Here is a 72089-nt window from a genome sequence, read left to right on the forward strand (position 1 = left end):
CTCTGATTTCCAGAACATTGATCTGAAGGGTGGACTCCTGCCGAGTCCACGTACCCTGAGCCCTGTGGTGGAGAAAGACTGCTCCCCACCCTGACAGACTCGCGTCTGTTGTGACCACCGCCCAAGACGGTGGTAGGAAGGATCTTCCCTGTGATAATGAGGTGGGAAGAAGCCACCACTGCAGAGAGTCCTTGGCCGTCTGGGAAAGGGAGACTTTCCTGTCCAGGGATGTTGATTTCCCGTCCCATTGGCGGAGAATGTCCCATTGAAGTGGACGCAGATGAAACTGCGCAAACGGAACCGCCTCTATTGCCGCCACCATCTTCCCGAGGAAGTGCATGAGGCGTCTTAAGGAGTGCGACTGACTTTGAAGGAGAGCCTGCACCCCAGTCTGTAGAGACCGCTGCTTGTCCAGCGGAAGCTTCACTATCGCTGAGAGAGTATGAAACTCCATGCCAAGATACGTTAGTGATTGGGTCGGTGACAGATTTGACTTTGGGAAGTTGATGATCCACCCGAACGCCTGGAGAGTCTCCAGTGCAACATTCAGGCTGAGTTGGCATGCCTCTTGAGAGGGTGCCTTGACCAGTAGATCGTCCAAGTAAGGGATCACCGAGTGTCCGTGAGAGTGCAAGACTGCTACCACTGCCGCCATGATCTTGGTGAACACCCGAGGGGCTGTCGCCAGACCAAATGGCAGAGCTACGAACTGAAGATGGTCGTCTCCTATCACGAAGCGTAGAAAGCGTTGGTGCTCTGTAGCAATCGGCACGTGGAGATAAGCATCTTTGATGTCTATTGATGCTAGGAAATCTCCTTGAGACATTGAGGCAATGACTGAGCGGAGGGATTCCATCCGGAACCGCCTGGCGTTCACATGCTTGTTGAGCAGTTTTAGGTCCAGAACAGGACGGAAGGAGCCGTCCTTTTTTGGAACCACAAAGAGATTGGAGTAAAATCCTCGCCCCCGTTCCTGAGGGGGGACAGGGATCACGACTCCTTCTGCTCTTAGAGAGTCCACCGCCTGCCGCAGGGCATCTGCTCGGTTGGGGTGTGGGGAGGTTCTGAAGAACCGAAGTGGAGGCCGAGAACTGAACTCGATTCTGTACCCGCGAGACAAAATGTCTGTTACCCACCGGTCTTTGACCTGTGACAGCCAAATGTCGCAAAAGCGGGAGAGCCTGCCACCGACCGAGGATGCGGAGGGAGGAGGCCGAAAGTCATGAGGTAGCCGCTTTGGAAGCGGTTCCTCCATTTGCTTTCCTGGGGCGTGAGTGAGCCCGCCAGGAATCTGAGCTCCCTTGTTCTTTCTGAGTCCTTTTGGACGAGGAGAATTGGGCCTTGCCCGAGCCTCGAAAGGACCGAAACCTCGACTGCCACTTTTTCTGTTGAGGTTTACTTGCTCTGGGCTGTGGTAAGGAAGAGTCCTTACCCTTGGACTGTTTTATGATTTCAGCCAATGGCTCACCAAACAGTCTGTCTCTAGATAATGGCAAGCTGGTTAAGCATTTTTTGGAACCAGCATCTGCTTTCCAGTCCTTTAACCACAAGGCTCTGCGCAAAACCACAGAATTGGCGGACGCCATAGCGGTACGGCTCGTAGATTCTAGGACAGCATTGATAGCATAGGTCGCAAACGCAGACATTTGCGAAGTTAGGGACGCCACTTGCGGCACTGCTGGATGTATGATAGCATCCACCTGTGCTAAACCAGCTGAAATAGCTTGGAGTGCCCACACGGCCGCGAATGCTGGAGCAAACGACGCGCCGATAGCTTCATAGACAGATTTCAACCAAAGGTCCATCTGTCTGTCGTTGGCATCTTTAAGTGAAGCGCCATCCTCTACTGCGACTATGGATCTAGCCGCAAGCTTGGAAATTGGGGGATCCACCTTTGGACACTGGGTCCAGCGTTTGGCCACCTCAGAGGGAAAAGGATAACGGGTATCCTTAGAACGTTTAGAGAAACGCTTGTCTGGATGAGCGTCGTGTTTCTGGATCGATTCTCTGAAGTCAGAGTGGTCTAAAAAAGCACTTAATTTACGCTTGGGATACAGGAAATGGAACTTCTCCTGCTGGGCAGCTGCCTCCTCTGCAGAAGGGGCTGGGGGAGAAATATCCAACAGTCTATTAATTGCCGATATAAGGTCATTAACCATAGCGTCACCATCAGGGGCATCCAGATTGAGAGGGGCCTCAGGATTAGAATCCTGATCACCGTCCTCAGTCTCATCACAGAGAGACTCTTCTCGCTGAGACCCTGAGCAGTGTGATGACGTGGAGGGTCTTTCCCAGCGAGCTCGCTTAGGCTGCCTGGGACTGTCATCTGAGTCAGAGACTTCAGCCTGTGATGCTTGAGACCCCCTTGAAGTACGGATTAGTTCCAACTGAGGGGGACCGGAGAGCATAGACACAGCAGTGTCCATGGTCTGAGTAACTGGCCTGGACTGCAAGGTCTCCAGGATTTTTGACATAGTCACAGACATTTTATCAGCAAAAACTGCAAAGTCTGTCCCCGTCACCGGGGCAGGGTTCACAGGAGTCTCTGCCTGGGCCACTACCACCATAGGCTCTGGCTGACGGAGTGCCACTGGGACTGAACATTGCATACAATGTGAGTCTTTGGAGCCTGCCGGTAGATCAGCCCCACATGCAGTACAAACAGTGTACACAGCCTGTGCCTTGGCAGCCTTGCGTTTTGCGGATGACATGTTGCTGCCTCCTCAGAGCAGTACAGGGTGTTCAGCCAAGAAGCGACCTTACAGTGCACTATATAAATATATATATATATATATATGGTACCAAGAAAAAAGTACACTAATATAACACTGAGGCACAAGTGGGGCCAGCACTACTGTGCTGCTTACCACCCGCTTAGGAGCGGGTGTGTGGTCGCCGAAATCCCTTTAGTCTGGGTCTCCCAGAGCCTGCTGCCTTTCCCCAGCCAGACCGCATGTGTAATGGCTGCCGGCGTCCTTGTGGAGAGGGGGGGCGGGCCCTGGGCGTATACAGACGAAGAGCGGGAAGCCTGCTTCCCACTGTGCCTAGTGAGAGGGCTGGAGCATGTAAATAGAGCTCCAGCCCTCGGCGCTGCCAATTGAGCAGCGTCTCTCCCCTACCCTGATTGACAGGGTGGGGGCGGGAACGAAGCGGCGCTAGGCCGCAGAAGCCGGGGGCTAAAGTTAGAAGCGCCGCCGCCGTAAAAGCGCGGTCGGCGCAAAGTCCCCGGCGCACCACAAGTCGCAGCTGCGCCGCCGCTCCAGTAGCGGTCGGCGCAGTAGTTCCCAACATGTAACGTCACTCAGCAAAGCTGCAGTGACCTAACCCCAGCGCACAGCGCTACTGTCCCCGGCGCACTATAACGCTCAGCAAGCCTGAGAGTGTCCGTGCCTGCCGGGGACACAGAGTACCTGAAAGTTGCAGGGCCTTGTCCCTGAACGGCACTCCCGCTCCAAATCCAGCAGGTTCTCTGGGTCTGTGGATGGAGCCCGGCCTCAGGGCTTGGGGGCCGGCAAGATCCCACTTCCACAGAGCCCACCAGGGGATGTGGAAGGAAAACAGCATGTGGGCTCCAGCCTCCGTACCAGCAATAGGTACCTCAACCTTACAAGCACCACCGCGGGTGAGAAGGGAGCATGCTGGGGGCCCCATATGGGCCCTCTTTTCTTCCATCCGATATAGCCAGCAGCTACTGCTGACTACAAACAGTGGAGCTATGCGTGGATGTCTGACCTCCTTCGCACAAAGCAGAAAACTGGTGAGCCAGTGATCCCACTGGGGGTGTATAGCCAGAAGGGGAGGGGCCTTACACTTTTTAGTGTAATTGCTTTGTGTGGCCTCCGGAGGCAGTGCTATACACCCAATCGTCTGGGTCTCCCAATAGAGCGCTGAAGAAACGCCTAGTGCGCACATACCCTTACAGAGTCTGTCTCCTATCCGCAATGTGGAGACTGCCTATATCTCTGTTGCAAGATGACGGACCTAAGTGAGGGCTGTTGTTTATGGATAAGGTAGAAGCTTTTCATGTTACCATTTCGGAGTACAGTGGAACCTCGCTTAACGAGTAACCCAGTTAACGAGAATTTCGCTTAACAAGCAAAGCTTTCTGTAAATTTGTAACTCGGTTTACGAGAAAGCTTTACTGTACGAGCAAAATCCTCACCGCACACACTTCCGGTTCCGTACATCCACCGCGCTCTGACCCGCTCTTGCAGTCCACACAAACATACACATGCACGCACAAAACACACACAAACAAACACGCACGCACAAACACACACATACAGTATTAGGCCAGAATCACACTTGCTAGTGCCTCGCATGTTTCTCGCACGAGTCTCTCATGGTAGAACCCGGCTTGGCCGCACACTCCCCTGACAGGAGCGGGTCGGTTGCATGTATCTCTATGCAGCTCAGACGCTCCTGTATGCATAGTGTGCGGCCATGCCGGGTTCTACCATGAGAGACTCGCGCGAGAAACACGCGAGGCACTAGCAAGTGAGATTCTGGCCTTATGCTCACCTTACCTTCCGTTCCATCGCCGGCCTCATGGTTCTTGTAGTTCCTGGGTACATCGCGACGTCCTCGCAACGAACTACAAGACCCAGGAGGACAGCGATGGAACGGAAGGTAAGGTGAGCATAATATGTGTACCTTCAGTTCCATCGCCGGCCTCCTGGGTCCTGTAGTTCGCCGCTCCACTCCAGGCTGTGCATCGGCAACCATAGCGACGAAGCAGGAACTTCCTGTCACCGCTACTCAAAGGCAGCGCGCTGGCCAATCTGAGGCACGTGTCTCCTGCCTTTGACGTTGCGCTCTGGCAGCGGAAGTTCCTCCCTCGTCGTTATGGTAACCTGATACACAGACCGTACCGGAGAACAGCAAGTCCCAGGAGACCGGCGATGTAACGGAAGGTAAGGTGAGAATATGTGAACCTTCCGTTCCATCGCCAGCCTCCTGGGTCCTGTAGTTCGCCGCTCCAGGATGTGTATCGGCAACCATCCGCGACGAGGCAGGAACCTCTGCTGTCAGACGCTACTCAAAGGCAGAGCGCTGACCAATCAGAGGCTCCTCCCTTTGACATCAGCGCTCTGCGTGCGTAAGTTCCTCCCTCGTCGTCATGGTTACCCGATACACAGCCCGTGCTACTGAACAGCAAATGCCAGCAGACTGGCGATGAAACGGAAGGTAAGGTGAGCATATAATATGTGCGTGTCAGTTTGTGTGTGCTTGTTTGAGTGTGTGTCTGTGTCTGTGTGTGTGCTTGTTTGAGTGTGTGTGTGTCTGTGTGTGTGTGTGTGTGTGTGTGTGCTTGTTTGAGTGTGTGTGTTTGTGCATGTGTGGAATGGCTCAACAGGGGACCAGGATGGGACATTTAACAAGTTGTGAAACGAATTGTCTGCATTGCAATGATTTCCTATGGGAAATCTTGCTTTGCCTAACGAGTAACTTGGTTAACAAGCACATCCCAGAACGGATTGCTCTCGTTAACCAAGGTTCCACTGTACATAACATTTTGCTTTTAGAGGGAAGGTGCCATCCCCCTAAAATATATGTATACAGGTCTTCAACATTTAAAAATCAATCTAAAGTATTAATACTAAACAAAAAAAAAATCATCATTTTTAATGGATTAAAATAAGATTATTTTTTCCCCACTTTTAAAACACTAGTGCTGAAATTTGCCATGAAAATGTAGTGTACTCCCATCTCGTATTACAACTGCAGTAAATGTGGGCCGTATCTACTCCCACGGGTCTGACATCACTCCTCTCCTCCCCTTCTGGGCATTTACAAAAGGGTAACATTTACGATCATAGTGTGAAGCCATTTTGCTGCTGACTTCAAAGTGATATTGGCATAAGGACAGTGTCATTGAGGATGGCTGGCAGTGCAGATTCTGTTTGTAGGTGCTGCTCGCTTTATAATGCACTGGGGCTAGGTATACAGACTGTATCACATGCTGCGACGATTAAATAAGAATATAACACATTGGAATTGATATAGGGCACGGTGGAGTATCACATACACTGGGATTAATTCTTGTTTTATAAGACGAACCCCACATTTAGAGAAAGAAAACTGTTAAACAAAAAAGTTTTGGTAAAAGTGGGGTCCGTCTTATAATCCGGTTGAATCTTACCCTGGGACATTTTCCTTAATTCCGCTGCTGGAAGATCAATGAGCCGGAAACGGCCGTGCACAGATGAGCTCTCAACTCGTTATTGAGCTCAAAGTTCAATTTGCACATGCGCCGACTCCTGCTGCCATTCCTTTGAAGCCCGCACTGCCGATATATTCTTTACTCACTGGGGATGTCTCCTGCATCGTCGGGACACCCACACCATCGCTCTACTCCTTTCACCACCATCTGACCATGCTCCACTGCCCTCCCCATCCCCCGGTAAGCTACACCCGAATTATAAGGGTATTTCCGCAGGCTACATCTTTTTCTGAGTGCATCGTGATTGCATCTTAAGTGCATCTTTTTTCCTGTGGTCATGGAAAACGCAGCTTGTGGCCCAAAAAACGCATGACGTTTTGCCGAGTTTTTGTTAAAGGGAACTTGTCACCACTTTTTTGACTATAAGCTGCTGCCACCACCACCGGGCTCTTATATACAGCATTCTAAGATGCTGTATATAAGAGCCCAGGCCTCTGTGACAAGATAAAAAACACTTTATAATACTTACCTAACGGTCTCTCTGCGATGGATGAGGGCCTAATGGGCGTTTCCGTTGTCCGGTGCGGGCACCTTCCCTTTCGGCCATCTCCAGCTTCTATCTGAAGCCTATGTGCATGACGCAGCTAAGTTATACACACTCGCCGGTACTGCACAGGTGCACTACAATACTTTGATCTGCCCTGCTCAGGGCGGATCAAAGTGCGCCTGCTCAGGACCGGAATGCCGGCGAGTGTGGATGACGTCGGATCCGTCATGCACCGCGACTAGAGAAGAAGGAGAACAAAGATGGCCAAAAGAGGCGGCTCTGGCACCGGACAACGGAGACGCCCATTAGGCCCTCACTCACCGCAGAGCGACCATTAGGTAAGTATTATAAAGTGTTTTTTATCTTGTCACAGCGGCCTGGGCTCTTATATACAGCCTATTAGAATGCTGTATATAAGAGCCCGGTGGTGGTGGCCGCAGCTTATAGTCCAAAAAAGTGGTGACAGGTTCCCTTTAATGCATTTTTCAAAGGAGAAACAAAATATGATAGCATGGGATAATTGATAGATAGCTAGAATAGATAGAAAAAAATAGAATAGATCGATAGAAACAACATATAGAATAGATAGAAAAAACACTGAATGCATAATAAGAAAGAAAAGATAGAATAGATAAAAAGAAATAAGCAACAGATAGAGCGATAGCTAGCTTGGACAGCTGTATTTTTTAAATTATTTTTTGGTTAAATAAATTACATGGGATCCCCTCATATTTAATATCCAGCACAGAAACAGCAGCAGCTGCAACCCTCTGATGTCTGATGTACCTTGACTGGTTATGAAAAATAGAGGGGATCTTATTTTTTATTTTTAAATTATTTTATTTAAAATAAATAAATAAATAAAATGACATGGGGTACCCCCCATTTTTCTAAAACCAGCCAAGGTACAGCAGACAACTGGGGGCTGATATTATTAGTGTGGGAAGGGCCTTGGATATTTGGCCCTTTCCACCCCCTAACAATAGCATCAATTAGATGTGCCAATTCTGGCGCTGGATCCGGCTGTTCCTGTTGTCCTGGTGCGGTGGCAATCGGGGTAACAAGGAGGTAATGGCAGCCCACAACTGCAACTAATCCCTAGGTTACTAATGGCAGGCGTCTGTGAGACCCCATCACTAATCTCTAAGTGAAAGTAAATAAACACAAACACCCAAAAAACATCCTTTATTTGAAATACAGTCCCTGACAAAAGTACTGTCGCTTATCCATGTTAGGTAAATAAAACCTTATAACCTGACTTTAAATTCATCCATTGGTATCATAAATTACTTTTGAAAGCTGAACCCATCCCAAATTTGGTTTAGGTTATGAAAATAAAGTTTCTGCAAAGCTGAAATATTGATCATTTAATGAACACAGAAAGGTCAGATTTTGGCAAGACAAAAGTTTTGTCGCCTTGTCATATAATGCACCCAATCCTAGTTTATATCCTCACCTGTGCTCACTAAATGATCGGTTAATTAGTGGGTGTGTATAAAAAGAAACCCAGCACCCCAGACCTTCACTTGAACTGCAAATTGACCTCTGACAACATGCCAAAAATCCACCCTGCCGCCAAAGCCTTGATTATCAAGAGGCTGAAGACCAGATCCACTGCAAAGGTGGCTGGCACCTTTAATGTGTCTCAGCGTCAAGTACAAAGAATTAAAAAAAGATTTGAAGAGACTGGAGATGTTTTTGACAAGCCCAGGTCCGGCAGACCCCGCAAGACAACTGCTCAGGAGGAACGTTTGTAGGTTAGAAAATCTAAAGCCAGACCCTCTTCCACTGCAGCAGAGCTCCAAAAGGCTTGGTCACCTCAAGTCCCTGTGTCAATGAGAATAGTTTGTAGGATTCTGTCTCGAAAAGGCCTCCATGATCGAAACAGTGTCCAGAAGCCAGCACTAAACAAAAGACAATTAAAAATCCCACAGCCTGCTAAACAGATGGATGCTGGAAAAGTGGCAGAAGGTGGATTTCTCTGATGAATCTTCAGGTGAATTACACCACAGCTGCCGCAAATACTGCAGGAGACCTACTGGAGCCCGTATGGATCCAGAAAACAGTTAAATTTGGTGGTCGAAAGATCATGGTCTGGGGTTACATTCAGAATGGGGTGTGCGAAACATTTGCAAGGTGGAAGGCAATATCAATAGCCTAAAATATCAAGAAGTATTAGCTGCCTCTTACATTCCCAATCATAAAAAGAGTCAAATTCTGCAGCAGGATGGTGCTCAATCTCATACATCCATCTCTACAACAAAGTTCCTCCTGGCAAAGAAGATCAAGGTGCTCAAGGACTGGCCAGCCAAGTCACCAGACATGAACATCATTGAGTATGTTTGGGGTAGGATGAAAGAGGAAGCTTGGAAGACAAAACCAAAGAATCTAGATGAACTCTGGGAGGCATGTAAGACTGCATTCTTTGCTATTCCTGATGACTTCATCAATAAATTGTATGAATCATTGTTGAACCACATGGATGCAGTCCTTCAAGCTCATGGAAGTCACACAAAATATTAAATATGGCTCTAATAGCACCACAACTTCATTTACCAATATATCTTTGCATTAAAAGTTAATTATTTGTTTGAATTTCACATTACTTTCTGTGGGCGACAAAACTTTTGTCTTGCCAAAATCTGACCTTTCTTTGTTCATTAAATGATCAATATTTCAGCTTTGCAGCAACTTTATTTTCATAACCTAAACCAAATTTGGGAGGGTTTCAGCTATCAAAAGAGTAATTTATAAAAACCAATGGATGGATTAGGTTATAAGGTTTTATTTGCATTTCATCGATAAGCAACTGAACTTCTGTCAGGGACTGTAAAAGACAAAAAGCATCCTCTTTCACCACTTTATTAACCCCCAAAACAACCCTGCAGGTCCAACGTAATCCACATGAGGTCCTACGATGCTTCCAGCACTGCTACATCTGAATTCACACCAAGCAGCCATAGAACATGACCGCCCACTGTGAGGTTCAGGTAGCAACTGAAGTGAGCCACCTGATCAGCAGTGACGTCAATTAGGTGATTTGCAGTCACAGGTGGAGGACTCCAGCTATTGCCGTGGCTAACCTGAGTGACGTCATCGTTGATCGTGGCTCAGTCTCTGCCTGAGTCTCATAGAGGGCAGTCATCTTCTTTGGCTCTCTCTATGAGCTTCAGATGTAGCGGTGCTGGAAGTGTCATGGGACCTCGTGTGGATTACGTCTGCAGAGGTGTTTTTGGGGTTAACAGACTGGTGAAAGATGGTGATTTTTTGTCTTTTATTTCAAAAAAAGGATGGGTATTTGTGTTTATTTACTTTCACTTACAGATTAGTAATGGGGGAGACCTTCTCCCCCATTACTAATCTAGGGCTTAGTTACAGCTGTGGGCTGCCATTGACTCCTTGTTACCCTGATTGCCACTGCACCAGGGCAATCAGGAAGAGCTGGGTAAAGTGTCGGGACTGTCACATCTAATGCATGCGGCAATTACAGGCTACTGCAGGCTGATATTTTTAGGCTGGGGGACGCACAAAAATCAAGAGTCCCCCAGCCGGAGAATACAAGCCCCCAGTTGTCGGGCTTTATCTTGGCTGGGTATCAAAATTGTTGGAACTGCACACCGTTTTATTTATTTATTTAAATATTAAAAACAAAACGCCTGCGGTTCCTCCTATTTTGATACCCAGCCAACATAAACGCACGGTTAGGGGCTGCAGCTTATAGCCATGGCTTTCTCTGTGCTGGGTATCATAATAGGGACCCTATGGCAATTTGTTTAAATTTTTATTTTATAGTATGATATAGACCCGCCCACCGGTGTCTATGATTGGAAGTGTCAGACATGCTGTCACTCAGTGTGGGGGCGCGTCTGATTCCAACCAACCACAGGCGCCAGTGGGTGGGGGAAGCAGGGCGTATTCAATGAAGGTATTGAGCGGTCCCGGAAGCGGAGCAGTGTGACTCAGTAAGTATGAATCACCTGCTTCTACCCCTTTGCGCTGGATTCTGGTACCGAGAGACTTTATATGGGGATCGGCATATGACCAGATACCAGGGATCAATCACTCGTCGACCACGAATCAGTGGGGGATTGATATGCCAGTCCTTCGAAACACAGAGACAAAACGTGAAAAGGAATAAAATTCTGCATCTTAGCTTCATCTTCAAAAACGCAGTAAAAAATAAAAAAAATGCACTGTGCGGACAGCAAAATAAAAATCTGATAGACTTTGCTGGGGGAAGGAAATGCATGCATTTGGGTGCATCCTTTGTGACCACAAACTTAAAACAAAAATACACAAAAACGCAGTAAAAGATGCAGTGTGCAGATGAGGCCTAAGGCTATGTGCACACGTTGCGTTTTTTTCAGCGCGGAAAAAAACGCACCCTCTGGCAGAGGGGAGAATTGTAAACAATGCGTTTTGGAAAAAAACGCATCAAAAACGCATGCGTTTTTTGTGCGTTTTTGATGCGTTTTCCATGCGTTTTCTTCAGGTGCGTTTTTGACCACATGATCCAGTGACAGTGCCACAGTACATCCAGTACACAGTGTCAGCCTTCCTGCAGAGATGTGAGTGTTGTCTACGGGAGAACGCAGCTGCCCATGCCCACGATTTGGGTTCAGGCTGCTGTGGAGCTCTATGCTACCTGCAGAGAACACTCTTGTCTCCGCAGCATAAATTGACATGCTGAGGCTCGGGAAGCTGCACCGCAGGTCAGTTTATGCTGCGGAGAAGAGAAGCACGGGATTTCTAAAATTCCTTCCACTGTGCTTCTACTGCACAATGCAGCGTTATGGACGCAGGGAAAACACTCTGCGCCCATAACGCTGCAAACCCTGATTGTGGGCACACAGCCTAAAATGTGTCAATGGATGTCAAACATATATATAACGTCCCACCCCCCCTGCATATTCTAAGCTGGCGCCCTTTAGTGCGTTTCATGTGGCACTAAAGGGTGCCTAGCCTTGTATTTAGCCCCAAAAAAAAATAATTAAAATAAATGACGTGGGGTCCCTCCTATTTTTGATAGCCAGTCAGGGTAAAGCAGACAGCTGTAGCCTGCAAACCACAGCTGACAGCTTCATCTTGTCTGGTGATCAACTTGGAGGGCTCCCCAAGCTGTTTTGTTTTTTTTTTATTTATAAATAATTAAAAGAAAAACGTGGGGTCCCCCCCAAATTAGATCACCAGCCAAGGTGAAGCTGACAGCTGGGGTCTGGTATTCTCAGGATGGGAAGAGCCATGGTTATTGGACTCTTCCCAGCCTAAAAATAGCAGGCCACAGCCGCCCCAGAAGTGGCGCATCCATTAGATGCGCCAATCCTGGCGCTTCGCCCCAACTCATCCCGCGCCCTGGTGCGGTGGCAAACGGGGTAATATATGAGGTTAATACCAGATGTGTGATGTCACCTGGCATCAAGCCCAGCAATTAGTGATGTCACGGCGTCTATTTGATACCAAACATAACTAATTGACAGTAATAGCAAAAAAAATTGACAACAAAAAAAAATTTATTTGAAAAAACACTCCCCAAAACATATCCTCTTTCACCAATTTATTGAAAAGAAAAAAAATTGGGTCCGCAGTATCCATTTTGGACGTCCCACGTCGCCTCTGGACCTTCTAGAATATGGGGGGGCACGCTCAGGGAACGTGTCCCCCATTTTCTAGTAGTGCAGACCCTCCATTTGAGGAGAGTGGGTGCAAAGAATCTGCACCCACTCTCCCCGGGTCACAGCTGTAGTGTGCCGAGCAGCAGCAGCAGCCAGCGCTCACACTGAACACAGGAAGCTGTCAGCTGCTCGGCACATGTGACCGGCGCGCACTGTGAAGGAGGAGGGGGCCGCGGGGGATCAGCGCTGTGACAGGTACGGGGGTTACCGGGGGACAACGGAGGACACCGGGGGGAATAGGGGGTGACCTGGCAGGGCCTGGGGAGCAGTTTTCTGTCGCATGTGTTATTGCACATGCGACAGAAACAGAGGAGCAGGGCGGCCGGTGCGCTGCTGTGCGCGCGGCCATGTTGGATTTTCGGGAGGGGGGTCGGGGGTCGGGGCGGGCACTTTGGCGACACCGGGGGCTTTCCTGAACTTTGCCAGGAAGTGAGGTCAACAGGGAAACCTCTTGACCTCACTTCCAGGTAAATGCCTGCGTTCTGGCATGCCGACAAAGCCCGCGGACCGCAACAAAAATGCAGCGAACTGCGTTGTAGCTGCGTTCTGACCCAGATAATTGATTTCAATGGGGGAGAGAACGCAGCCACACCGCACAAAAGAAGTGACATGCTGCTTTTCTTTCCGCACCAATTTTTGGCATCCAAAATGCTGCGTTTAGAAACGCAGCGTGTGCACTGATTTTTCGGCTTTCTCATACACTTTGCTGGGAAAGCTGAACACATGCAATTTGCCACTGAAACGCTGCGGTTCTAAACGCAGCGTTTCCGCGGTAAAAAACGCAACGTGTGCACACAGCCTAAGACACCCCCCCATTTTCCTCCCAAATTTTTGGGAGGAAAAATGCGTCCTATAATTTAAAAAATATATGAAGTGTCTAATGTATACAAACAAAAAAGGGAAAGAAACCAACTCCCCTAGTCCAGTGTAATTACTAAAATATTTTTTTTTAATTGAGACAAATGCAAGGTTAGAAATGAAAAACAAAACACATGAACAACAATAAAGGGGCAGCAATCAGGGACGAGGACAATGAATAAATGACAAATACATGTGTAAATGTAAAACAACAGTTACTGTATCTTTTGTTTTATAAGACGCACCGGATTATAAGACGCACCCCAAATATAGAGATAAAAAAGGCAAAAAAAAATGGGGTTTATCTTATACTCCAGTGGTGTCTTACCGTAGTGGGTCAACAGCAGTGGTGGAGCGGGGGTCACAGGAGGCCGGCTGTGCTGGCTGCAGTGTGGCCGGCTGTGCTGGCTGCAGTGTGGCCGGCTGTGCTGGCTGCTGTGTGGCCGGCTGTGCGGAGCAGTGTGGCCAGCTGTGCAGAGCAGGGTGGCCGGCTGTGCGGAGCAGTGTGGCCGGCTGTGCTGACTGATGTGTGGCCGGCTGTGTGGAGCAGTGCAGTGGTGAGATGCTCTATTGGCGGTACGATTTTCAAATAACCCCGCCCGGAATCGGTGCCTGTGCAGATTGGGCTCTCAGCTCAATGACAATCCAAGAGCTCCATCTGAGCACACGCCGACTTCCGGTGGCATTATTTGAAGATCGCACTGCCGATAGTGCACCTCACCCCCAAACTGCGTTGCTACACACAGCACCCACCGCAGCCAGCACAGCCCCGCCGACAGAGCGCCCACCACAGCCCTGCACCTCCGACAGAGAATCTGACCCGCTGCAGCCAACACAGCCCCGCAGACAGAATATCTCACCACCCACAACCAGCACAGCCCCGCACAGCCGACAGAACATCTCACCCTCCGCACCCCGCCCTGCTCCACAGAGCGCCCACCGCAGTCAGCATAGCGCTCATTTTCCCCCTCCCGGTAAGCTACATTCGCATTTTAAGATGCACCCCTCATTTTCCTCCCATATTTTTGGGAGGAAAAATGGATCTTATAATAATCTATATATCTATATATATAATTGCCTTATTCTGTCTGTCTGTCTTGCTCCAAAATTGTGTCCTTACGGTGACACAAAGCTGATTGGCCGCTGGGCTCGCCATGGCCCCGCCCCCCCCGCACGGATTGGCCGCTCGCCTCGGCTCTGCCCCCCCACGGATTGGTCGCTCGCCTCGGCCTGGCCCCGCCCTCCGCGGCCCTCCGCACGCATCGCCAGACATACCCTTGCGCTGCTGGGATCATGACGGAGCCGGTGAACGCTGGTAACCATTATACACATCGGGTAACTAAGGTCCCTTGGTTACCCGATGTGTATCATAGTTACCAGCGTACACCGGCTCCGTCACGATCCCAGCAGCGCCAGACATAACCTTGCGATGCTCTGATCGTGACGGAGCCGGTGAACGCTGGTAACCATTATACACATCGGGTAACTAAGGTCCCTTGGTTACCCGATGTGTATCATAGTTACCAGCATACACCGGCTCCGTCACGATCCCAGCAGCGCCAGACATACCCTTGCGATGCTGGGATCGTGACGGAGCCGGTGAACGCTGGTAACCATTATACACATCGGGTAACTAAGGTCCCTTAGTTACCCGATGTGTATCATAGTTACCAGCGTACACCGGATCCCGGCACACATGTGCAGGGAGCCGGCATTATACTCCTCTCCCCCCAGGACTACTCCTCCTATTATAGTCCTCCTATTATACTCCTCTCTGAGTATAATAGGAGAACTATTATAGCATGGGGGATGGAGCACGATGGGGTTCACAGCATGGGGGATGTAGCACGATGGGGGGTGCGCAGCATGGGGATGTAGCACGATGGGGAGTGCACAGCATGGGGGATGGAGCACGATGGGGAGTGTGCAGCATGGGGGATGGAGCACGATGGGGGGTGCGCAGCATGGGGGATGGAGCACGATGGGGGGTGCGCAGCATGGGGGATGGAGCACAATGGGGAGTGCACAGCATGGGGGATGGAGCACGATGGGGAGTGCGCAGCATGGGGGATGGAGCCCGATGGGTGTGCACAGCATGGGGGATTGAGCACGATGGGGGTGCGCAGCATGGGGGATGGAGCACGATGGGGAGTGTGCAGCATGGGGAATGGAGCACGATGGGGGGTGCGCAGCATGGGGGATGGAGCACGATGGGGGGTGCGCAGCATGGGGGATGGAGCACGATGGGGGGTGCGCAGCATGGGGGATGGAGCACGATGGGAGGTGTGCAGCATGGGGGATGGAGCACGATGGGGGGTGCGCAGCATGGGGGATGGAGCACGATGGGGAGTGCGCAGCATGGGGGATGGAGCACGATGGGGAGTGCGCAGCATGGGGGATGGAGCACGATGGGGAGTGCGCAGCATGGGGGATGGAGCACGATGGGGGGTGCGCAGCATCAGGGATGGAGCACGATGGGGAGTGCGCAGCATGGGGGATGGAGCACGATGGGGGGTGCGCAGCATCGGGGATGGAGCACGATGGGGAATGCGCAGCATAGGGGATGGAGCACGATGGGGGTTGGGCAGCATGGGGGATGGAGCACGATGGGGGGTGCGCAGCATGGGGGATGGGGCTCGATGGGGGGTGCGCAGCATGGGGGATGGAGCACGATGGGAGGTGCACACCTCCCCCCAACACACACACACACAACACACCACACACACACTGGGAACCTCAAACACCGCCCTACACAGACACCCACACACACAGACAACGCCGCACACACACAACACCCAACACACAAACACCGCGGCATACATAAATATACGCACATACCGCACAACACACACATTGCACAAAACATACCTCCCCCCAAAACACACCACACCCACATAAACCGCGCAACACACACACACACACAACGCTCCACAAACAACGCAACACACATACAACACCGCTCTCACCCCCCGCCACACCCAGACAACACCCAGAACATGTACAGCGCCCTACACAAACACTTGGTAACTACACACAACAACATCTATATATATATATATATATATATATATATATATATAACAAAAATCATACATGAAGTACACAATACGTAAATTCTAGAATACCCGATGCGTAGAATCGGGCCACCTTCTAGTATATATATAATTGCCTTATTCTGTCTGTCTGTCTTGCTCCAAAATTGTGTCGTTACAGTGACAATTGTGTCGTTACAGTGACAACCAGCGGATTGGCCGCTGGGCTCGGCATGGCCCCGCCCCCCGCATGGATTGGCCGCTCGGCTTGGCCCCGCCCCCCGCACGGATTGGCCACTTGCCCCGGCCCCCTGCACGCATTGGCCGCTCGGCCAGGCCCCCAGGCTGGTATCCATAGTACACATCGGGTAACTATAGAAACCGCTTTCCTTAGTTACCCGATGTGTAACATGGTTACTAGCTTACCCCGGCTCCCAGCACACGTCAGCACTGTCGCTTACCTTTTCTCCACTTTGTCTGATCCGGCGCGCTCCCGTGCACTGTGTACACAACAGTTGCCGCGCGACAAGCTCCGATCACGTGTTGTCATGTGACCAGGAAGTTGCGGCGCAGCCACTGTCCTGTACAGTGTACGGCTGCCGTCAGACGTCCGTGTCACACATAGCACACATACATGTATATACACACACACACACACACATAGCAGACACACATGGATACACCGACGCATACACACATAGCGCACATGCATGTACACACACACACACACTTTGCTGTGCACTCACCCAGCTATGCGGTCCCCGACACTGAAGTCCCCAGCGCTGTTCCTGCTTCCAGCTCCTCAGGGCACTGAATATTCAGTGAGTATAATGAGCGGCGATAAGGAGCAGGAGGCAGCAGAGCCAGAGACAGCATCTCTGGAGAGAAGTAAATATAGAAAATATGTTTATTAAAAAGACCCATATTTTCTCTGGTATGTTTTACACTGATGTCGCACGGATCACATCAGTGTGCGATCCGTGTGACATCCATGCTGCCGAAGATACCTGCGTGTGTGCGTGCGGGGTCATGAAAAGTCACACGGTCCGTGTGCAAACATGGACGTGTGAGGCACATCATAGAATAACATGGGTACGTGTGACATCCATGTTACAAAACGCATGTCACACGTACCTAAAAAACGGACGTCTGAAACCAGCCTACGGCAGCGCGCAGGATCCGACTCGGCACACGTGTGCTGGAGCCGGAGTACGCTGTTAACCAGTGTACACATTAGGTAACTATGGAAACCGCTTTGCATAGTTACCCGATGTGTACCATGGTTACTAGCTTACCCCGGCTCCCTGCCCATTCAGATCGTTGGTCTCCCACTGTCAAACACGCCGATGCGTGCTGCACAGCAGGAGACCAACAAGCAAAAAATAAACCAGCACTGTCGCTTTGCATAGTTACCCAATGTGTATCATGGTTATCAGCTTACCAACGTACGCTGGTAACAAATAGTACACAATCCTGTAACTATGGAAAGCGCTTTCGTTAGTTATCCAATGTGTACCATGGTTACCACCTTAACCCCAGCTCCCGGCACATGTGTTCTTGAGCCGGCGTACGCTGGTAACCAAGGTACACATCGGGTAACTAAGCAAAGCGCTTTACATAGTTACCCGATTGTGTAACATGGTTACCAGTGTACGCTGGCTCCCTGCCCATTCAGATCGTTGGTCTCCCACTGTCAAACACGCCGATCCCTGCTGCACAGCAGGAGACCGAGCAAAAAATGAACCATCATTATTCAAGACTTGCTGATTATATTATTATTCAATCTGCTAACCTACATACACATTCTAGACTACCCGATACGTTAGAATCGGGCCACCTTCTAGTAATAATAATAATAAAAATAATAAAAAGGGTTTGTATGAAAATAGTGAGACCAATGATTAAGCTTTTCTAAACGTCAATACAATAGATATAGTTTTCTTTTATGGTCATCGATTCACTATATGTGGTCTACAAAAAGTAAATGAAATGTGAGAGGAGCAGTGCGATCTCGTGTATATGTGAATACAGAAGAGCAAACAGTCTGTGTTTCAACCCCAACACAATACTTGCAATGTAATAAATAACTGTTAAAAAAAAAATGGTGATTACCTTGATGTCAGAAAGGTAAATAATAAATACAAAGTTAAGAAACCTCAATATATGGTGCCATGGATAGAAAAAGACTTAAGACTGCATAGGGAATAGACTTACTACTCTTTCCCCCAAAATAAGCCTTACCCCGAAAATAAGCCCTAGCAGGAAGTTTCAGCATAAGGCTATGTGCGCACGTTGCGTAAATACATGCAGTTACGCTGCGCTTTGTAGCGCAGCGTAACTGCATGTGTCCAGCGTCCCCTGCACAATCTATTGAGATTGTGCAGGAGCCGTGAGCACGAGGCGTTTTAGAGCGCAGCGCTTCGGCTGCTGCCGAAGCGCTGCGTTCTAAGAAGTGACATGTCACTTCTTCTGTGCGCTTCGCCGGCAGCTCCTGCTCTGTCTATGGCAAGCGCTGCAGGCAGAGCGCATGGAATCGGCTTCACTACGGACATTTCTGCAGCGATTAGAAGCGCACGTGTGCTCTTCAGATCGCTGCAGAAATTTCTGCAGTGAACTGTACGCAACGTGCGCACATAGCCTAAGGCTTAAATATAAGCCCTGCCCCAAAAATAAACCCTAGTCACGGTTCAATAATGAAGTATCCATGTAGCTAAAAAAGTTAAAGAATATTTTAACTTTCTTCATTAAAGAAAGCAGACACCCCCAAGAGAGAGAGAAAAGACAGAAGACCCCGAAATCATACTCACCAGACGCCGAACGGGAGGACCTGCGGTGGAATGCATCAAGGACCTGCGGTGGAACGCACATCCACACACATCAGATCACGCACACATCAGATCGCACACCCACACACATTAGATCGCACTCACAATCACACATCAGATCGCAAACACACTCCCACATTCGGTGATACCGATTGCCATTGGCTGGCAGGGGAACTAGGACGCAGTGCAGTGAAGTAAGAGGACTTGCGGTGCAACGCATTAATATGTTCCACCACAGCTCCTCCATGCTTTCCTATGCGCTGCGTCTCAGGTTCCCTTGCCTGTCGGAAAACAATTGAAATCGCCGGATTTGGTGAGTGTATGTATGGGATCTGATGTATGATTGTGTGTTTGATCTGATGTGTGTGTGTGTGCACGTGCGATCTGATGTATGTGAGTGTCTGTCAAAAGCAGGGGAGGATTGCGTGGGGCATACCTGCTGGGAGCACCCACCGAATATCGATCTGGGACCGACGCAGACGTACAGTGTCTGGTAAGTATGATTTTTCTGGGAAGGAGAGTCTGCTTTTTTTGGTGGGGGGGATGAACTTGGCCCCAACCGTGTTTCCCCGAACTAGCCCTACCCCAAAAAAGTCCTAGCGCATGTTTCAGGCCAAAAAATTATGTAAGGCCTCTGCCACACTCACGTGTAAAAAACGTACGTTTGCTGTAGTCCGTTTTTTGTATCCGTGTTCCGTATTTGCAGTCCGTTTTTCCCCTCCGTGTAGTGTCCGTATGCATATCGTGTGTCATACGTGTGTACGTGTGTGCGTTTTCCTGTGCGTGAAATACGTCAGTGTGTGTTCCGTGTGCAGTCCGTTTTTTGTGCGTGTTTAACATGTTTCACACATTGAGATAATGGTGATTACTTGGAATTAAATGACACATAGGTGTATGTGATTAGGACATAAATATAAGTTAACTATAAACTGTTTCCTGCTTGTATTTTGCCTTGGAGCACCTATGTGTTGAGACAAAAATTGTCGCAATGCCATTATCCACGGAGGCCTTAGTGTTTTTATGTTGGATTATATCTCGTCGTTTTGGCGTTAGACGGCACATGTTGCATTATGATAATGTAAGAAGAACCAGATTGTGGGTGCATCCACTAATGATGATGCGACCTATGCATGGTCATTTCCATACTTTATTTTTTGAGTTACGGAATTTCCCAGATAAGTTTTTTTCATACTGCCGTTTGTCAGTTGAGAGTTTTGATTACTTACTAAATATTTTACGACCTCATTTGCAACATCAGGACACTTGGATGCGGCTTTCCATTTCCCCAGAGGAGAGATTCATGGTGACTCTGAGGTATATATTTTTTTTTTTTAAATTGTTTTTAAATGTGTTATTTTTCACATTGAAATGTGTAATTGATCTTTATTGATCTAATATCTGTGTTGAATCAATGTTTGTGTTTTATTTTGATTGGTTTAATTTAAAATAACATATTGTTGTTAATTGTAAATCATTGTTTGTCTTGTTTTCATAGATTCTTGGCGACTGGTCAATCTTTTAGTGCTTTACATTTTGATTTTTTGTTGGGGAGATCAACCATTGCCGTTATAGTACGTCACACATGCGACATGATATGGCAACATTTAAAAGAACAAATGATGCCTCAGCCAAACAGAGAAGATTGGTTGAAAATCTCTAAGGGCTTCAAGGACTCTGTTGACTTTCCTAACTGCATAGGAGCTTTGGATGGCAAGCATTTCAGAGTTAAAAAGCCACCAAACTCTGGGTCACGTTATTTCAATTTTCATAGGTTTTTTTCCGTTGTTATTTTGGCATTGGTTGACACAGAATACCGTTTTATTTATGCAGACATTGGGGCCTATGGTAGTGCCTCAGATGCCCGTATTTTCCGTTCATCAAGATTAGCCCAACGCCTGCAAGAAAATGCATTATTGATCCCCCCACCAGTTGCCCTACCTGGTACATCTGGACCGTTGGCACCATATGTGATGGTAGCAGATGCAGGATTTGCATTATCCAAACATGTTATGCGACCATATCCAAGGAGATCCATTGATGACAGGAAACAGTACTTTAATAATCGGCTAACTAAAGCAAGACGTTATGTGGAGTGTGCATTTGGTATTTTAGCTAACAAATGGCGCATTTATCAGACAACTATTCAGTTGCACCCAAACTTTGTCACATCTGTCCTCAAGGCTACCATAGTGCTTCACAATTTCTGTCGGATACATGAAGGAGGAAGTTATGTGGATGATGAATTGCAGATAAACCATGTTGTTAATCCAACAGGTGAACCTATGTCTCATAATTCCGTGACATCTGGTTTACAAATTAGAAATTTATTTACTGATTACTTTAATTGTTTTGATGATAATAATAATAGTGATGTTTGTTAAGATTGTCTTGGATTTATTTAGATAACAATTTAATATTTTTTCTTATACGAAAATGTTTAATTATTTCTAAACATCTAAGAGCTTAAATCTTACTTGTATTAAAGTGAAAATGCGTTAATCAGCAACTGACATTTATGTTAACAACATGGATTTCTGAATGTTGTATGTATGTTTTTGTAAATTTCTGTGTTACTATCATGTTTTTTTTGTTATTTGAAACTTACAACATTAATAATGTTAAACGTCTATAGAAAAAATGCAATATTATTTTTAAATTTAAATAATAAACATGATAGTTTTTTTCACAAACATATTTTTTTATTAATAATAAGCATATTAATCCATAAAGTAATGGTGTTCTTTTGTCACATAAAAATAATAAATGAACATATTGTTCATCTTCTGTTAAATTTTACAAAAAGTAAATTTTTATGGTATTCTTTCGAAAATTAAAAATATAATTTACTTACAAGAGTAAATTTTCAAAATTGTGTCCATTGGTTACAATGTTGTAAAATTGACGACCAATTAAGTTGCTCTCATGTTGGACATTGACATAGACATAATAAATGTAAACTGTGTTTTGAGAATATAAGAAGTAATCTAACCATCAAATTGGTTGGGTACAATGTGTTCCTAACACTAAAAAAAAAACCATGCCATCAAACATATATGTGATCCGTCACTAAATATAATCACACATGTGTTGTTTTTTTTTTAAACTCAGAGTTGACACATTTTTGGAAATCCCTCTTTTTAGAAATTTTGACTCATTCATCATATTTTTTATTTGAATGTCAAGATTACCAAAAATGTGTATCATAAGTCAACAAGATCTTCTAGTGAAGTAACCTGAGTGTTGCTGAGTATGTTGTTTTGTGTGGCCTCAGAAATAGTATTTTCAGGAATGGAAGCAGTTGTTGGCTGAACAACATTCCTATTACTAACTACAGTATTGTGTGGAACAGTCTGTTGCATGCTTGTTTGTCCCAACACATTGCCTGATGTTGAGTACACCTGTGGATCTACATGGGTAATTGGGTATTGTGTGTGTGTATGTTGTTGACCTTGAGGATAGTTGACTGATGTTTGTAAGTGTGGTGTAGGTAACATAGTTGTGATTGGATAATGAGGCATCATGAATGATTGTGGGTATGTTGAACCAGGAAACAAGTTAGGTAAACCACCAATATTTGTGGGTTGAGTAAAGTAACTAGTACTTGGAGTGGGTTGTAAATTCATATAGTTGATGGGTTGCTGTGAGGTTGCACTTTGTACAGTGCTTAAGGCACCAGTATTGGTTGCAACATACCCTTGTCTAATTGGTGTTGGGAATAACGTACTTGAAGCAATTGAAGGTTGACCAGATTGTTGTAATACTGGATTATTGACTATTACAGTTGCCATTGTTGTTTGTGTTGAAATTGTATTTTGATTGTCTGTTGTGTTTGGGACTGTATGTTGTTGCATAATGGTACGCCAATTTTCTATGGCCTCATATACTCTCACTGGTTCCTGTTCTGCCTGACTAGCTGAAAGTAGGGTCAGCATAGCAGCACGTACACGTTCCTGCCTATCGGATGGAATTTTGGTTAGGCTAGAAGATAAAGACCGACAAAAGCGCTCGGCATCTGTTTCAGGAATCAGAGTGTTCATTATGTGAATAATGCGTGTGTCAATTATTTCCGGTAAGGATCTCATTTCCTCAGGTCTGCGGATTCTTCTTGCACGTAGAGGTTGTGGTGCAAAACGTGGAAGTACATTTGTTTGTGTTGATTGTGTAGCTGGTGTGGTTGTTTGTTGTGTTGATGAGGCTTGGGTGTTGGTTTGTGCACTCTCTGTCCCACCCTCATGTGATTCAGTTGCTGCATCTTGTTGAATCTCTGGATTTTCACTGTCTTCTCTGCCAGGTTCTTGTTCTGATGCTGAGGTGGCTGTAGCAGAGGGACCAGCTGTTGGTTGATCATCTGAATCGTCTAGATTATCCTCCGTTCTATAAGAAAAGAGACAACATATTACAATCTTAACATTTATATTTGTACAATTATCTTCATGAAGTAAATTTTTTTTTTTTTTTTTTTTTTTTTTTTTTAAAAAAAAAAAACTTACTGTGTTACTTCTAAGATGGGTGCTAGGAAGCTTATTTGTTGATAATAAACATATCTGCGTTTGCGGCCTTGGCTGGATGAGGATGGTATAGGGTTGTACTCCCTTCGGTACTGATCACGTGCAGAACGCCAACGCCTTTTCACCAAGTCAACTGTGTAATTTTTAAAAATATGTCACTTGCAACATTCACCATAAATCTGCACACATTAATTAAAATAATGTTTGCTAAATGTAATATACTATTTTACCAAATCATGTTGGCCAAATACTTTTGAGGACAAAAATTTTTGTAATATATTCTTCATTCAAAACCATTTTTAGACATTCACACATAACAAAATAATATTTCTGTTAAATTATCTTTGAAGTAATTGTCATATATATTAAAATTTTCCTTTTTTTTTTTTTGTCCAATAACATTTGGCAAAAAAGTCCTAGAAATATTATTTTATTCATGTAGGTCATGATATTGAAATGTCATTTAACTAAATAAAATAAAAATATTAAAAATAAAAAAACATGATTTGAAATTGTGATACGAAACTTAGACTCATAAAACAGGGAAATTAAAAACACATGACAGTTTAATCAGTTAGTTAATTAACTTCATGAAGAATTCAAAGGCAGATTACAAAAATAAGTATACTTTGATTTTTGTAAGTTATGAAATGTTTGGTTACCTTTTTAAAAATTTAACATGAACTCAATATATAGAGTAGGACATATACCAATTCTTCACAAATATTTTTTAACTAAAAGACAACATAACTATAACAACACATTCACAGTTTGTAATTATTTTAAAAATCCTAATATATATATTAAATAAAAAAATATAAAAACATACAACAACTTACCATATTTAGCACGCTTTGCAGGCGAACATCTAGCCCATGCATTATTGGGGTACACTTCCTCAGCTACTTGATTCCAATGGCGGTCAACTGTCAGTCGGTCATGGTAACCATCAACACGTGTATCCCATAATGGTGGGTGAGTCTCGACAGCTGTTATCAGTTTCTCCGTGTCCACCCGTGGTGCCATTATTATATTTCGTAGGCGAAATTTTGCTCAAAATATATCTTTCAATACACAGAACTACTACTGCTTGCTTGCTCACTCCTTCTGCAAATGCATAGTTAGTTTTGTGCAAAAAAAATATGTTAGCTACGCCACCTGAAAGTATTTGAGATTGTAACAACCTTTCTAATGAAAACACGGACACGGACCACACGGATAGCATACGGAGGCCATCCGTATCACGTACGTGTAAACACGGACCCATAGGATTTAATGGATCCGTGAGGACGTTATGCCGGTGGAAAACGGACATGTCAGCGCTTTTTCGGCACGCTCATACGTACGCACGGAACGGACACACGCTCCGTGCGCAAACACTGACGTGAGGCTTTTTATATTACAAATAATGTGTCAACATCAGCACGTGTCTCCGGTACGTGTAAAAAATGACAAAAACGTACCGGAGACACGGATGTGTGGCGCAGGCCTAAGACAGTGTCTTATTTTCGGGGAAACAAGGTAGAATTCCGTTGTCTTCAGGTTAAAATGGTGTCCACCCCAGCGCGCGTTACGGCTTTGCGCCTTCGTGACCTGGCCAGGTCTTCCATGCGTTCCACTCGCAGGTTCTCGCACTCCCAAGTTCTTATGCTGGCGAGAAGCAATCAATATCGCTGGATGTGGTAAGTGTGCGATCTGATGTGTGTGGGTGTGTGATCTCATATGAGTGGGTGTGCAATCTGATGTGCGTGAATGTGCTATCTGATGTGTGTGGGTTGTGCTATCTGATGTATGTGGGTGCGCAATCTGATGTGTGTACGCACAATCTGATGTGTGTGGGTGTGGGCAATCTCGTGTGTGGGTGCGCAATCTGATGTGTGTGCGATCTGATGTGTGTAGGTATGCGTTCCGCTGCAGGTCCTCCTGTTCGGCATCTGGTGAGTATGATTGCAGGGTCTTCTCTCTTCTTTCTTTTGAGGTGTCAGCTTTCTATAAAGAAGTGTCCTACAGGATTCTTGAACTTTTTAGCTGCATGTACACCTCATTATTGAACCGCGACTAGGGCTTATTTTTGAGGTAGGGCTTATAGTTAACCCCTTCAGCCCCCAGCCTGTTTTCACCTTAAAGACCAGGCCATTTTTTGCAATTCTGACCAGTGTCACTTTATGAGGTTATAACTCTGGAACGCTTCAACGGATCATGGCGATTCTGACATTGTTTTTCGTGACATATTGTACTTCATGTCAGTGGTAAATTTCGCAATTTTCAAATTTTATGCACATAAGGCCCTGTGCGCACTAGATGTTTTTGCTGCGGTTTTGTGCTGAAAACTCTGTGACATTGTTTCCCCAGTAATGTCTATGGGTTTTCAGAAGTGCTGTCCGCACACAGCGTTTTATTGTAGCTGCGTTTCTGTGGTGACTACAAAAATGCAGCATGTCAATTATTCCTTCATTTTTCACTGCGTCTTTCACTCATTGAGTTCAATGAGATGTTCAAAAACGCAAATTGCAAATATAGCTGCGTTTCTATGACTAAAAACGCAGCTATAAACGCAAGGGGTGGGTAGTAAAGTGACGTATACAGGAACAGGATTCCTTCTGTTGGTAAACACAGAAGCGTGAATCCTCCCAGTACCGCCACCGCTGCTTCCGCTGGGAGGTGGAGGCAGCTGTGAAATCAAAAGTGAAGAGTAGAAAAAATGTCATACTCACCTGTCAGCAGACTCCTGGTGCCATTTCCGCTCCCAGCTCCTCTCCCGGTACCGCCAGTCCGGCTGTGTGCTCTCAGGCACATCCGATGGCTGCAGGACATGGCGGTGATCACCTGATGCGGTCACCTGACGAATCAGCTGATCGGAAGTCTCGCGGTGACGCCGGCGTTTTACCGCCCGGCCGGCTAAACAATCAGCTGATGACATCAGGAGACTTCATCAGCTGATTACCGGCAGCTCCTGCAGCGATCAGACGGGATCAGGCTCCCGTACGATCGCTCCTGGAGCTGCCGGTAATCAGCACGGACGTGTGTATTTTCTTTTTTGCACTGATGCATCAGCTGATTGTATAAACGGCTTTTAGACAATCAGCTGATGTGTCATGTGATTCAGGCTCTTGAACATGACACATCATCTGATCACTTTGCCTTCCAGCAAACCGATCAGATGATATTGGATCTGGATTGGACATCGCGGGACCCTTGACCCAGGATTACTGTGGAGGGGTTCTTTATTTCAATAAAGATGGAGTCACTAATTGTGTTGTGTTTTATTTCTAATAAAAATATTTTTCTGTGTGTTGTGTTTTTTTTTATCTTTACTAGAAATTCATGGTGGCCATGTCTAATATTGGCGTGACACCATGAATTTCGGGCTTAGGGCCAGCTGATAATATACAGCTAGCCCTAACCCCATTATTACCCAGCGAGCCACCCAGCATCAGGGCAGCTGGAAGAGTTGTATACAGCGCCAGAAGATGGCGCGAAAGCGCCATTTTCTGGGGTGGCTGCGGACTGCAATTCGCAGCGGGGGTGCCCAGAAAGCTTGGGCACTCTGCACTGCGGATTCCAATCCCCAGCTGCCTAGTTGTACCTGGCTGAACTCAAAAATTGGGCGAAGCCCACGTCATTTTTTTTTTTAATTATTTCATGAAATTCATGATATAATTAAAAAAAAAAAAGGATTCCCTATATTTTTGGTTGCCAGCCAGGTACAAATAGGCAGCTGGGGGTTGGGGGCAGCCAGTACCTGCCTGCTGTACCTGGCTAGCATACAAAAATATGGCGAAGCCCACGTCATCTTTTTTTTTTTTTTTTGGGCAAAAAAACTCCTGCATACAGTCCTGGATGCAGCATGCTGAGCCTTGTAGTTCTGCAGCTGCTGTCTGCTCTCATGCGTACACTAGTGGATGGAGTATGCTGAGCCTTGCAGTTCTGCTCCCCCTGCCTGTCCCTCCAGCATACAGTCCTGGATGGAGCATGCTGAGCCTTGTAGTTCTGCAGCTGCTGTCTGCTCTCCTGCATACACTAGTGAATGGAGCATGCTGAGCCTTGTAGTTCTGCTCCCCCTGCCTCTCCCTCCAGCATACAGTCCTGGATGGAGCATGCTAAGCCTTGTAGTTCTGCATTTGCTGTCTGCTCTCCTGCATACACTAGTTCTGCAGCTGTCTGCTCTCCTGCATACACTATTGGATGGAGTATGCTGAGCCTTGTAGTTCTGCTCCCCCTGCCTCTCCCTCCAGCATACAATCCTGGATGGAAGATGCTGAGCCTTGTAGTTCTGCAGCTGTCTGCTCTCAGGCATACACTAGTGGAGAATGAAGAACATATTGAAGAAGGAAATGACATCAGACCTTTCTTTTTTTTTTTTTTTCAACAATCTGTAATGGCATTGTTCACTGATTAAAAACGCAGTGAGCAAAAAAGCAGCAAAAAACGCAGCAAAAAACGCACCAAAACACGGTAAAAACGCATGCGTTTTTGCTGCGGGTGCGTTTTTTCGACAAAAACGCACAAAAAAGTAGCGTGAAAAAACGCCTAGTGCGCACATAGCCTAAATATGAGAGATGTCACACAAAATAGTTACTAAATAACATTTCCCACATTTCTACTTTACACCAGCGCAATTTTCGAACCAAATTTTTTTTTCATTAGGAAGTTAGAAGGGGTCAAAGTTCATCAGCAATTTTCCATTTTTCCAACAAAATTTACAAAAAAAAATGTTTCATGTACCACATCACATTTGGAGTGTTTTGAGAAACGTAGGCAACAGAAAATACCCAAAAGTGACCCCCATTCTAAAATCTGCACCCCTCACTCTGCTGAAAACCACATTCAAGAAGTTTATTAACCCTTTAGGAGCTTCACAGCAACCAAAGCAATGTGGAAGGAAAAAATGAAAATTTTACTTTTTTACACAAAACTGTTACTTTAGCCATAAAATTTAGCATTTTCACAAGGGTATCAGGAAAAAATGAACCATAAAATTAATTGTGCAATTTCTCCTAAGTACACCGATATCTCGTGTGGTGGAAATCAATTGTTTGGGCGCACGACAAGGCTTGGAAGGGAAGGAGCATCATTTGAATTTTTGAAAGCAAAATTGTCTAGAATCATTAGCGGATGCGATGTTGCATTTAGAGACCCCCTGAGGTGCCTAAACAATGGAGCTCCCCCACAACTGACCTCATTTTGGAAACTAGACCCCCATGGCATAAATCTAGATGGGTAATGAGCACTTTGATCCCTTACGTGCTTTATACATTCATCCATAAAAACAAAAAAAATGCGCTTTTTTCCACAAAAATGTTTTTAGGTTCAATTTTTTAATTTTTACAGGGGTAACACGATAAAATGGACAGCAAAATTTGTTGGGCAATTTGTTCTGAGTACGCTGGCAGTATGTGGCAGAAAAACACTGTTTGGAAAATTAGCTGGAATCGTTAGCCACATCATGTTGCGTTTGGAGAGCCCCTGATGTGCCGAAACAGTGGCGCTCCCCCACATGTGATCCCATTTTGGAAACTAGACCCCCCCATACAAAAAAACATTAGTTTGGTGAAATAAAAAATACAGACGTCCGTAAAACAAAAAAAAAAAAGAGCGCCTGCAACTGACACTAAGGCATCATCCGACACAGCCACACACTCCTGTCTGGAAGAGAGACAACGTGATGGATGATGCGATGTGAGACTCGTGCATCGCTCTCACGTGTGGCACTGGGCTGACCCTTACAATATTCAGTAAAAAATACTGTAGTTGACGATTACTACAGTAAAATTTTACTGGACCTAAACTAAGTTTCTTTGTATTTCTTTCTTAGTTTACAGAAAAAAAAATCAGGACGCACGCATGCATGTGCTGCAAAAAGGGGGGGACTAGGTGGGATGGAAAAAAAGATGGATGGAGGATGGGAGAGGGAGCGGCGGGTGGAGGTGCGGCGGAGGATGGGAGAGGGAGCGGTGGATAGAGGAGCGGCAGAAGATGGAAAAGGGAGCAATGAATGCAGGAGCGGCGGAGGATGGGTGAGGGTGCGGTAGATGGAGGAGCGGAGTAGGATGGGTGAGGGCGCAATGGATGCAGGAGTGGCGGAGGATGTGGGGAGGGTGGAAGGGGAGTGGGAGGTGAGATTGGGGATAGCTACCTTACAGGATGGATCTAGGCAGCAGGATCGCAGCAGATGGGGGAGGCAGCAGATGTGGGAGGGGGAGAGGGAGCAGAGGATTAAGGGGATGGGAGAGCAGACAGCAGATCGGGGAAGGGGCAGTGGCTGATGGGGGAGTGCAGTGGCAGATGTAGGGGCGCAGCGGCTGATGGGGGAGTGCGGTGGCTGATGCAGGGGCACAGCGGCTGATGGTGAGTGCGGCGCCAGATGCAGGGGCGCAGCGGCTGATGGTGAGTGCGGCAGCAGATGCAGGGGTGTAGTGGCTGATGGTTAGTGCGGCGGCAGATGCAGGAGTGCAGCGGATGATGGGTGAGTGTGGCGGCAGATGCAGGGGCGCAGCGGCTGATGGGTGAGTGTGGCGGCTGATGGGGGAGTGGGGTGGAAGATGGGGGAAGTGCAGTGGCAGATGGGGGAGTGGGGTGGCAGATGGGGAGTGGGGTGGCAGATGGGGGAGTGCCGTGGCTGATGGGAGAAGTGCGGTGGCAGATGGGGGAGTGGGGTGGCAGATATGGAGTGGGGTGGCAGATGGGGAAGTGGGGCGGTAGATGCAGCAGCGGCACAGCGGCGTCAGATGCAGGGGCGCAGCGGCGGATACAAGGGGCAGCAGAAAGAGAGCAGCGGCGGTGCAGGGACAAAGCAGATGGAGGAGGGCAGCGGATGATCTGGGGCTGTGACTTACAGATGGGCACTCACAGGGATCGCTCTCCTCAGCTTCCACGGAAGGAGTAGCTGAGGAGAGCGATCTCCTACAGATCACCAGTCCCAGATGCACGGTGCTTGGAGAGATTGGTCACAAGGCCGATCTCTCCAATCAGAGCTGGGGGCGGGTGCAGCAATAGTCACCCAGCTCCAGCCAATGATCAGTGCTATAGCTGCCCTGATCATGGCTGGATTTCCATGTTTAGCCATTTTCAATGACTGAAACATTACACTTGCTGTGATTGGCTGAGCGGCGTTCGTCATCCAATCACAGCCTCCGTAGGTCCGGGGAGGAGACACCACCCCTCCTGAGGTCAGGTACAGGTCCTCTCCTTACCGAATCTACAGTTTTTGAAAACCGATCGCGGTCACCGGGGCTCCGAGGCCGTGATTTCGCAATGATGGATATATCCATCATGGGTCTTTAAGTACCAGGGCACCATGACGGATATATCACGGTGAAAATGCTGAAAGCTCCTGCTATGGCTAATTTGCGAGGTAGGGCTTACTTTCGAAGAAATATGGTAGTAACACTTTACTTGGTGTATTTGTTGGCAGCGGATTAGCAATGACACTCTCCGAGCTTGCAATACAGCAACTGTGGGTTTTATTCAGAAACAGTCAGGAAAAAATATGAAGCTTAGTAAGGCCAAGTTCACATTTCCGTTGTTTTGCCTCAGTCACATGCGTTGCTTGACGCATGTGACTGATGCGTTGTACAACGGATGACAACGAAAAGAATTTCATTGTCGGACTCCGTTGTGTGCGGGAAGCGGAGTTCGGGGGACGGAGCTGAGGACGTCAGTGCCGCGGTCTGCATGGCTGGGGACATGTGAGTGTGTGTGTGTGTACATGCGGAGTGTGGGAGGGGGCGGAGTGCGAGGGGGCGGAGTCGAGCCGTGGAGCTGAGGACTTCAGTGCCGCGGGGACTGCAGGGCTGGGGACAAGTGAGTGTGTGTGTGAGTGTGTGTGTGTGTACACATGCGGACTGCGGGAGGGGGCGGAGCCGAGTGGTGAAGTGTCGGCCTCCTTGCAGACTGTATCCAGGGTAAATATCGGGTAACTAAAAGCAAAGCACTTTTTGCTTGGTTACCCGATATTTATCTTGGTTACCAGCATACACCGCTTAGCGCGGGCTCCCTGCACCCGTAACCACTGTAAATATCGGGTAACTAACCAAAGCGCATTGCTTGGTTACCCGATGTTTATCCTGGTTACGGGGGCAGGGAGCCAGAGAGCGCATGCGCAGCAAAATCCTACGGATCGCGCTGCTCAAAATACGTTACAGGCTGCGTTGCTCCCGCCCGGCGGTCAGTCAAAAAACGACTGACCGCGACGCAGCGGATGCAACGCAGCATCATCAGTCGCAATCCGTCACTAATAGAAGTCTATGGGGAAAAACAGAATTCCTGCAAAATATTTTGCAGGATACCGTAATTCCTCAACGCTACGGATTGTGACTGATGCAAAACAACGGAAGTGTGAACTTAGCCTAAATCAACAAGTAATCCTTTGTGTGTATCTCTATCTGCAGCTTCTGCAGGCAGCATCTTCTCATGTAGGCAGGAGACTACACTACAGCATAGTCACAGGTTCTTCCTTAACCTCCTTTCTCCTTTTTGTTCAAACTTAATTAACTGCACACAAACCTAGCAACTGAACACTTATAGACAGGAAACATATTCCAACAGTATTGATTTGTCACTCTATTTAGCAATGTCTATAATGTGTGATCTTCCGCTCTCTACATTTCTTTAGGAAAATCAGTGTAATGTGTGACACCGCTCCATCCATTTCTATGGGAGCAGTAGTGTAATGTGACACCGCTCCATCCATTTCTATGGGAGCAGTAGTGTAATGTGACACCACTCCATCCACTTCTATGGGAGCAGTAGTGTAATGTGACACCGCTCCATCCATTTCTATGGGAGCAGTAGTGTAATGTGACACCGCTCCATCCACTTCTATGGAAGCAGTAGTGTAATGTGACACCGCTCCTTCCATTTCTATGGGAGCAGTAGTGTAATGTGACACCGCTCCATCCACTTCTATGGAAGCAGTAGTGTAATGTGACACCGCTCCATCCACTTCTATGGGAGCAGTAGTGTAATGTGACACCCCTCCTCTGTCCACTTTTATGGCAACAGTAGTGTAATGTGTGACACTGCTTATCTATTCACTTCTATGTAATGTGTGATATCGATGCATCCACTTCATTGAGAGCAGTAGTTTAATGTGTCCACTTCTGTAGCAGCAGTGGTGTATTATTATTGGCATTAGATACACAGTTCTGGGGTGTATCACGCATGATCGGCATAAGATACACGGCTCTGGGGAGTATCACAGATGAAAAGCATTAGAAGTATGGCTCTGGAGCGGACCAGGTATGATTGGCTTTAGATAAAGTTCTCTTGTGTGTACCACAGATGATGGACATTAGATACACAGCTCTGGGGCATACCACAGATGATGGACATTAGATACACAGCTCTCGGGCATACCACAGATGATGGACATTAGATACACAGCTCTGGGGCATACCACAGATGATGGACATTAGATACACAGCTCTCGGGCATACCACAGATGATGGACATTAGATACACAGCTCTGGGGCATACCACAGATGATGGACATTAGATACACAGCTCTGGGGCATACCACAGATGATGGGCATTAGATACACAGCTCTGGGGCATACCACAGATGATGGACATTAGATACACAGCTCTGGGGCATACCACAGATGATGGACATTAGATACACAGCTCTGGGGCATACCACAGATGATGGGCATTAGATACACAGCTCTGGGGCATACCACAGATGATGGACATTAGATACACAGCTCTGGGGCATACCACAGATGATGGACATTAGATACACAGCTCTGGGGAATACCACAGATGATGGACATTAGATACACAGCTCTCGGGAATACCACAGATGATGGACATTAGATACACAGCTCTGGGGCATACCACAGATGAGGGACATTAGATACACAGCTCTGGGGCATACCACAGATGATGGACATTAGATACACAGCTCTGGGACATAACTTGCCGTAACTTTTTTATTTTTCCATGAATCTTGCCATATGAGGGCTTGTTTATTGCGGAACGAGTTGTACTTTTAAATGAAACCATAAGTTTTACCATATTGTGTACTGGAAAGCAGCAAAAAAATTCCAAGTGTGCAAATACTGCAGGTTCACTATATGGTAAAACTGATGTGATGCCTGAGGTCGGTGCTAGTTTTTTAGAGACCAAACATGTATAGATTTACTTGTATCTAAGGGGTTAAAAAAATTCACAAGCTTCTACAATAAGTGGCGCACGTTTTGCGCCATTTCCCGAAACCCGTAGCGTTCTCATTTTTTGGGATCTATGGCTCAGTGACAGCTTATTTTTTGCGTCTCGAGCTGACATTTATAATGGTACCATTTTTGCGCAGATGCTACGTTTTGATCGCCTGTTATTGCATTTTGCATAAAACTTGCGGCGACCAAAAATGTAATTTTGGTGTTTGGAATTTTTTTGCCGCTATGCCATTTACCAATCAGATTGATTGATTTTATATTTTGATAGATCGGGCATTTCTGAACACGGCGATACCAAATATGTGAATATTTTTTATTTATTTTTAACCCTTTAATTTTCAATGGGGTGATTTAAACTTAAAGTGATTTATTTTTTTTTTAAACTTTTTTTTTACTTTTTTTGTTTATTTTACTAGTCACCCTAGGGGACTACATGGATCAACAATCCGATCGCTCTGCCCTATCTGCTGATCACAGCTGTAAACAGCAGATATGCTCACTTTCTGCTTCACTGGGCTCCGGGCCGAGAAAAACCGAAAGTGACTCATGTTAGCTACAGGCGTCATCATATGACCCTGTGCTACCATGGCAACCACTGAAAGTCACGTGATCACACACGTGACTTCCGGTGGGGGCGGCGGTAAGTGAAAGTATTGGCCGCGCGCATATACATCTCGCTGCCAGACTTTGGCAGCGAGATGTAAGGGGTTAAAAGTTGCAGGTGGAAGCGATTCCACTTGGAACTTGCAGGCGCACAAAACAGCTGTTAAAAACAGCTGATATGTGCGCGGATCGCCGCGACCTGCCCATGGCAGGGGGCGGGGATTAACCTCACACGATCCATGACAAATATATCCGTCATGGGTCGTGAAGGGGTTAATGGTAAAGGGAGGCAGTCCCAAACTGGGGAAAGTAGAGCTCACTTAGCTGTGGAATTTATAACACTGCTGCTGATCTCCTAGCACAGCTGTTAGGCTGGAAACACATTTATGCGTGTAAAATCGGTCCGAGTTGCATGATAAAAACTCGGCCGATTTTAGTTCACGTTAGATCAGTGTGCAATGCAACTGCACTGCGATCCTGAGATTTTTCTCGTGATTGCAGTGCGTGTGTGATTCGTGTGTGATCCTTTTTTTTCTCAGCAGCGGTCATCTGCCATTCCGCTCTGCTACATGGCCGCTGACAGCAGACACAGACAAAGCCATGTAGCAGAGCTGAATAGCCGCTGACAGCAGACACAGACAGAGCTGCATGATCAGAATGAAGTCGGATGAACGTCACCTGACTTCATTGTCATCCCGCGGCTCTGTCTGTGTGGCATGGCCTGATTTTCGGTCACTGGTGAAGGTCTCACCGGTGACCGAAAATCCCCTGAGTGACTTAAGTGATCGGCGCGATCAGCGGTGCTGTCACTGAGTTTACCCGTGGCCACAGCTGAAGTCCTCTCGCTGAGATCTGTGGCCACGGGTAACCTGAGTGACGTCACCGCTGATAGCGTGACTCACTTCAGTCGCAGCGGGGAGCTCACAGAGAGCGGTCGTGGTCTGTGACCGCTCTCTGTCAGCTTCCGATGTAGCAGAGCTGAAAGCATCGAGGGACCTCTGTGGATTACGTCGGACATGGAAGGGTAATTGGGGACTTGAATAAAGTGGTGAAAGAGGTTGGGTTTTTTTTGTTATTTATTTCAAATAAAGGATTTTTGGGTATATGTCTTCATTTTCTTAAACTTACAGGTTAATCATAGAAGGTATCTTGGGGAGACGCATGCCATGATTAATCTAGGACTTAGTGGCAGCTATGGGCTGCTGCCATTAACTCCTTATTACCTTGATTGCCACCGCACCAGGGCAATTCGGGATAGCCGGGTAGTCCCGGGACTGTCGCATCTCATGGATGCGGCTATTCAGGGCGGCTGCTGGCTGATATTGTTAGGGTGGGGGGCTCCCCATAACGTGGGGCTCTCCATCCTGAGAATACCAGCCTGCAGCCGTGTGGCTTTACCCTGGCTGGTATTAAAATTGGGGGGAGGAACCACACGCCGTTTTTTTTTATATTATTTATTTATTTTATTTACTGCATGATATAGACCCGCCCACCGGCAGCTGTGATTGGTTGCAGAGAGACAGCTCTCACTCATCGTGGGGGCGTGTCTGACTGCAACCAATCATAGGCACCGGTGGGCGGGGAAAGCAGGGAATACGAGATTGAATAAATGAGCGGCCGGCTTTTTCAAAAGAGGAGAAGCCGCCGGAGCAGTGTGAACGCCGTGCAGCGCCGCGCCGGTGATCAGGGATCGGTGAGTATGAGATGGGGAGAGAGGGATAGACCGACATGGACAGAGAGAGACCGACCGACAGACCGACAGAGAGAGAATAGAGACCGAGAGGGAGAGACCGACTGACATTAATCGCATGTTTCTCAAAACACTGAAAATGAGTGAGGTCGCACAATGTCGGTCAATCTCTATGATTGACCGACATTGTGAGACCTCACTCATTTCCAGTGTTTTAAGAAACATGCGATTAATGTATTTAGAAAAACAAATGTCACAAGGATGGTGTGAAAGCCGGTCTGTGTGACATGCATTTTTTTCACGCTCCCATAGAGTTGCATTGGAGAGACTCGCGCGAAAAACTCTCCAAAACGCAGCATGCTGCGATTTTTTTCTCAGTCCAATTTGGACTGAGAAAAAAATAGCAGATGGGAGCTGCCTCATTGAATAACATGCTAATTACCTATCACAGCCGTCTCTTTCCTATATGATTCTGGACTTTGCTACTCATGGCTGACAATAGCTGCAGCATAGCTCCAGCGATTCCGGTTTTAGTGGTGATCCAGTTCATGGTGGTCTGCAGTTGCGATTTTGAGTGGTGTGGAAGTTCCCCTGTTATGCGTTTACTTCATTCTTTTTTTTTTATTCCCCTGTAAATGTATAGTCTCTTTTTTGTGTTTGAGTGCAGTGTATACCGAGTTTTCGTTCTGCCTTGTCCCTGTTGTTTCTGTGGGGTTTTGTTACTGTGTTTCCGGCCCGCCCCAAAGGTGGAGGAGAGGGGGGTAAGGCTGCTTTCATATTCGAGTTTTTTTGCTTGCCTGCAAAAAAACGCAAAATGCATGTGACTGGATCCTTGACAAATGCGTTGTCATTTCAATGCATTTTCAATAGAATCCCGGTAAGGCTGCTTTCACACTACGTTTTTTTAGCATGTGTCATGAACGTTTTTTTGCTGCAAAAGCGGATCCTGTTTTTGCAGAGAAAAACGCATGTGTTATTTTGCAGGATCCTGTCCCTTGACGTTTATGGGCGGGCATTGGAGTCATGTGATCGGGAGTGAGGGGAACTGAACGTGAGACTGGGAGCCGGCATCTGACAGCTGCGGAGGCTCGTAACCAAGGTAAACATCGGGTAACTTGCTCACTAACCTAGGTGGGGGGATCCATGAACGCCTGGCGACAGAATGCGGACGACTTTGAGAACAGGATGCTCTGGAACAACATCCGCATTATAGGTCTCCCGAAGCACTCGGAGGGTCAGCAGCTTAAGCTGTTTGTGAAGGACTGGCTCAAAAACAATTTGGGCAACGACTTTTCTGCAACCTTTGCAGCGGAGTGGGCTCACAGAGTCCCTACGTGACCTCTCCCTTCCAGTGCACCCCACAGACCCTTCCTGGCACGACTTCTTAATTGCAAGGATAGGGATACAGCTCTGTGTCTGGCCAGGCAGAAGGGTCCGCTCAAGTACGATAATGCCACAATTCCCATCTTTCCTGACTTCTCAGTGGATCTTCAGAATCAAAGAGCCAGGCTTCTGGATATCAAAAAGTCACTTAAGGAGCATAGCATCCTCTACTTGAAGGTCTACCATGCTCGCCTCTGGATTATCCACGAGGGCAAGACTCTATTTTTTTCTACCTCAGATGAGGCTGCTGAGTGGCTTTAATTGCACCCAGGATTCAGGGGGAAGTGATTGTGCCTTTCTTTCTTTAAAAGGGTAGTTCACCCATAATTTTTATTTTCTAGATCGATATTATATTGAGAAACAATATTTCTCTCAAATACCTTATGTTGTCAATAGTACCTGTGGGAGGCGCTATTGCGGACCGCTGTTGCCCGCTCCGGGACCCCCGGGCTCCGTGACCTTGAGGATCTGGTGATGTCACGTCAAGTTCCGGATCACGTCACATCTCTGCGGCCGACCCCAGTCTTCCTGACTCACTGAGCTGTGGGCGGTGTTTCACCGCTTGTCACAGCCCAGAGTGTCTCCTGCTTGAAGCGCTTTGCTGTGAGGGAGGAGGGAGCTGATGGGATGTGACAAGCGATGAAAATCCGCCCACAGCGCATCACTCACGGACACTGCGGCCGGCCACGGTGTAAGGAACTTGACGTGACATTACCGGATCCCCGAGGTCACGGAGCCCGGAGGTTAGGAGCGGGGAAAAGCGGTCCTCAATAGTGCTTCTTACAGGCACTATAATGCGGGCGTCACACGAGATGATCTATCATGCGATATGTCGTCGGGGTCACGGATTTCGTGACGCACATCCGGCATTGTTTGCGACATCGTTTCGTGTGACACCTACGAGCGTCTCAGAACGATCGTAAATCGGTTACAAATCGTGTATCGTTTACACGTCGGTTATTTTAAAAAAATCGTTTTTTTTCTTTGTGCCGGTTGTTCATCATACCCGGGGTAGCACACATCGCTCCGTGACATCCTGGGAACGATGATCTGCAGCTTACCTGTGGCCGCCGGCAATGCTGAAGGAAGAAGGTGGGCGGGATGTTTACGTCCCGCTCATCTCCGCCCCTCCGCTTCTATTGGCCGGCGGCTGTGTGATGTCGCTGTGACGCCGAACGTCCCACCCCCTTCAGGAAGTGGATGTTCGCCACCCACAGCGACGTCGCTCAGCAGGTAAGTACGTGTGACGGGGGTTAAGACGACTTTGTGCGACATGGGCAGCGATTTGCTCGTGACGCACAAACGACTGGGGCGGATACGATAGCTTGTGCGATCGCATGATAGATCGTATCGTGTGACGCCCGCATTACCAACATAAGGTATTTGAGAGAAACATTGTTTCTCAATATAATATCGATCTAGAAACTAAAAAATATGGGTGAATCACCCCTTTAAGTTCCCCGACCAGTGTCCCCCGACCAGTTATCTCTATTCGCCAGGACGGGTAGGTTAAACGAGTATCTTTATTTGTTACTCCCGCCTGTTGGTTGTACTGCCAAGCTACCTGGATAAAGGAACTCTCCATCACTACGAAGGCTACAACATCTATACCTAAGGGCTGCTTCTCACTTGCGAGTTTCTCGCAGTAGAGCAATGCGAGAAAAACTCGCATTGGAATCAGACACGTTAGTCAATGATTCAGCTCGCATTTGCGATTTTTTTTCTCAGTCCAAATCGGACTGAGAAAAAAATCACAGCATGCTGCTTTTTTGCGAGTTTCTACTGCGAGTCTCTCCAATGCAAGTCTATAAGAGCGTGTAAATAATCGGATGTCACGGGACGGCACTCACACCATCCTAGTGACATCCGATTTTCTAAATACATTTCTCGCATGTTTCCTAAAACACTGGAAACGAGTGATGTCTCACAATGTCTGTCAATCACTATTCTCTATCAGTCGGTCTCTCCCTCTCGGTCTCTATTCTCTCTCTGTCGGTCCGTCACTATCTCTGTCCCTCTTTCACAGTCTGTCAGTCATTTTCCCCTCCTCTCTCATACTCACCGATCCCCGGCGCTGCACGGCATTCACACTGCTGCGGCGGCTTTTACTATTTTGAAAAAGCCGGCCGCTCATTAAACAATCTCGTATTCCCTGCTTTCCCCGCCCACAGGCGCCTATGATTGGTTGCAGTGAGACACGCCCCCATGCTGAGTGACAGGTGTCTCACTGCACCCAACCCAATCACAGCAGCCAGTGGGCGGGTCTATACTGTGCAGTGAAATAATTAAATAATTAAAAAAAACGTCGTGCGGTCCCCCCAATTTTAATACCAGCCAGATAAAGCCATATGGCTGAAGGCTGGTATTCTCAGGATGGGGAGCTCCACGTTATGGGGAGCCCCCCAGCCTAACAATATCAGTCAGCAGCCGCCCAGAATTGCCGCATACATTAGATGCGACAGTTCTGGGACTGTACCCGGCTCTTCCCGATTTGCCCTGGTGCGTTGGCAAATCGGGGTAATAAGGAGTTAATGGCAGCCCATAGCTGCCACTAAATCCTAGATTAGTCATGTCAGGCGTCTCCCCGACATACCTTCCATGATTAATCTGTAAGTGACAGTAAATAAACACACACACACACCTGAAAAAACCATTTATTAGAAATAAAAAAGGACATTGTTGTGTACTCACCGTAAAATGTCTTTCTTGGAGCCTTTCATTGGGGGACACAGACAGTGGGTTATATGTTGTCTCCAGGGGAGGCGTGACACTAGGTTTAAAAAAGAGTTAGCTCCTCCTCCCACAGCATGTAACCCCAGCTAGGCGGGAACTAGCTCAGTTTGGTGTAAAAGCAGTAGGAAAAGGATAACCAAAACCACAAGGGCGGGAGCTGTGTCCCCCAATGAAAGGCTCCAAGAAAGACATTTTACGGTGAGTACACAAAAATGTCCTTTCCTTTCTCGCCTTTTCATTGGGGGACACAGAACGTGGGACGTCCCAAAGCAGTCCCTGGGTGGGAACTGAACTATTAACAGTGTATAACATCAGACTAAGGGGCACTTTGCACACTGCGACATCGCAGGTGCGATGTCGGTGGGGTCAAATTGAAAGTGACGCACATCCGGCATCGCATGCGACATCGCAGTGTGTAAAGCCTGGATGATACGATTAACGAGCGCAAAAGCGTCGTAATCGTATCATCGGTACAGCGTCGGCGTAATCCATAATTACGCTGACGCCATCGTCCGATGTTGTTTCTCGCTCCTGCGGCAGCACACATCGCTGTGTGTGAAGTCGCAGGAGCGAGGAACATCTCCTACCGGCCTCACTGCGGCTTCCGTAGGATATGCGGAAGGAAGGAGGTGGGCAGGATGTTTACATCCTGCTCATCTCCGCCCCTCCGCTCCGATTGGCCGCCTGCCGTGTGACGTCGCAGTGACGCCGCACGACCCGCCCCCTTAACAAGGAGGCGGGTCGCCGGCCACAGGGACGTCGCACGGCAGGTGAGTGTGTGTGTGAAGCTGGCGTAGCGATAACTTTCGCTACGCCAGCTATCACCACATATCGCTGCTGCGACGGGGGCGGGGACTATCGCGCTCGGCATCGCAGCATCGGACTGCGATGTCGTAGTGTGCAAAGCCCGCCTAAAAGCTGACTAACAACTGCAACTGCAGTGAACTCATATCAAAACACTGTCAAGAACCGAGCAGTGGCCACGTATAAATGGGCCACTGCCGCCTGAAGGACTTGTCTTCCAAGAGCAGCATCCGCAGAGGCATGCGTATGCACTCTGTAGAATTTTGTGAACGTGTGCACACTGGACCAGGTAGCGGCCTTGCAAAGTTGGGCCGCCGAAGCCTGATGGCGGATAGCCCAGGAGGCACCCACTGCTCGTGTAGAGTGGGCCCGCACAGATTGAGGGGGAATGGCACCTCATGCTTTGTATGCCTCACAGATGGCAGTCCTGATCCATTGAGAAATCGTGGATTTAGACGCCGCGTTGCCCTTTTTGTGTCCTACTGGGAGGACGAAGAGGGCATCGGACTTGCGCAACGGCGCTGTTCTGGAGATGTAGGTCCGCAGAGCCCTGACAAGATCGAGAGTGTAAAGGGCTTTCTCAAAGGAGTGTACCGGGGCCGGGCAGAATGACGGCAACACAATGTCCTCGTTCAGGTGGAAAGAGGATACGACCTTCGGAAGGAAGGCGGGGGAAGGCCGAAGGACCACCTTATCATGATGGAATATCAGGTAAGGTGAGCAACAGGAAAGAGCTGCCAGTTCGGACACTCGCCTGATAGAGGTAATAGCGACTAAAAAGTCAACTTTCCAAGATAGTCGTTGAAGAGAGATTTCTCTCAGAGGTTCGAAAGGAGGAAGTTGAAGGACTCCCAGAACTAGATTCAGATCCCAGGGATCTAAGGGGTGGCGATAAGGAGGGACCAAATGCGCTACCCCTTGAAGAAAGGTACGGACCTGAGGGCGAGAAGCCAGCTGCTTCTGGAAAAAAATCGACAGGGCAGAAACTTGTCCTTCAAGGGTACTGAGAGCAAGACCCGAGTCCAGACCGTCTTGCAGAAAAGCAAGAACAGTAGGGATTGAAAAGGTCAGGGACGACCGATTATGACGGTCACACCAGGAAAGATAGGTCTTCCAGCTCCTGTGGTAAATGCTGGCGGAGGAAGGCTTCCGAGCATTAAGCATGGTATGAACTACCCTGGAAGAAAGACCCGATTTGGCTAGAATCAGGGACTCAAGCGCCACGCCGTCAAATGCAGCTGTGCTGTATTCTGGTGGAATATTGGACCTTGCGACAGAAGAACCGGGCGGTCGGGAAGACGCCATGGAGTGTCGCTGAGAAGTTGGAGGAGCTCTGGGTACCAGGCTCTCCTGTGCCAGTCTGGGGCCACGAGGATCACCGGGATTCCCTCCGCTTTGATTTTCTTGATTACTCTCGGAATGAGAGGAAACGGAGGGAAGATGTAGGGCAGGCAAAACTGAGACTATGGAAAGACTAGGGCGTTGGAGCCGAGCGCTAGCGGGTCTCTCGACCGAGATATGAAGGGACGTATTTTGGCATTCATTCGAGACGCCATGAGGTCCACATCCGGGAGTACCCAACGAAGAGTGATCTGATGGAACACTTCGTCGTGGAGGGACCATTCCCCTGCCGCTAGACCTTGCCTGCTGAGAAAGTCTGCGGCCCAGTTGTCTACCCCTGGAATATGGACAGCTGAAATAATGGGGATGTGCTTCTCTGCCCAAAGAGGAATCCTGGATACCTCCTTCATCGCTGCCTTGCTGCGAGTTCCTCCCTGACGGTTGATGTAGGCCACGGCCGTGGCATTGTCTGACTGGATCCGAACAGGGAGGCCCAATAGTAAGGGTTGAAAATTCTGAAGGGCCAGAAATATGGCTCTGATCTCCAGAACATTGATGTGCAGAGAGCGCTCGGAAGGAGACCAGCGTCCCTGAACAGTGTGGTGGAGAAACACCACCCCCCAGCCTATCAGGCTGGCATCCGTCGTGACTACCTGCCAGTCGACCGGGCGGAAGGACTTCCCTTGAGATAGGGATGAGGCTTGAGTCCACCAGACGAGGGAGCTGAGCGCAGACCGAGATAGGCGGACTGACCGGTCCAGGGAAGCTGGATTCTTGTCCCAGGAGGATAGAAGATCCAGTTGTAGAGGGCACAGATGGAACTGGGCAAAGGACACGGCTTCCATGTCCGCCACCATCTTGCCTAACACTCTCATTCCATTCCGAAGGGATGTGTGACGGCGAGAGCAGAGGGATTGGGCGGCCCGGATCAGGGAAGACCTCTTGTCCTCTGGAAGAAAAAACCCGGGACTGAGCCGTGTCTATCAGCATACCTAGAAAGGTGATGCGCTGATGAGGAATGAGGGATGACTTGTTGAAGTTGATAAGCCACCCTAGCCTTGACAGCGTGTCTAGGCAAATCTGCACGCTTTCTGAGCAAACGTGAGGAGAGCTCCCTTTGACAAGAAGGTTGTCCAAATAGGGAACGACCAGGATGCATTTGGGGTGTAAAATGGGCATGACGGCCGCCATGACCTTTGTGAAGACCCGAGGCGCAGTGGCCAGCCCAAAGGGGAGGGCCCTGAATTGGAAATGACGGTGTCCTACGGCAAAGCGAAGGAAGCATTGATGAGAGAAACATATGGGAATGTGTAAATAAGCATCTTGAACGTCTATGGAAGCTAGGAATTCTCCAGGTTCCATGGCGGCTAGTACTGCTCTCAATGATTCCATTCGGAAAGTTCGAATCCGTACGTACTTGTTTAGCCGTTTGAGGTCCAAGATAGGGCGGACAGAGCCATCTTTTTTGTGAACGACAAAAAGGTTTGAATAGAAACCTTTGCCGCGCTGTTCCAGGGGCACTGGAATCATAACGTTTGCTTTCTGTAAAGAGGCTATGGCCTGAAATAAGGCCTGGCTTTGCGTTTTGGACTTTGGAAGACGAGAACGCAGAAACCTGTTGGCCGGCAGGGAATGGAAATCGATCTTGTAACCTGAGGTGACGATTTCTCGAACCCAAGCATCGTGTGGTCTAGCCAGATATCCCGGAAAAGCAGAAGCCGCCCTCCCACAGGAGTCGGATCTGCGGGATACCTGGCGTCATGCTGAGGGGGCCTGTATAGAGCGAGGTCCTTTGGGTTTAGGTTGCTTGGAGTGGGAACGCCAAGAAGAGCCCCTTGAGGGACCGGATCCTCGATCTGAGCATTGGGACGGTCCTTGGGCCGATGGTTTTTGGGGGGCAGGCAGAAAGGACTGCCTGCGCCAAGAAGATTTTTAGAAATTTCTGGCTACAGGCCGCTTTTGTGGTAGAATGGTACTTTTACCACCCGTCTCCTCAGATATGAGTTTGTCCAGGGATTCACCAAATAGACGAAGACCCTGGAAGGGAAGTGTGGACAGGGACTTCTTGGAGGCACTGTCCGCATTCCATATTTTTAGCCACAGAACCCTGCGAGCGAAGACAGCATTGGCTGCCGTTAGGGCTGACCAGCTGGCTGCATCTAGGGAGCCGTGAAGAAAATAATTAGAGGCGAGAGAGAACAAATCAAGAATCTCAAGAGCCTCCGGAGGAATATTGCAAGGGCAAAGCAGCTTGCGCAGGTTCCTAATCCACACGCTCATAGCTCTTGCCACCCATGTCATGGCAAATAGGGGGCGCAGAGAGGAGCTGGAAGCCTAGAAAATAGATTTGACCGCAGCCTCAACTGCGCAGTCGGACGAGTCTTTGAGAGACGCGTTGTCTGAAACAGACATAACCGTGTGTTTAGCCAGTCTGGATACTGGCAGATCCACAACGGGGGGTACCGACTAGGGCTTAACCTTTTCCGGAGGAAAGGGATAAGCGAATGAAGAGGAGGATTTTTTATTAAACCTCCTATCACGGTGATCCCACCGTTTAGATATGATTTGATGAAAAATCGGATCCTGGGCAAACGACTTAGGAGGCTTCTTGGCTCGCTTGATTGCCGACTGAGAAGTCGGGTCCGAGGGCTGATCAGAAATCGACAGAGTGATTGACAGCCGCTATTAAAGTGTCTTCCATATGCCTAGACTCAGAAGGGACATCTGAATCAGAGTCAGAGTCTCGGGAATCGTGACTACTAAAGGTCATGGAGCCTGAGTCAGACTGACCATCGTGTGAGTCAGATGAGGCGGAGCGGTCGCAATGGTGCCTTTTGGAGACAGCCTTTTTATGTACTGGGGATGATACACCAGACGAAGGCGGGCTCCTCTGAGGGAGCTGAGCCGGGGGAAGGCTGTGGGAACCTGTGGAAGGCTGAGATATCTGAGCGGCCAAGTCATCTAACCTTTTAGACATCAGAAGAGCCCATGCAGGGATAGCCTCATCAGACGGGGGTGCTGCCTGAATAGCGGCCGGGGCCGAACCCACAGATTGCACGACCCCCTGGTCCGGCAATGCCTGTTGTGACATTGTAGTAGGGGCATCGCAGCCCCAGCAGAGTGGATAGCTTCGACCATTGGGAAACGAGCTTCCACAGGTGGTACAAGCATACTACAGGTCCATAGAGGATGCCTGGGAAGCTTTATCACCCTTGCGGTTTTTAAGCATGTCAGCAACAAACGTACAATTATACTGTGAGCCTCTAGCAGTATTACACTACTGTGGGTGAGGAGCTACTAGCAGTATTAGAAAGGGACTGCTATACAGAGCTGGTATATACCAATAGTAAAGTGGCATACACTGCCAAACAGTCAGTATATACCTGCAGGCACAGTTAGTATATACCGCTGAAAGCTGATATACACCGCCAGCCAGCAGGCACACACCGCTAGAAAGACAGCGATATACCACTGAACAGAGCAGTATATAGTGCTGCAGAATCGCAGAGTAAAGGAGGCGATCTCACCCGTGTCTGCTCCCCACATGTAATGGCGTCCAGTATTCTCTGGCAGCATGGAGGGGGGAGACGGCCCACTAGAGGGAGCGGCTTCTAGAGCAGTGGAGGGGGCGTTGCTAAGAATGCAGGCCGATGCCGGGAGCTAAATTAATGATGCTTCCCCGGGATCACGGCCTGCATCGCCCCACCGGCGCCTCCTCAGGCGGCGGTTGGATGCAGGGGACGGATACACGTCTTCTCCCTACCTGCTCTTGCTCCGTCTGAAGACGCGTCGGTCCTGGGATGCGGAGATCTCGGGGACGCATCTTCGGCTCAAGGCTAGCAGGTGCTCGGCTCTGCTTAGCCCTCTGGAGCTACCTCTGTGAGGTGCTTCCAGGGAGCCTGGAGGGGTACGCAGACCCGACCACTTGGGCGCGAGGGAAGACTGACGGCTTTTATATGCCAGGCTTCCTCTGCCCGTAAGCGGGGGGAACGAGGGTGAGCACACCCTGGTATTGCCCCATAGTCAAAAATAGAATAAAATCACAAAGAAAAAGAAATAAATAAACAAAAAACATGAGCTGGCCTGGGGCTCAGGCCAGACGTGTCAGCCTCCCTGCTCACACTAAAAAGAACTGAGCTAGTTCCCGCCTAGCTGGGGTTACATGCTGTGGGAGGAAGAGCTAACTCTTTTTTAAACCTAGTGTCACGCCTCCCCTGGAGACAACATATAACCCACTGTCTGTGTCCCCCAATGAAAAGGCGAGAAAGGAAACACTAACAAATTCCCTGGTTCACCAATTTAATAAGCCCCAAAAAGACCTCATGTCCGGCGTAATCCACGGACCTCCAGCGTCGCTTCCAGCTCTGCTGCATGAAGGTGATCGGAGCTGCAGAAGACACCTCCGCTCCTGTCAGCTTCACACAGCAACTGAGGTGAGTAGCACGATCAGCTGAGCTGTCACTGAGGTTACCCGGTGGCCGCCGCTGGATCCAGCGGTGGCCGCGATTAACCTCAGTGACAACTCAGCTGATCGCGCTACTCACCTCATTTGCTGCGTGTACCTGACAGGAGCGGCGGTGTCTGCTGCAGCTCCTGTCACCTTCATGCAGCAGAGTTAGAAGCGACGCTGGTCCATCCTGGATTACGCCGGACATGGAGGGCTTTTTGGGGCTTATTAAATTGGTAATGAGGGAATTTGTTAGTGTTTTTTATTTCTAATAAATGATTTTTTCAGGTGTGTGTGTGTTTATTTACTGTCACTTACAGATTAATCATGGAAGGTATCTCGGGGAGACGCCTGCCATGATTAAGCTATGATTTAGTGGCAGCTATGGGCTGCCATTAACTCCTTATTACCCCGATTTGCCAACGCACTAGGGCAAATCGGGAAGAGCCGGGTACAGTCCCAGAACTGTCGCATCTAATGTATGCGGCAATTCTGGGCGGCTGCTGACTGATATTGTTAGGCTGGGGGGCTCCCCATAACGTGGAGCTCCACATCCTGAGAATACCAGCCATCAGCCGTATGGCTTTATCTGGCTGGTATTAAAATTGGGGGGACCGCACGCCGTTTTGTTAATTATTTATTTCACTGCACAGTATAGACCCGCCCACCGGCTGCTGTGATTGGTTGCAGTGAGACAGCTGTCACTCAGCGTGGGGGCGTGTCTCACTGCAACCAATCATAGGTGCCTGTGGGTGGGGAAAGCAGGGAATACGAGATTGTTTAATGAGCGGCCGGCTTTTTCAAAATAGTAAAAGCCGCCGCAGTAGTGTGAACGCCGTGCAGCGCCGCGCCGGGGATCTGGAATCGGTGAGTATGAGAGAGGGCTGCTAACTTCAGTCACTCAGGGGATTAGCGGTCACCGGTGAGCCCTTCACAGGTGACCGCTAATCAGGACGCGGCACAGACAGAGCCGCAGCATGACAATGAAGTCGGGTGAAGTTCACCAGAGTTCATTCTGACAGTGCGGCTCTGTCTGTGTCTGCTGTCATCTGCCATTAAGCTCTGCTGCATGGCTGTCTGTGTCTGCTGTCAGCGGCAATGTAGCATGGCAGATGACATAGTAAAAAATACGCATTACACACGCTAGTAAAATCATTAATTTATTCAGAAAAAGCATCGCACTTGCGTTGCACTCGGACCTAACGTGAACTAAAATCAGCCGAGTTTTTTTCAGCCCAGTCGGACCGATTTTACTCGCATAGATGTGTTTCCAGCCTAACACTCATTACAGTGGTAGTATCCCCTTGGCAGTTTTAACTGGAGGGCACTGGGTATTACTCTTGTTTTTTTGTTGTTATGATCACATTTTTTATGCAGTGCTGGTATAATGTGCTGTTGTCAATTGTTATTCTGCATGTGACCGTGGCGCTAATCCTCTTCTTTTCCAGGATATGATATGGAAATGGAAGCACTGGCGCATTCTCCGGTCTGTGTGGAGGATGGACGTCATAGTGTGACGCCCTGGCGCCGCCAGGTGGTCACACACCAAATAGACCCCCACACACCTTCCCACAGAGGGTTACACCGAGCTGACAAAACCCTAGTCACCCCCCCCCCCAGGGTAGGAAAGGCACACCGGTGGGTGGGACCAGGAGGAAGGAAAACGCCCATCTAGGGGTCTAGAGAACCTGGAGCGGGAAAAAGAGTCAGTTTTTCAGTTTGAATTTGAGTTTGGAGTTTCAAGTGACAGTTGGAGCTCAGAGTGAGAGTGGAGGAGAGGAGAAAGTAAAGTGGAAGCCAGAGAGAAAAGGCGTTGGGGTTGGAGCCCCGGCGTACTGGCTAGGTGACAAACGGTGGTCCGTGTCTGTCAGGAGACGGGAAGACGGCTGCCGTAGATCCGAGGTGCACCGGGACAGGGTAGGAGCCCGCCGGTACCGACACCAGAGAACCGACCCGGAAACCGAGCACAGAGTGGGTACCTGAACCCTGAAGCAAGGACCGGAACCACCGGCTTTGTTAATTAACCAGTTGAGGACAGGATTACAGGTCCTGTCCCACCCAAAGTCCCAAAAGAGCAGACCAGCAGCCCACCGCGGGGGTAAGGCATTCGCTAGGGCCCGTTAGATCCCAAGGGTCAGCGTCTGCGGGTAAGGCTATCACCCGTAGTTCTGGTAGCGGACTCCCGTGTTCCACGCCGGGAAGTCCAAAGAGAACTAAAAACTGTGCAGAAGAAAGTGACACAGACCATCACCCCATGTGAGGGACCAGAATATACCCGTCCGTGGCGGCCGGCCACTGGCACCTTGGTTTACCACTGGACTTGTGTGATTTCTTTGACTGTGAGTACACTAACATCCCCCGGTCCGACCGGGCACGCCGGCCCCTGCAACCACCATCCTCAGCACAGTGACCCTGGGCCCCGGGGTATCCACCCCTACCCACGGAGGGTTAATAACAACTAGCTGCCATCCCATCGCCCCCGGGTGCTCCCTAATAGCAGCGGTGGTCCCCCATCTGACCACACGCCGTGGGTGGCGTCACAGACTATACAGAAAATCCCACATACAACAAATTCCCTTTTTATTCGAAGTGTCCGCGAGACCCCGGGGTCCGAAGACCCCTCGAGCTGCACCGTAGATCCGGATTTGAGCAGCTCGGCTGCTGGCTTGGGGGCGGCACAATAGTTGTGTGCCCGATACGCAGGGCTGTGGAGTGGGAGTTGGTGTCCATTTTGGTGGAGTTAGTATAAAATGGACCGACTCCTAAAATATATAATAAATTGGGTACAGTAGTGCAATGCAGAATTTGCTGAATATTTTTTCATAGGAATTTGGGAAAGTTATGGAATGTCCTATAAATGGCTGTTCTATTGCTGATCTAAGGCTTGATTCACACACAGCGTTTTTGCTGAGTTTTTTGAGGGTACGTTTTTCAGCTGCAAAAGCAGATCAGCTTTTTAAAAAACCGCATCACCTGAAAGCAGCAGCACCTCTTTAAACCTGTCCGGCAGGTCCGGTTTTGCTGTCGTCGCCCTGATCACGTCTTCTTTGAAGTAGTAAAAATGGAGCCGGGCGATCACATCCCTGGGAACGAAGTTAGGGGCACTTTTGGGATCCTGTGCGCTGTCTATGAGGAGGTCTCGCTGCTCTGCGTTGGGGATCGGTGCAGTGAAGAAGTCTTTTAGAAACTCTCTCAGCGCGTCTGCAGTTACACTCTCCGGGATCCCACTGATGCGTAGGTTATTATGCCTGGATTGGTCCTCCAGGTCGGCCAGCTTCAGGGCGATGATCTTCTCATCTGCCTCATTATGTGCATCCACAACCTGGTTATGGGCTGTGGTGAACTCCTCCAGCTTCTCCTCTATGTGTGAGGGTATGTCACCAATGTGCACTATGTCTTTCTGCAGAACTTCAAAGTGGCCTGTTAAGGCTTGTGCGCACATTGCGTAATTTCATGCGTTTACGCTGCGTATTGCACTGCAGCGTAAATGCATGCGTCCTGTGTCCCCTGCACAATCTATGAAGATTGTTCATAGTCCATCCGCACATTGCATTTGAGAGCGCAGCAATTTGCATGCTGAAATTTTGATCCAAATCGCTGCACTCAAAAGAGTAACATGTCACTTATTTGGTGCGCTTTGGATGCTGCTCTTACTCTGTCTATGGGAGAGGCAGCATCCCGAGCGCATGAAATCGGCATCTATTCTGCAGACACACTGCATCCATTACGCAGTCTTTCTGCAGCGCTTTGTAGTGCACATGCGCTGCCAAATCGCTGCAGAATATTTGTCACAGCAGTACGCAAAATGCGCACATAGCCTATCAGCGTCTGCTCAGCTCTTCATCCGGCGACGCCCCTTTCCTTGTCTGTCTCTATCTGTCTCTTTCCCTGTCTCTTTTCTTGTCTGTCTCTATCCGTCTCTCCACCAATATATTACCTCACACATCAGCTTGTTATGCTATGAATGTCCTTTGTTGCCTGAGTTCCCAGCTCAATGGACTTTAATGGAGGCGAGTGTTTTGGAGAGTAACTGTAAAGAGCGGGGTTACATTTTCCAGAAGATGCAGATTTGGTGCAAGAATATGGTATATAAATTTCAACACCAAATCTGCATCTCTCGTCATCAAAAAACACAGTTATCTGCCAGTAGATGCATGTCTGAACTCAGTGACCTTACCTGAGGTAAGATCACCAAGTTTAAAGAGATCACCTGTGATACCAATGTGATATGACTGAAAGAATGTGTGATTAGATAGGAATCATAATCAAAAGATAGGAGTGATCCCAGATATTATTTGACCTATCAATAATTCAGTATCAAAGAGATGTCCTTTGGATAATATTTCACTAATGATGACCAAGGAATACATGTCAACCAGGTTTTGAAGCAGTTTCAAGATAATGAGGACAGTTCCACTTACCGGAAACTTGTGGTTGGCTTAAAGACAGGTTTAAGGAAGCTTGCATATGAAATTTACGGCTCATTGCAATATTTCACTAACACTATGGTCAAACTGTGGTCGGCCAGTTGTCAACTGGCAGGATGTGCAGGAAATGTGCAGGAAGCTGCCGGTGCCCACAGCAGTTTGTGGTCAAGTTACATGAACATGACTCAGCTGTCACATGCTGGTGACCATTTAAACACAACCTACAATGTTTTCCTATAAAAATACACCGGACTCGGTTAATGTTAGGGAAAACCTTCCAGGACATTGAAGTGTACGTACGCACTGTTCCTGTGATGCAAGATGCCATGTTGATTCCTTATCATTAACTCGAGTTCCCTCCGATGTGAAAGGATTGCTACAACATAACGGTAATGTTGATGCATATTTCTGTTATTGTATAAGATTCTATGAAAATAGTTCTTATGCCTATGTACCATTGACTATATATATTCATGTGCTATTAAAATAAATAGTATCTTGCTATAAAGAATATTAGTATTCGTGCCTGATTAGGATATCAGTGAGCGCTTCGTAAGTACGGGCTTTCAGCCCCCTTTTTAGTAGAATTTAGCAAGACATAAATTGGCGTAGTCGGCAGGATTACTTCTATAAGAAGTAATTAAATTGGCGTAGTCGGCAGGATTACTTCTATAAGAAGTAATTAAACTAATTTTTGTAATTTAGAAATTAAAAACATATATTTGACAAATTTCCAGATATTTATTTATTTTTTTTAAATCTTTTTGCATCGTGTCAAAATGTTCAGAAAACGTAAGGATAATGTTAAGGAGGTTGTTGTGGAGATCCCATACTGGACTGAGGCTCCCTACAATCTTATAGCACATGAATTGGTCAATTGTGGATTGGCAGAACAATGGCAGAATAAGCTTAAGGGTTGTGTACCTACTGATGTTGTGAATGTACTCAGTGGTGCCCCTGTGAAAACAGGTGATGTAGTGTCTTGTGGATTGGTAGAACAATGGCAGGACAAGCTTAAGGGTAGTGAAGCTACTGATGTTGTGAATGTACTCAGTGGTGCCCCTGTGAAAGCAGGTGATATAGTGTCTTTAGCATGGCACAAACAATGGCAGGATAAGCTTAAGGGTAGTGAAGCTACTGATGTTGTGAATGTACTCAGTGGTGCCCCTGTGAAAACAGGTGATGTAGTGTCTTGTGGATTGGCAGAACAATGGCAGGACAAGCTTAAGGGTAGTGAAGCTACTGATGATGTGAATGTACTCAGTGGTGCTCCTGTGAAAACAGGTGATGTAGTGTCTTGTGGATTGGCAGAACAATGGCAGGACAAGCTTAAGGGTAGTGAAGCTACTGATGATGTGAATGTACTCAGTGGTGCCCCTGTGAAAACAGGTGATGTAGTGTCTTGTGGATTGGCAGAACAATGGCAGGACAAGCTTATGGGTAGTGAAGCTACTGATGTTGTGAATGTATTCAGTAGTGTCCCTGTGAAAACAGGTGATGTAGTGTCTTTAGGACGGCGCATCTGGATTTTGGCAAGTGCATATAGTGTAATGCATGAGCGTAATCTAAAGATGCAGAAGAAAAGTTCCCAGATTGAACAAAAGATGATAGAATTAGGTTGCCTGAAAACAGTTCTGGAATGTAATACCAGACTGTTGAAGGATAAATTGGAACATTATCAGAATGTGGCAGAAAAAGCTGCCATAAAAATTGCTCAAAATAAGTACAAGAAAAGAAGAGGAAAAGTAAATAAAACCAAAGTACATAAAAGTATCGTCCCAGCTTCTATAAACTGGGATACCGATACTTGGGATGGGGATGTGTGGGATTCATCTTCATCATCTGATGAGGATTACCATAAAGGGAAGATTCAGGCTAATCCCGTAAGGAGGCGCCTAGAGAGGACAGAGAATGAGATCATCCGGGAACATGTCCGGGATGGTCAGGGGAATCTGCAATATGACGAAGATGGTAATGCCATCACAAATGAGAGAACAATTCCTCATGTAAAAAATCGAGTAACCATTGAAGATTACTCTCAGGGAGAAGTTGATAGCATTTTAACACAGTTTAGACAAAAACCAGGAGAAGGAGAAATTCCCTGGTTGGTCAGGGTGCACGATCTCGGAGGAGGTGGAGTGCACTTTGACGCCGGAGACGTGGCAAAATTTGTCACCATGTCTCAAGACCCAGTAATTCAGAGATCAATAAAAAATTATTTTGTTGATCATAATGAGCATGGTACTCAAAACTTAATCATGATCTTAGCCCATGCTTTTCTGGACAAATATCCATCAGAAGCAGACTTTCCTATCAATGATAAACCTTGGTATACCTTAAAAGATGGTATGGAAAGGCTGAAGGAAGAAGCAATGAGGAATGCTGTTCCTCTTTTGGGAATGGATGATGATTATCTCCAGTACCCATTGAAAGCCAGCATAAGAAATAGGCTGGTTAAACATGCTCCTCCAGCATACAAAACAGTTATTTTAACCTTAACTGTAGCGCTGACTGGAGAATCAATCGGTGTAGTTCTAGGGAGGATGAGGGAGTTACAGGATATGGGACAGTGGGATAAACCATCCCCTGGAGGCCATGTTGGTAACAGTAAACCAAACAATCCTGATTGTAAAGAGAAATCAGTAGGGGAGGCCCCATGGGTGTCTCGCAAAGACATGTTCCAGGCTTTGCTTAAAGCCGGGATCAATAAGGAAAGGATTGATGGAAAGGAGACAGGAGAATTATGGAAGTTGTACAAACAGAAAGTTCTATCCACAAAGAAAGTGACCACTACAAATGTGGAAGGGGGCTCAAAAACCCCCAAGGTAAAGAAATCAGAAGGAAAAGGGGAAAAACCCCCAAAGAAAGTGTCTTGGGAAGATATTCAGTCAGTTTATCCATGGGAAGAACTGGCTGCAGCCGTGGCCACAAAGGTTACGGAAGGAAGGGCTAATGCACAGACTGAAGTCTGTGTAAATGAAAGTTCAGAAGAAAGTGATTTACCATAGGTAGCCAGCCAAGCCCCCCTATTGATAAAAAGGGACGAACGTCCCTACGTCAATCTTAGCATACATTGGAAAGGGGGAAATGTTCAAAGAGTCCCAGCTTTGATTGACACGGGGGCGGAGGCTACTTTAATTCATGGAAACCCAGAAAAAATAAAAGGACCTCGAGTAAAAATTGCTGGACTAGGTGGTCAAGTGATCACCGGGGTTCAGACACAGGTAGCTTTGAAGATAGGTAATTTACCTATCAAGGAGTATACGGTACTGGTAGTACCTATACCAGAATATATTTTGGGAATTGATATCCTAAAATGGATGACTCTTAATCTAACCGAAGGAAAATTCTCCTTTGGGGTTATGTCTTGTCATAAGGAAATGCAGATTTCACATTATATCAATGATATAATGATACAAGGACAAGATGAGCAAAGTGTGAAAGATCAATTGACAAAACTGGTTGCTCATATGAGGAGTAAAGGATGGGAAATCAATGATGCCAAGGTTCAAGGACCGTCTCAGGTGGTAACATGTCTAGGGATTCAGTGGAACAAGGGGCACAGAGAGATCTTGCCCAATGCCAGACAGAAAATTATTAATTTTCCGGTCCCTAAATCCAAACAGGAGACTCAGTCTTATATTGGATTGTTTGATTTTTGGAGACAACATATCCCTCATTTGGGACAAATGTTGGCTCATTTGTACAAAGTAACGAGGAAAAAATATGAGTTCCACTGGGGAGAGGAACAGCAAAATGTGTTTGAGATGGTCAGGGAAGTGTGGCAAGACATTGAAGGGATTATTCAATCTACCAAGACCACTGTATCTCATGTCGATGCTCATGTCCCTACTAACTCACTTGAACGTTTGTTTAATTCAGAAGCAGATAAAGCAGCAGCCATCAGACAAGTCAGTCCAACAGTTGACAAGGCAAGGTACAGCTGTTTGGGCACACCAGAAAGAGCGACACCTTATTCAGCAGGTTTAGACCTCAGTACATTGGAAACTGTCGTGGTACCCCCAGGTAAGGTAAAACCAATTTCAACAGGATTGGGTTGCCAGATACCAAAGGATCATTGTGGTCAAATAGCCACTAGTTCTAGTTTAGTGTTAAAAGGAGCCATAGTGGTGGGAGGGGTAATAGATGCAGATCATCAGGGAGAAATCAAGGTACTGATGCTACATTTGGGAAATGAAGCTTTGATGTTGATGAAACACCAGAAGGTGGCTCAGATGTTGATAATCCCAATCAACTTGTCTGAAATAAGAGAAGGAACTGCCCCGGCAGAATTAACAATACGGGGTACTAAAGATTTTGGATCCTCTAATATTACAAATGTAGGAGCAAAAATATGGATTCAAAACCTCCAAGGACCGCCCTCAGAGACAGCGGTAATAGCGGTCGGAAAAGATCTTACTCTCCTGATAACGAGACCAGGAGTGGAGAAGTGGGAATATGTCCCACAAGAAAAATGTTATTTACGAGAATAATAGTGTATCTTTATTTGCAGATGGTGTGGTAAATAAGCGGAATCCATGGTATCGGTTACTGGGAAGAGCTCGATAGTGATGAGATGGAGAAATTCCTGTGTTTGATGTTTGCCTCTCTGGTCGTTGGATGGACAAGTCTACATCAGGAGGAACCTATGGCGAATGAATTTCTGATGCACCATCACATTTTCAACACACAAATTGCTGGATCTGTACACATTCTCCGGTTACAGCCACCAGTATCCCTTATCTGGATGTCCCGGTATCGATGGAGGAAATCTTAAAGTAGAAAAGTTGTTTTGATCATCTTGCTGATAAAGACACTCGAAGTGTTCGTCTATAGAATACTACAGTACCCATTTCCATAGTGGGATGGATCAATCTTCCATGGTGGCAAGGCAATTTGAATGCAACAGTCACCAATTTGCAATATCTGGCTTTTAAGGGAGGAATTTGGGTACTAAGATATAAGACTGGACTGACTAACCTGGGATTCATCCCTATGGGGAATATAAAAATAAGTTTTGGGACAGCTATAAATACTGTAGATGCTTTTAAACCCAGCTTAGTGGAAAAGACAATTCATGATATGTTATGGCCTTATGCCAATATGTTCATAAATGGGTCTAAGTAAAATATATCTTTGTACCGTGTTAGCCAGTAGAGATAAAAAAATTGTTTAAAAGAACAGAGAGTCCTCAGTGGTTGATACCTTTTTGATACTCTGGATTACAAACCCAATTCTACATACCTACAATACCCATTATGCACAAAACCTTTGTCACAGGACTTCTGAGGACTCTGGATTACAAACCCAATTCTACATACCTACAATACCCATTATGCACAAAACCTTTGTCACAGGACTTCTGAGAGATGTGCTCCTCTGACCATCCGAGCGTGTCACAGCCCTGGACCAGACCCTTATCAAGGGACAATAAAACTTTCACACTGAACTGCAGCAGTATTTATGGCTAGAACAGCTTGTCCCCCTGCCATAGAGATAGTTCTGTTTCATATAACTTGTTCTTTTTTTTTTTTTTTTTTTTTTTTACTGCACTATTCTAAGTCCTGTTGTGTATAAATACGTGACTCTTCAGATTTTGTGTTATACCATGCCTGATGAAGAGACCTGAGTAGTCTCGAAAGCTTGCAATTATTACCATCTTTTCAGTTAGCCATTAAAAGGTATCAACCACTGAGGACTCTCTGTTCTTTTAAACAATTTTTTAAATGGGTCTAGTGAAACTTGTAGTAACATATCGGGAAATGTAATGTGTAATGATTCCTTTGAATATCGAGCAAATGCCAAAACACATGATATTCAAGGGAGCTTTTCAGATAATATTGCTTTTAGTTTTAATATACTGTACAAAAGTAGTGAAAGTGATTATATTTGTGATTCAACGTTTATCTAAACAAACCAAGAAAACAAAATTTGTGGCAAACAATATTTCTTGGTCATGGTATGGTATATTCCGAGTGATCTTCTTCTAGTGGAATACTGATGATGGAAAATAATCCCTGGGATCAAGGACCGATTGTGATACCAATGTGATATGACTGAAAGAATGTGTGATTAGATAGGAATCATAATCAAAAGATAGGAGTGATCCCAGATATTATTTGACCTATCAATAATTCAGTATCAAAGAGATGTCCTTTGGATAATATTTCACTAATGATGACCAAGGAATATGTAATACTACTGTATGTTCTGAGGATTTCGATAGCGTAGGGCAATGACAACAGAGACGAGTTCTTGGTACAAGATGTTATATAATATGTACACACGGTAGATACACAACGGGAATAAACACAGTAAAACAAACACACAAAACACTTTTACGCAACGGAGCGAAGGGGATTCCCGGGGCCACGCACCGGACTCCCCCAGGGAGACCACCAGAGCGAACCCCTGGACAGGGACTGTCCGGCAATCAACCCCGGAAGGCCTAAATGCGCAGCAGCCGGTACACAAGGGGCAAGTGGTATAGTCCAGGAGTGTCCGTACGGGAGGATTGTCCAGAGTGGTTACGAACCGGGCAGAGTGCTGATCAAGACGGCAGACGGAGTCCGGGCACAGCTTGACGCAAACCGGGTATGGTCCAGAGTCGGTCGGTAGATTTTCAGGAGAATCCAAGGCAATCAGGAAGTAGAAACAGCAAAGCAGGAGCACACAGCAAGCAGTATACTCAGGCACTGGACTGGGCTGAGAGGCGGCCTTTTAAGCAGCTGGACAGGAAGTAGGGCAACAGAACCTTAAACTCCATGTTAACTGAGGGCAAGCTCATTCAAAAGAGAACTGGAAAACCTGGAAACCTGACAGAATACATGTCAACCAGGTTTTGAAGCAGTTTCAAGATAATGAGGACAGTTCCACTTACCGGAAACTTGTGGTTGGCTTAAAGACAGGTTTAAGGAAGCTTGCATATGAAATTTACGGCTCATTGCAATATTTCACTAACACTATGGTCAAACTGTGGTCGGCCAGTTGTCAACTGGCAGGATGTGCAGGAAATGTGCAGGAAGCTGCCGGTGCGGTGCCCACAGCAGTTTGTGGTCAAGTTACATGAACATGACTCAGCTGTCACATGCTGGTGACCATTTAAACACAACCTACAATGTTTTCCTATAAAAATACACCGGACTCGCTTAATGTTAGGGAAAACCTTCCAGGACATTGAAGTGTACGTACGCACTGTTCCTGTGATGCAAGATGCCATGTTGATTCCTTATCATTAACTCGAGTTCCCTCCGATGTGAAAGGATTGCTACAACATAACGGTAATGTTGATGCATATTTCTGTTATTGTATAAGATTCTATGAAAATAGTTCTTATGCCTATGTACCATTGACTATATATATTCATGTGCTATTAAAATAAATAGTATCTTGCTATAAAGAATATTAGTATCGTGCCTGATTAGGATATCAGTGAGCGCTTCGTAAGTACGGGCTTTCAGCCCCCTTTTTAGTAGAATTTAGCAAGACATAAATTGGCGTAGTCGGCAGGATTACTTCTATAAGAAGTAATTAAATTGGCGTAGTCGGCAGGATTACTTCTATAAGAAGTAATTAAACTAATTTTTGTAATTTAGAAATTAAAAACATATATTTGACAAATTTCCAGATATTTATTTATTTTTTTTAAATCTTTTTGCATCGTGTCAAAATGTTCAGAAAACGTAAGGATAATGTTAAGGAGGTTGTTGTGGAGATCCCATACTGGACTGAGGCTCCCTACAATCTTATAGCACATGAATTGGTCAATTGTGGATTGGCAGAACAATGGCAGAATAAGCTTAAGGGTTGTGTACCTACTGATGTTGTGAATGTACTCAGTGGTGCCCCTGTGAAAACAGGTGATGTAGTGTCTTGTGGATTGGTAGAACAATGGCAGGACAAGCTTAAGGGTAGTGAAGCTACTGATGTTGTGAATGTACTCAGTGGTGCCCCTGTGAAAGCAGGTGATATAGTGTCTTTAGCATGGCACAAACAATGGCAGGATAAGCTTAAGGGTAGTGAAGCTACTGATGTTGTGAATGTACTCAGTGGTGCCCCTGTGAAAACAGGTGATGTAGTGTCTTGTGGATTGGCAGAACAATGGCAGGACAAGCTTAAGGGTAGTGAAGCTACTGATGATGTGAATGTACTCAGTGGTGCTCCTGTGAAAACAGGTGATGTAGTGTCTTGTGGATTGGCAGAACAATGGCAGGACAAGCTTAAGGGTAGTGAAGCTACTGATGATGTGAATGTACTCAGTGGTGCCCCTGTGAAAACAGGTGATGTAGTGTCTTGTGGATTGGCAGAACAATGGCAGGACAAGCTTATGGGTAGTGAAGCTACTGATGTTGTGAATGTATTCAGTAGTGTCCCTGTGAAAACAGGTGATGTAGTGTCTTTAGGACGGCGCATCTGGATTTTGGCAAGTGCATATAGTGTAATGCATGAGCGTAATCTAAAGATGCAGAAGAAAAGTTCCCAGATTGAACAAAAGATGATAGAATTAGGTTGCCTGAAAACAGTTCTGGAATGTAATACCAGACTGTTGAAGGATAAATTGGAACATTATCAGAATGTGGCAGAAAAAGCTGCCATAAAAATTGCTCAAAATAAGTACAAGAAAAGAAGAGGAAAAGTAAATAAAACCAAAGTACATAAAAGTATCGTCCCAGCTTCTATAAACTGGGATACCGATACTTGGGATGGGGATGTGTGGGATTCATCTTCATCATCTGATGAGGATTACCATAAAGGGAAGATTCAGGCTAATCCCGTAAGGAGGCGCCTAGAGAGGACAGAGAATGAGATCATCCGGGAACATGTCCGGGATGGTCAGGGGAATCTGCAATATGACGAAGATGGTAATGCCATCACAAATGAGAGAACAATTCCTCATGTAAAAAATCGAGTAACCATTGAAGATTACTCTCAGGGAGAAGTTGATAGCATTTTAACACAGTTTAGACAAAAACCAGGAGAAGGAGAAATTCCCTGGTTGGTCAGGGTGCACGATCTCGGAGGAGGTGGAGTGCACTTTGACGCCGGAGACGTGGCAAAATTTGTCACCATGTCTCAAGACCCAGTAATTCAGAGATCAATAAAAAATTATTTTGTTGATCATAATGAGCATGGTACTCAAAACTTAATCATGATCTTAGCCCATGCTTTTCTGGACAAATATCCATCAGAAGCAGACTTTCCTATCAATGATAAACCTTGGTATACCTTAAAAGATGGTATGGAAAGGCTGAAGGAAGAAGCAATGAGGAATGCTGTTCCTCTTTTGGGAATGGATGATGATTATCTCCAGTACCCATTGAAAGCCAGCATAAGAAATAGGCTGGTTAAACATGCTCCTCCAGCATACAAAACAGTTATTTTAACCTTAACTGTAGCGCTGACTGGAGAATCAATCGGTGTAGTTCTAGGGAGGATGAGGGAGTTACAGGATATGGGACAGTGGGATAAACCATCCCCTGGAGGCCATGTTGGTAACAGTAAACCAAACAATCCTGATTGTAAAGAGAAATCAGTAGGGGAGGCCCCATGGGTGTCTCGCAAAGACATGTTCCAGGCTTTGCTTAAAGCCGGGATCAATAAGGAAAGGATTGATGGAAAGGAGACAGGAGAATTATGGAAGTTGTACAAACAGAAAGTTCTATCCACAAAGAAAGTGACCACTACAAATGTGGAAGGGGGCTCAAAAACCCCCAAGGTAAAGAAATCAGAAGGAAAAGGGGAAAAACCCCCAAAGAAAGTGTCTTGGGAAGATATTCAGTCAGTTTATCCATGGGAAGAACTGGCTGCAGCCGTGGCCACAAAGGTTACGGAAGGAAGGGCTAATGCACAGACTGAAGTCTGTGTAAATGAAAGTTCAGAAGAAAGTGATTTACCATAGGTAGCCAGCCAAGCCCCCCTATTGATAAAAAGGGACGAACGTCCCTACGTCAATCTTAGCATACATTGGAAAGGGGGAAATGTTCAAAGAGTCCCAGCTTTGATTGACACGGGGGCGGAGGCTACTTTAATTCATGGAAACCCAGAAAAAATAAAAGGACCTCGAGTAAAAATTGCTGGACTAGGTGGTCAAGTGATCACCGGGGTTCAGACACAGGTAGCTTTGAAGATAGGTAATTTACCTATCAAGGAGTATACGGTACTGGTAGTACCTATACCAGAATATATTTTGGGAATTGATATCCTAAAATGGATGACTCTTAATCTAACCGAAGGAAAATTCTCCTTTGGGGTTATGTCTTGTCATAAGGAAATGCAGATTTCACATTATATCAATGATATAATGATACAAGGACAAGATGAGCAAAGTGTGAAAGATCAATTGACAAAACTGGTTGCTCATATGAGGAGTAAAGGATGGGAAATCAATGATGCCAAGGTTCAAGGACCGTCTCAGGTGGTAACATGTCTAGGGATTCAGTGGAACAAGGGGCACAGAGAGATCTTGCCCAATGCCAGACAGAAAATTATTAATTTTCCGGTCCCTAAATCCAAACAGGAGACTCAGTCTTATATTGGATTGTTTGATTTTTGGAGACAACATATCCCTCATTTGGGACAAATGTTGGCTCATTTGTACAAAGTAACGAGGACAAAATATGAGTTCCACTGGGGAGAGGAACAGCAAAATGTGTTTGAGATGGTCAGGGAAGTGTGGCAAGACATTGAAGGGATTATTCAATCTACCAAGACCACTGTATCTCATGTCGATGCTCATGTCCCTACTAACTCACTTGAACGTTTGTTTAATTCAGAAGCAGATAAAGCAGCAGCCATCAGACAAGTCAGTCCAACAGTTGACAAGGCAAGGTACAGCTGTTTGGGCACACCAGAAAGAGCGACACCTTATTCAGCAGGTTTAGACCTCAGTACATTGGAAACTGTCGTGGTACCCCCAGGTAAGGTAAAACCAATTTCAACAGGATTGGGTTGCCAGATACCAAAGGATCATTGTGGTCAAATAGCCACTAGTTCTAGTTTAGTGTTAAAAGGAGCCATAGTGGTGGGAGGGGTAATAGATGCAGATCATCAGGGAGAAATCAAGGTACTGATGCTACATTTGGGAAATGAAGCTTTGATATTGATGAAACACCAGAAGGTGGCTCAGATGTTGATAATCCCAATCAACTTGTCTGAAATAAGAGAAGGAACTGCCCCGGCAGAATTAACAATACGGGGTACTAAAGATTTTGGATCCTCTACTATTACAAATGTAGGAGCAAAAATATGGATTCAAAACCTCCAAGGACCGCCCTCAGAGACAGCGGTAATAGCGGTCGGAAAAGATCTTACTCTCCTGATAACGAGACCAGGAGTGGAGAACTGGGAATATGTCCCACAAGAAAAATGTTATTTACGAGAATAATAGTGTATCTTTATTTGCAGATGGTGTGGTAAATAAGCGGAATCCATGGTATCGGTTACTGGGAAGAGCTCGATAGTGATGAGATGGAGAAATTCCTGTGTTTGATGTTTGCCTCTCTGGTCGTTGGATGGACAAGTCTACATCAGGAGGAACCTATGGCGAATGAATTTCTGATGCACCATCACATTTTCAACACACAAATTGCTGGATCTGTACACATTCTCCGGTTACAGCCACCAGTATCCCTTATCTGGATGTCCCGGTATCGATGGAGGAAATCTTAAAGTAGAAAAGTTGTTTTGATCATCTTGCTGATAAAGACACTCGAAGTGTTCGTCTATAGAATACTACAGTACCCATTTCCATAGTGGGATGGATCAATCTTCCATGGTGGCAAGGCAATTTGAATGCAACAGTCACCAATTTGCAATATCTGGCTTTTAAGGGAGGAATTTGGGTACTAAGATATAAGACTGGACTGACTAACCTGGGATTCATCCCTATGGGGAATATAAAAATAAGTTTTGGGACAGCTATAAATACTGTAGATGCTTTTAAACCCAGCTTAGTGGAAAAGACAATTCATGATATGTTATGGCCTTATGCCAATATGTTCATAAATGGGTCTAGTGAAACTTGTAGTAACATATCGGGAAATGTAATGTGTAATGATTCCTTTGAATATCGAGCAAATGCCAAAACACATGATATTCAAGGGAGCTTTTCAGATAATATTGCTTTTAGTTTTAATATACTGTACAAAAGTAGTGAAAGTGATTATATTTGTGATTCAACGTTTATCTAAACAAACCAAGAAAACAAAATTTGTGGCAAACAATATTTCTTGGTCATGGTATGGTATATTCCAAGTGATCTTCTTCTAGTGGAATACTGATGATGGAAAATAATCCCTGGGATCAAGGACCGATTGTGATACCAATGTGATATGACTGAAAGAATGTGTGATTAGATAGGAATCATAATCAAAAGATAGGAGTGATCCCAGATATTATTTGACCTATCAATAATTCAGTATCAAAGAGATGTCCTTTGGATAATATTTCACTAATGATGACCAAGGAATACATGTCAACCAGGTTTTGAAGCAGTTTCAAGATAATGAGGACAGTTCCACTTACCGGAAACTTGTGGTTGGCTTAAAGACAGGTTTAAGGAAGCTTGCATATGAAATTTACGGCTCATTGCAATATTTCACTAACACTATGGTCAAACTGTGGTCGGCCAGTTGTCAACTGGCAGGATGTGCAGGAAATGTGCAGGAAGCTGCCGGTGCGGTGCCCACAGCAGTTTGTGGTCAAGTTACATGAACATGACTCAGCTGTCACATGCTGGTGACCATTTAAACACAACCTACAATGTTTTCCTATAAAAATACACCGGACTCGCTTAATGTTAGGGAAAACCTTCCAGGACATTGAAGTGTACGTACGCACTGTTCCTGTGATGCAAGATGCCATGTTGATTCCTTATCATTAACTTGAGTTCCCTCCGATGTGAAAGGATTGCTACAACATAACGGTAATGTTGATGCATATTTCTGTTATTGTATAAGATTCTATGAAAATAGTTATTATGCCTATGTACCATTGACTATATATATTCATGTGCTATTAAAATAAATAGTATCTTGCTATAAAGAATATTAGTATTCGTGCCTGATTAGGATATCAGTGAGCGCTTCATAAGTACGGGCTTTCAGCCCCCTTTTTAGTAGAATTTAGCAAGACATCACCTGAGGTCAGTTTACCTACGGTCACAGGTAGGGTACCGTGGGAACCTCTAGCTATGACCAGAGGTAAACTGAGTGACATCACCACTCATTGCTGCGGCTCACATCATGCAGACTTGTTCTCTGCCAGAGTGTTGTGACTTCAATATGTATGTAGCAGAGGCAGGATCGTTGTCATGTGCATTACGTCAGAAATGGGGGTTTGGGGTTAAACTCTTCATGACACATGACGTACTGGGTGCATCATAGATCATGTCTGGTTAATCCCTGTCTGCTGCCGCGAGCAGCCGGCAGCGATCGCTGCGCATGTGAGCTGATTTGAACAGTTGACAGGTGTGGCTATCAAGCACGAGTGGATTCACTAACCACTCGTGCCTATTAACCGCTTACAGCGCGCTGTGAAAATGTCACAGCACGATGTAGCAGCGGGCCGCAGTAAGCATTCACTTACCCGGCTCCATCGGAAGTCACGTGATGTGATCACGTGGATCAGATGGTTGCCATGGTAGCACAGGGTCATGTGATGACTCCTGTAGCTATGATGAGTCAGTTCCTCTTACAGCCGGCAGAGGGCCGTGTGTGAGAGTAGAGCTGCTTTTGTGCAATACTGCTCTGATCTTCAATTATGAGCAATCAGACTGCTGATCTTTATAGTCCCCTAGGAGGACTAGTAAAATAAAAAAAAAAGTTAAAAAAGTTTTAAAAATAAAAAAAAATAAACCCTAAAAGTTCAAATCACCCCCATTCACCCCATTGAAAATTAAAGGGTTAAAAAAATAAAAAATATACACATATTTGGTATTGCTGCGTTCAGAAATGTCCGATCTATCAAAATATAAAATCATTTAATCTGATCGGTAAACTCCGTAGCAGCAAAAAAATTCCAAACGCCAAAATTTTCGCAAAACAGCGCTACTGCGCAAGAATGGTACTGTTCAAGACGCAAAAAATAAGCAGTCACTGAGCCATAGATCCTGAAAAATGAGAACTCTATGGATCACGGAAAATGGCACAAAAAGTGCACCAATTTTTCGGACAAACGTCTGAATTTTTTTAACCCCTTAGATAAAAGTAAATCTATACATGTTTGGTATCGACAAACTCGTACCGACCTAAGGAATCTCACTGACACATCAGTTTTACCATATACTGAACACTGTGAATAAACTATCCCAAAAACATGTGATTGCAGTTTTTGGCCGTTCTCCAGTACACTATATGGTAAAACTTATGGTTTCATTTAAAAGTAGAAATTGAAAAAAATATCCCCTTATATCACAAGATTGACAGAAAAATAAAAAACTTTTGGCTCTCGATAGAAGGGGAGCAGGAAAAAAAAACTGAAAATCGCCCAAGGGTGTAAGGGTTAATAAAGGAGCGAAAGAGGGTGTTTTGTTTTTTTCTATTCTATTTCAAATAAAGGATCTTTTCGGTGTTTGTGTTTATTTCTTTTCACTTACAGATTAGTAATGGGGGGACCTCTTAGATGTTTCCCATTACTAATCTAGGGCTTAGTGGTAGCTGTGAGCTGTCATTAAACCCTGTTATTACTCCAATTGCAACCGCACCAGGAGAATCGGGATGAGCTAGATAAAGTGCCAGAATTGTCACATCTAATGGATGAGACAATTCTGGAGAGCTGCAGGCTGCTATTTTTACGCTGGAGGGGCCCAATAACCATGGTCCTCCCTGGCCTGAGAATACCAGGCCCAAGCTGTCGGCTTTATCATGGCTGGGTATCAAATTGGGGGGACCACACGTCGTTTTTGTTTATTTAAATAATTTTTAAAAAGCTGCATGAGGTCCCTCTTTTTTTTATATACAACCACAATAAGCACATGGCTGGGGGCTGCAACAATATGCTTTATCTGTGCTGCGTATCATTATATGGTAGGACCCCATTTATTATTACACCACTACCACCGATGCACAGCACACATTATGTAGGATTCTAATCAGTCAGACACGTTGTCACACAGACTGCAACCACTCAGACACGCGGGCCTGCTAGTGGGCGGGGAAGCAGTGCATATGCATGGGGTAATGAGCGGCCCATGAAGTGATGTTACAGCTGCGCAAAGACTTGGTAACTGTAACCTGCTTTATTCCTATTTTTTTTTCTTTTACCTTTATTTTTATTTTAATTATTTTGATGGCTGAATCTGGATACTTACCGAGAGTTCCCTGAGAACTCCAGACCTGGGATCGGTGCACGGATAATAGGTATCCGGTGTGGATCCGGACTTTTACAGTCTGGGGTCGCACATCACTAGTTGCAACCAATAGCAGCTGCTGATTGGCTGTAGGGCTCACTTGGTGCAAAGTGAATATATGGTGTTGTATCACAATGGGGAATATAGTATTTATAAAGGGGTTGAATTAGTAGTGGAGAACATCTGTAAGAGAAGTAAATAAGACTTACCCTTGCACTTGGTTTCGCAGCCAATACGGCTTAGGCCGTCTCTGTTGAATAAAAACAATGCAGATTTAGTATTTCTAGTTCAGAGCATTTTAAAGCAATGATAGAGACAACCTTGCACATTGAAAATGCATCCCCATTCAGATGTCTATCAGGTACGAGTTCTGTACCCGCGCTTTTCACAGATAGAAATCATAGACATTATACTTTATGGGGGTGTTCACATGGCCGCCCCAAAACATGGAGACACATTCATATTTGACCTGAGTCAGGCATTAGGCTATGTGTCCACGGGACTATGTATCTGCGGATTTTTCTGCCTCAAAATCCGCAGCTTTCCCGCAAAATCCGCACCTTTTCATAGGTGTGGATTTGCTGCGGATTTTGGTGCGGATTTTTAATTTTTTTTTTCCAATTTTAAAGTCAAAATCCGGACGAAAATCCGCAACAATAATTGACATGTTGCAGATTTTTCCGCACGAAAATCCGCACGATTTCCGCTGCGGAAAAATCCGCAGCGTGGACACAGCATTTCCCAAATGCCATAGAAATGGCTGGGGAGTAGCTGTGCTGCAGATTTTTGGAAAATCCGCGGCTATTCCGCGAGAAATCCGCGGCAAATTCCGCGCATTTTCCGCAGCGTGGACACATAGCCTTAAACTCGACAATCGTAAGTCTTTGGATGTGTGAGGATAAAATTGAGACGGCGCTCGGATGCCACGTTATTCTGCGTGCTGCCCGATTTTCATGTCTGTTTAACCACTTAGTGACAGAGGCAATTGTCTATTTTACATCAGGGCTATTTCTGAAATATCATGTTTTGGGGTTTTTTAGGAAGTTAGAAGAGTTCAAAGTTTATCTTCAATTTCTATTTTTTCCAACAAATTTAAAACAAAAAAAAATATTTTTTTAATTCTTTTCTTTAGGAACCACATCACATTAAAGTGACTTTGATAGGCCTTTTTGACAGAAAATACCGAAAAATTTCACCATTCTAAAAACTGTACCCCTCAAAATCAAACTCAAGTTGTTTATTGACCCTTTAGGTCAGTGGTAGGGAACCTCTGGCCCATGATGACCTTTTCTGTGGCCCCTGGGCAGATTCCCAGGGCCGGTAGTGTTCGGACCGCCGCCGCATTCTTGCTGGCCGCCGGCCCTTTATATCCCCAGAGGCGTGTACTAATGGGCTCTTGCTGGCCAGTGCCTGGGAGCACAGGACTTACTTTGTGGGGGGGAATAGCGCTCTGCGCTTCCGTCCCAAAGCAGCTTCACCACTTCCAGCGTCTGTGCCCGCCCTCCAGTGCGGTGTGCCTGCTCCCCCCAGTGATGTGTTCCCTTTAATGCTGTGAACCACCCCCAGTACTGTGTACCTCCTAGTGACATCTGTGCTTCGCAAGTGCTGTCCGTGCCCCCCAGTCTCCGCCCCCAATGATGTCTGTACCCCCTAGTGATGTCTGTACCCCCGTCTAGTGATGCCTGTGGCTGCCCAGTGCCATCTGTGCCCACCAAGTGATGTCCGTGCCCCACAGCCATGTTTATGCCTCCCAGTGATTTCTGTGCCCCAGCCCCTTCTGTGATGTATATGCCCAAGCCCCTCCTTTCATGTGTATGCCCCTGGCACCTCCTGTGATGTGTATGCCCCCGGCCCCTCCTGTGATGTGTATGCCCCCAGCCCCTCCTGTGATGTGTATGCCCCCAGCCCCTCCTGTGATGTGTATGCCCCCAGCGTTTTCTGTGATGTGTATGCCCCCAGCGTCTCCTGTGATGTGTATGCCCCCAAAGTCTCCGGTGATGTGTATGCCCCAAGCGTCTCCTGTGATGTGTATTCCCCCAGCGTCTCCTGTGATTTGTATGCTCCCAGCGTCTCCTGTGATGTGTATGCTCCCAGCGTCTCCTGTGATGTGTATGCTCCCAGCGTCTCCTGTGATGTGTATGCTCCCAGCGTCTCCTGTGATGTGTATGCCCCCAGCCTCTCCTGTGATGTATATGCCCCCAGCGTCTCCTGTGATGTATACATAACATTGGAGATGTCAGGGGCATAGACATCACAGGACAGGATGGTAGCATATACATGTCCCCAGCCCCTTGTGTGATGTATGTGCCCCAAGTGTCTACTGTGATCTATGTGTCTCCTGTGATGTATATTCAGCAGTCCCAGCATCTCCTATGTGATGTATATGCCCCCAGCCCCTCCAGTGATGTAGGTATCTCCTGTGATTTATATACAGCAGTCCCTGCGTCTGTTATATGATGTATATGATTTACCAATCTTATTATCACAAAGAGTTGACTGCGCTCCACACCGAGACAAATCTGGAAAAGCAGCTGTGAGAAGTAACATGATTAGTATCACGAACATCACAGCAGCGCGAAAGAGAAGCAGCTCCAACCACCAAAATGGGGGTGAGTTAATTAATTGTTTGACCAAATATTGCTGGGTCATTTTCACATTGATAATTTTGTGCAGCCCCTGAAGGTTGATCGAAATTTCCAAATGGCGCTTGGCAGAAAAAAAGTTCCCCACTCCTGCTTTAGGTGCTTCACAGGAACTAAAGCAGTGTAGAGGGAAATAAATTAAAATGTTACTTTTTCCCACAAATATTACATTAGCCCCATATTTTGCAATTGCACAAGGGTAACAAGAGCAAATGCACGATACAGTTTGTTGTGCAATTTCTCCTGAGTATGCTGATACCCCATATTTAGTGGAAATCTACTGTTTGGGCGCACGGCAGGGCTCTGAAAGGAAGGAACGTCATTTGACTTTTTAAACGCAAAATTGTCTGGAATCTATAGTGGACACAAAGCCGACTTTTTGGAAAGCAACTGATGTGCCGAAACAGTGGAGCCCCTCCACAAGTGACCCCATTTTGGAAACTAGACCCCTCAAGGAATTTATCTAGATGTTTATGAGTATCTTGAACCCCATGTGCTTCACAGAATTTTATAATGAGGAGCCATAAATATGAAAAAATACATTTTTAACCACAAAAATGTTGCTTTAACCTTAAATGTTTCAAATCACTGGTGTAACAAGAGTTAAAGGATTTTACAATTTGTGCAATTTCTCCGGAGTTCGCCAAAACATCATGTGGTCGAAAACTACTTTTCAGGCACTCCGAACTAGAAGAATAGGAGCTGTGCCGTAAAATATCACTTATTAGAAATAAAATAGGAAAAGCAGCCTGCTCCTATAATTCCAACTAAGGAGGACTGAAATTCCTAGATAGTAGACTGAAATATCACACAATCAACTGTAATATCACTAGATGGCCGCTAGATGGTGCTATCAGCCAATATACTGTGGATACAAGTCAGTTGCGTTATGACATCTGTGTGGAGACAGATTAATAAAAGTAATATTTATTCATTTATATAGCGCAATTAATTCCACAGCGCTGTCCACACACTGCCAACACTGTCCCCATTGGGGCTCACAATCTAAATTCCCTATCAGTATGTCAGTGTGGGAGGAAACTGGAGAACCCGGAGAAAACCCACGCAAACACGGGGAGAACATACAAACTCCTTGCAGATATTGTCCTTGGTGGGATTTGGACCCAGGACCCCAGAGCTGCAAGACTGCAGTGCTAACCACTGAGCCACCCATGAGATTGTGGCTATCATTCTGCGATCAGTGTGAGTTAGCCAATACTAGTGATCAGTGCGTGCTGAGGCCGGCCGTGTCAGCAGCAGGATCTAAGTAATCTGCAGATGCCGGCATGCCTGATGCATAGGCGCCAGGTAATGACAACCCGTCTGGCTGGCTGACCAAAAGGGCATCATAAAGGGGCCACCTAAAACATAGTTTGTTGAAGTCCCATTGGGTCAGCACATTTGCTCAGTGTTCTAATATGAAGTGCTATTGTCCTACGCGTTTCGTCCGTACATTGTAGTTGCCCGGACCCATCAGGGGTAATTGGCAACTTCTCATTTTAAGAACACTGGTTTTAGATAGAACGTATTTGACAATGACACGCCAGCATAATGGCTGGCCGCATGGAGCGGCTGTTACGTGCGTCCCTCCCCTCTGGGCCGCTGGGCTGAGCGTGCACCAATCAGCCACATTGTTTAGCGTGACAGAGGCAGGATGCTTTATCTGGCTACGATAAAACCCTAGTCACAGCTTCCACTGATGTCACTATTGGTCAGCACGGGCCAATCAGCGGTTCTCCAGACCCAGGTAAGTACCAGGATCAGGTTCCAGCAGTTACAGAATAATGAGGGTAAAATCATAGAAAGCGATGTGGGAAAAGCAAATGTTTTAAATACTTTTTTCTCAACTGTGTTCACACAGGAAAAGCATATGCCAGGGGAAATGCAGAGTGATCATGTAAATGCCCCATTAAGTATGACCTGCCTAACCCAGGAAGAAGTGCAGAACCGACTTAGTAACATTAAAATTGACAAATCACCAGGCCCTGATGGCATTCACCCTCGGGTATTAAGGGAGTTAAGTAATGTGATAGACAGGCCTCTATTCCTTTTATTTAAAGACTCTATAGAAACTGGGTCTGTTCCACTGGATTGGCGGCTAGCAAATGTGGTACCAATATTCAAAAAAGGGTGCAAAAGGGAACCTGGAAACTATAGGCCGGTAAGCTTAACATCTGTTGTGGGTAAAATGTTTGAAGGGTTTTTAAGGGATACTATTATGGAATGTCTCAATGTTAATAACTGTTTAACTCCATATCAACATGGATTTATGAAGGATCGCTCCTGTCAAACTAACCTGATCAGCTTCTATGAGGATGTAAGCTCTCACATGGACCGAGGAGAATCATTGGATGTCATTTATCTCGACTTCGGTAAAGCATTTGACACTGTCCCACATAAAAGACTGCTAAGTAAAATGAGAAAGCTTGGGCTCGGGGAAAATGTGTGTAGATGGGTAGGTAGCTGGCTTAGTGGTAGAAAACAAAGAGTGGTTATTAATGGTGCATACTCAGATTGGGCTACTAGTGGCGTGCCACAGGGGTCTGTATTGGGCCCCCTACTATTTAATATATTTATTAATGATCTGGTGGATGGTTTACAGAGTAAAATATCAGTATTTGCAGATGATACAAAACTATGTAAGGTAGTTAACACAAAGGAGGACAGTTTGCAACTACAGATGGACTTGAGTAAATTGGAGAATTGGGCTGAAAAATGGCAAATGAGGTTTAACACAGATAAGTGTAAGGTTATGCACACGGGAAGGAGAAACAGATGCTACGATTACTTACTAAATGGGAAACTGCTGGGGAAATCAGACATGGAAAAAGACTTAGGCATCTTAGTGAATAAGAATCTAAATTGGAGTGCCCAGTGTCAGGCAGCAGCC

General features: G+C 46.4%; 1 long non-coding RNA gene across 1 annotated transcript; it reads right to left on the reverse strand.

The window, feature by feature from the left end:
• Window positions 1-22453: 22453 nt before the first annotated feature.
• Window positions 22454-24532, reverse strand: LOC142301286 (uncharacterized). Its single transcript, XR_012752739.1, has 3 exons — window positions 24445-24532; window positions 23588-23738; window positions 22454-23471 (listed from the first exon to the last, which is right to left on the reverse strand). It is a non-coding gene; the product is annotated as an uncharacterized LOC142301286 (long non-coding RNA).
• Window positions 24533-72089: the final 47557 nt, after the last annotated feature.

Source organism: Anomaloglossus baeobatrachus, chromosome 4 (genome assembly GCF_048569485.1).
Source record: "Anomaloglossus baeobatrachus isolate aAnoBae1 chromosome 4, aAnoBae1.hap1, whole genome shotgun sequence".
NCBI lineage: Eukaryota > Metazoa > Chordata > Amphibia > Anura > Aromobatidae > Anomaloglossus > Anomaloglossus baeobatrachus.